The 60,948-nt window shown below is 32.2% G+C and overlaps 4 protein-coding genes across 7 annotated transcripts; 1 reads left to right on the plus strand and 3 right to left on the minus strand.

Annotated features, from left to right (window-relative positions):
- The first annotated feature begins 10,031 nt into the window (after positions 1-10,031).
- Positions 10,032-10,541, plus strand: LOC110629704 (phytosulfokines 3). Its single transcript, XM_021776793.2, has 2 exons — positions 10,032-10,235; positions 10,325-10,541. Exons 1-2 carry the CDS (start codon positions 10,104-10,106, stop codon positions 10,445-10,447), a joined length of 255 nt encoding a protein of 84 aa, XP_021632485.1. The 5' UTR covers positions 10,032-10,103; the 3' UTR covers positions 10,448-10,541.
- Positions 10,542-16,028: 5,487 nt separating this feature from the next.
- On the minus strand, positions 16,029-21,620 carry LOC110629919. Its single transcript, XM_021777133.2, has 3 exons — positions 20,920-21,620; positions 18,352-18,539; positions 16,029-16,968 (listed from the first exon to the last, which is right to left on the minus strand). The coding sequence occupies exons 1-3, from the start codon at positions 21,560-21,562 to the stop codon at positions 16,234-16,236; spliced, it is 1,566 nt and encodes a 521-aa protein (XP_021632825.1). The 5' UTR covers positions 21,563-21,620; the 3' UTR covers positions 16,029-16,233.
- Positions 21,621-43,283: 21,663 nt separating this feature from the next.
- LOC110630378 lies at positions 43,284-44,129 on the minus strand. The gene has a single exon (XM_021777843.2). The coding sequence runs from the start codon at positions 44,030-44,032 to the stop codon at positions 43,466-43,468; it is 567 nt and encodes a 188-aa protein (XP_021633535.1). The 5' UTR covers positions 44,033-44,129; the 3' UTR covers positions 43,284-43,465.
- A 3,300-nt stretch (positions 44,130-47,429) lies between these two features.
- LOC110630173 (U-box domain-containing protein 30) lies at positions 47,430-51,081 on the minus strand. 4 transcript variants are annotated; one of them, XR_002490355.2, is made up of 4 exons: positions 50,940-51,081; positions 48,892-50,754; positions 48,069-48,283; positions 47,430-47,725 (listed from the first exon to the last, which is right to left on the minus strand). XR_002490355.2 is itself a non-coding variant. In XM_021777526.2 (2 exons), exon 2 carries the CDS (start codon positions 50,353-50,355, stop codon positions 49,018-49,020), a length of 1,338 nt encoding a protein of 445 aa, XP_021633218.1. In that variant the 5' UTR covers positions 50,356-50,754; positions 50,940-51,081; the 3' UTR covers positions 48,394-49,017. The 4 variants fall into 4 exon arrangements, 1 of the variants encoding a protein (XP_021633218.1); XR_002490357.2 differs by lacking the exon at positions 47,430-47,725 and having other exon boundaries at positions 47,959-48,253; XR_002490354.2 differs by lacking the exon at positions 47,430-47,725 and having other exon boundaries at positions 47,959-48,283.
- Between the last annotated feature and the right edge of the window lie 9,867 nt (positions 51,082-60,948).

Here is a 60,948-nt window from a genome sequence, read left to right on the forward strand (position 1 = left end):
TATATTACCCCCCATTATTTTTCTCCTTCTCCTCCTCCTTCCTTTTCTTCTTCATCAATTCTTCTTCTGCTTCTCTTGCTTCTTCTTTTGCTTGGACTAACTTGTTAATAATTGTAATATACAATGACTAAATAAATGGTTTTATTTGAGGGTAAAATTGGATTTTGAAAATTTTTTCTCTCCTCCTTTATCTAATTTTAACGGAAAATAGGACGGAAGGACTATTTCGTTGACGGAAATAAAACATAAGGACATTTTAATAGGTTTCTAAAAATACAAGGACTGACTTGTTAATAATGGTAATATTCAGAAACTAAATCGTAAATTACCCTATTTTTTATATTTTCTCTCGTAACATCAAACGCTGCTTCACACTTCTTACAGTAATATGAGCAGTAGAAACTATGAGAATCTTATTTATTCTTTGCTCATTTTCACACTGCTGCTGCTCTTTCATTTTGGTCCTTTTTTACCATCTTTTTATAAAGTTAAGACCTTTAATTTTTTTTCCCCTTTGAGACCCAAAGCTTTGGACAACTAATCCAATCCTCAATCATGTAACACTGCCACAAAAATTATTGTAAGCTGATTGCCTCAAACAGCTGCTAGACTACAGACTCTGTACTCACTATATCATCATTTTGATAGACAGGTTCTTGTTGTTTTGTGAGAAATGGCTCCTCTTTGATTGCAATTTTCACCGACCAATTCAACTTTGAAAGAGATGTCTCACAGATGATTGAAACATAGAGGACAATCAATACCAGTACACTCAATAAACTTGGTTTACTGATTTGAAACCAAAATTCAGTAAAATCAATTGAAAGCAGCAGCAAATTGTGGACTTATATATTTATACTATATAATAAAAAAAACAACCATAAAATATATCGATTAAATTATTAAAAAAATAATTATTAACCATTTGAAATACTATTGGAACAATTGGTATTCACCCTCACCAGACTATTCCCTTAAAGTGGGAGGTCAAGGGTTCGAGTAGTGGGGAAGCGACCTAATTTCCAAAGGGAAATTTGGGCCAAATCTACTTGAGAAAGGATGCATTCGATGCAATAACCCAATGGGACAAATCCTGCCAGGAACCCGTGAGGGTGAATGGATGTTAAGAGCTGTTCACGACGCCAGTGGAAAGTCCGAGGTGGCAAGAGGTCAGGCGAGGGATAGTCCTGGACCGTGAACGGTAACAGTGCCGCCATGAAATATCATAATTGTATAGTTCTAAATCAATAGTTACAGTATAAAATAATATTTTATTTATTTTAATAGCAGACATTGAATTTAAAAAATAAAATAATTTAATTTTTATTTCATCTAGGATAATATAGAACATTATTTTACTTATTTTGTAGTAACAGATATATCCAAAAGAATGGAATGATTAAATTAATGTTTTTTATTTTAAAAATGTGTGAGAATATTGAAATCAAGTGAATAGAATGATTTAATCTATGGGTTTTTGTTTAAAAAATTTGCGAGGATGTTGAAACCAAGATAATAGAATGATTTTAGCATGTGGGTTTGAAGGATATATAGACAGTTGCTGAAGCAGTCAAAGACTATGTATTGTAGGCTTGCAAATAGGTCGTGTTTACATGTAGTAGTCAAATTAAGTTTTGGTTTCATGTACTTGAATTATGCACTAGTCTTGGGGAATATTTAACCATATTATCATTATTTTTTATTTATAAAATTTTCATTTTCCATTATGGAGCCCACCCTACACATCCCATTAGACATCATCTGGAGGTTTTTATTTGCCTTTTGTGGAAATATAGTCAAATTAAAAAATTTATATAAATACAATAAAAGATTGATTAAATTTTGTCGAAAATTTTAATAAATATTATTTAATTAAAATGATATATAAAAAATTAGAAATTATGAAAAATTTTATTCAAATTCTTAAAAAAATTAAAAGTGATCCAAATAGTTAAGAAAATACTATTTGTAATAGAAAAAGAAAAAATTTTAATATGTAAAATTATAAAAGTATTTAAAAAAATAATTAAAATATAAAATTGACACTTTAAACGGTTGAATTTTTATCTCGAATTTTATGACAAGTCTGTGGCTCTAATCACACTTTTAAAAGTCACACTTTTAAAAATCGTGCGTTTCGAAATTTTTTTTTAAAAAATTATCCTACATTTCCATGAGATATCGACAATAAAAATTAAGTAAAAATTAGACTGATTCAAATCTGCCGTAAAATTTAAAATTAATTATTTCACATCAAAATACCAATAAATGTGAATGCAGTGGTAATATTCATTGCAGAGAGAATTGAAGTCTAGATTTTAAAGATAATATTATTAAGAGAGTGAATTATGAATATTAAAAAAATATTTTTCTCCTTTTTTCTTGTAATTTCTTTTTTGTTTTTAGTTGTGTCATGAATAAAGTCTTAAAAGATTGGTGATGAGTTCTCACTTAGTGAGATCTTATCATTTGATTTTGAGGATATATTAGCAACGGATTAGGATTGGTGACACAGATTGGGAATTTTTTCCTCAAAAATGGAGCCCAATCTGTAGAATTATTGTTGGTTTCTGTAGCCTTGTTTTGTGGTATTTGAAATGAAAATATCTCTTCATTGTATGCAGTGATAGGGAAGATTTCATGTTGTGTTTAAGCCATTTTACACATTTTAACATGTGGAGCATACCAAAGAATTGTAATTAATTATGCTTATTTCAACATTCCTCAATTAAATCTTATTAAAATACTTTTTTTAATTTTTAATTATCTTAAAATTATTATTAATTTTTTATTTTTATACCATAATAATATATTAATTGACTATTATAATTTTATTTAATATTATTTTATTTTTAAATATTAAAAGGATAAACCCCAATAATAGAATATCTAATCACTTGCAAAATACACATTTGAATATGAACGCATACACACAAAGCATATAACTTAAAATATTAAGCCCTGTTTGATAGCTTTTAAATATTTTGACTGGTATTTAAAAGTTAGGAGAATATATACTTACATTTTTATATTAATTAAAATTAATTTATTGAATACTTAAATTAAAATTATAATCTATTTGATATTTAAATTTATAGAAATTATAATAATTAAATGCAAATTAATCATATTATTAATAACTTATTAAAAAAATTAAAATTAGTCATACATATTTTCAAATATATTATAAATTTTGCTAAATATACTCATAGACGAGTATAATAACTTTATTTTTTATAAAAATTTAGAGTGTAAGCCTTTCAAAAATAATTTGTAATAATTAGAAAAAAATTTCTTTAAAAAATAATTTATTTTTTATTTATTTAATTGTAATTTTAAAAAAAATATATATTAATAAATTTATATATAAAGAGTTAATAAGATTGTTAAAGTATAGAAAATAATTTTTTAAATAAAAATACTTTTTTAAAATAACTTAATTTTTCTTTGATCAATAAAATATTTTTTATTAATTAATTTTTTTAAATATTTCAAATGCTAAAAAAAAATGAAAAACTATTTTTCATAAAATAAATAAAGTCTAATTGGTAAAATTTTTTAGTACACTAAGCTAAATTATTTTTTTATTTTTATAGTCTAATAAGATTTAAATGTTTAATAAGTTATTTTTAATTTATATTTTTAAGGTATGAATTGATAGTTGACAAAAACCAGACAGATGTGAAGAAAAAGTTCCAATTGAAGATATGGAGATTTTGAATTTTTGATAAATGTTTGCTTTACGTACCGAAAGGGTTTCGCTTAGAAGAGCTTTTGACTTGTTCAGTATCAATGGAGTTTTGTTAATACAACTCGATTAAGTCATTACTCCTTCCTTTTCTTTTAAGCCTTTTTTTGAATGGTAAACAATTTTGAAAATAGGAGAAATGAATTGGAATCGGAAAAAACCCTTTTCTTTTCATCGTTTGTTTAAACATCTCTTCATGATGATTTCTCAGAGAAGCCAAAACAACAAGTAAGAAAGTAAAAGGAAGAAGTCAAAGTCCATGACTTACATCAGAGGAATTGCTTATAAGTTCACGAAGAAAAATCTCTTTGTTACTATAGAAAGTATTGATGATAAGACTGAGAAGCTGGTTAATCTCGGCCTGAAAAGCTACACTTCTGCCATTTGATTTCACAAAACTCGAAATTTCACAATGAAAAACTAAAAACAAATTCTACAGAATATTTACAAAGTGTTATGGTATTTTATTCTAATCTTACATAAAAAACAAAAATAAAGCGGTAAATATATAAAAAAAGAGAGTAAAATTATATAAAGAATGAAAAAAAAATGAAAAGATTTAATTGTTAACGGTTTAATTATATAAAAACATATGTTTATGGACGTTACGAATTTAATTCTTTTTTATTCTGTTCTTATATAAGAGAATAAAAATGAAGCGGTAAATATATAAAAAAAGTAAAATTATATAAAGATGAAAAAATAATGAAATGATTTAATTGTTAACTGTTTAATTATATAAGTACATTTTAATATAATTTTTTAAAATTAAGGGACTGACTTATTAATAATGAAAAAATTTAGAGGCTAAATAGTAAATTATTATTATTATTATTATTAATGGAGATAGAAACATTTCATTCAACAAAATATTCAGTACAAAAATCTAAAAATCGGTCTATAAAAAGAGAAAAAACCCTTAGCACATCAAACTCAATAAAAAGGGTTAGAAATTCAAAACCATAAACCCTAATTCTATCAAGTTCAATAAAAAAGGGTTGAAAGCCAAAACCATAGACCCTAATTCTATCGGGTTGCTCGATTTAGAAAAGCAACTTGTTCTTCCACAAATAGAGTAATATTGTCACATCCACTAAAAAGAAAATCGAAATAAGCTATGTCATTGTCATTGTCCAATACCTAAAGAAGCAAGCACTCCTCTAGGCAAGAAGCAAGCACTCCTCTAGACAAGGGCTCATACAACAAAAAAACAACAACCATAAGCACATGAGCCTCAAATAAGCGGAAGATAGAAAGCTCAAAACCAGAATAAAAGGTTAAAATAGCATCGCTGATCAAACGAGTCTTCAACCAGCTAGGCAAAACTCCTTAAGTGCTCTCAATCTCTTGTAGCCATTTGCATCATAACCGTAATAGTACTTTTAATGCTCTAAGAGATACCAAAATCCACATAAATTCGAAGATCTCAAAGAAGGCGGCCATATAATACCATCATAGCAACCAAATTCCTCTAGAAAAGGCTTTAGGACCTTCCAAATATAGAAGATGAAGAAAAAAAAATCATTGTTAAAGCTCACTTGCAGCTAGAAAGGAAACGCAATAATCCAAATATATAAACTCTAAAAATTTCATACTCTCTCATCATCCTCAAATCTGTTGGATAAAAAAATAGAAAGATAAAATAAAATACTACAATCCACTCGAATGGGAGAGAGCAAAATCCATATCTAGATGGAGAAAGCACGAGAGCCACTGATAGATAAACACTGGAAGTGGCTATAGAAACCTTAAGCAAAACCCTAAGAAAAAAAAAAGGAAAAGAATAAAAAAAATTTTTTTCTTAAATTGAAAATAATATTTATTTATTGGTCAAATTTGGTAAATTAAGTAAAGCACTGTATTTCCTTTTGCTGGATATACACCTAATCTTTGGTACGACTTGTATAAATTTCTTGATGCATTAATTATTCTGTTCTTTCCAAATTCTTCAACTTCAAATATGAATAATCCACTTCTAGAAGGGATATATGTATATAATTTAAATAATAGAACATTATCCTAATTTCTTTAAAAAACTTTATTGGATTCAAATTTGATATTCTTATTTTAAAAATGACTGTAATGATATTGAATTAAAATGTATTGATAGAATTTAAAAAGTTAAATTTTATTTAATTTTTTGAAAATTTAAAAATACTTTTTATGAAAAAAAATTATTTCTTAATAAATAATTAATTTAAATCAAATAAGAATTAAGTTTTATGTTTGAATAATCTTTTATTATGCGAACACCTTGGTCTTCCCAATAAAAACATCTACGGACTCTTGTGATTAAGACATTCTCCCAATCAAAATTTGGCAAAATTGTTAAATTTGACTCCAATATTTATTGCAGTCGTTAAAGTTGACGCATTATTATTTTTATTTTTCAAAATTTCAAAATTAGCCAATAAATTTTAATAAGAGATATTTTCTTTATTAATAAAATCAAAAGCTGGTGCTCATTTAATAACGGATTTTGTACTGTTGTTAAAATTTTAAATATATTGTTAAATTCACCGACATGTTTTTAATTTATTGCTTAATTTTTTGACATCAAAAATAATATACAATTTACTAATTGATTTAAAGTCGTCAATAATTTATTAATAAATTTTTAAATATATAAATATTAATAAATTTTAAATTTATTAAATATAAGCTCAACAAAGCATGATTTTTTCACTAATAATTGAGATGGAATAATATTAATTTTTTTTAATCAATAATCTCGACTTTAAATTTTAAATATAAAAATATATTTATTTTTTTTTAAAAATATTTTACTCTCTTAATAAATTTATTTATTATAAATTTAAATTAATTAAAATGATAAATTTAAAATAGTAAATAATTTATAAAAAAAGAAAGACTATTTTTTTAAATAGAAATTGAAAATTGAAATAGTAGATTCCACCCAGAAGGTAATGGGTTACTCCTACCGCACGAATTTCATAATTGGAATTTTGAATAAGACAACATTTTCTTCTTTTTTTTTTTCATATTGAAAAAGTAATAAGAATGAGGGGTGTTAAGCTTTTTATCATCCTGGCGTCGAGCTCCCACTAGTTGCATTGACAGTTATCTTCGCTCTCAAAAAATTGTTTTTGCATTAATTTAAAGTCTAAAAAGATCTATTGAGCGCCTCGTGGATATGTCATAATAGATCCGAACACTTGTCCTGGATCGACTAGAACCTGATACTTTTCAAATTTATTTAAATACATTTACTATCATACTAAACCTGTAAATTCCAAAAAAAAAAAAAACTATGACTTCTATTTTCAGCACAAAAAAAGAAAAACGAAAAAATTGAACAAAACTTTTTGTTTTGCTAAATTTAATACTTAATTTAGAAGTTTAGATTTTTTTTTACCAATTTTAGTATATTTTATTATAATTTTACTCAGTTGATTAAAATTAGGGTTTTAAACTTTTAATCAATTGGATAAAAATGACCATTCATTTTAATTAAGTGAAGAATTATTATCAATTTGCAATTAATTTAAATTATGAAAAATTAAAATGATTATATTAATCACAATTTTGCTAAATAATTTTTTTTTTCTTTATTAGGTTCAAATAATAGTATCCATAGCATTTTGAATTTTGAAATTGGATTTCTCACTAACACCACTATTCTTATTGTAAGACCATTGAAATGGTTGATCCTTATTCTTACCCTTTTCTTTAACAAAAAGGGAAGTGCTAGGCGGCTGCTCTTTTTCCTTTATCTTTTTTTTATCCCTCTTATTTAAAATAATTTTTTTTTAAAAAAATTCTGATACTCTTACTTTTATTTCTGATGTAATGGCTGCTGAATTAATACAATAATCCCATTACATTTAAAAAACAAAACATACAGAAGGTGTTATTACTTATTAGTGGAAACAATTGTGGTGGTGATTTATAAAAGGTGGAAACCTAAATACCCAATCTAGTCAATATGGCACCCAGCATTAGCAAGGCCGTTTGAAATCCACTCACACAACCGTTAATTTGCCACTTATTCATACACATGGTTTTCACAGAACAACTCGCAGAAATATATTATTTTATTTAAATATTAATTAAACTCATTAAATGTTAAAATGCTCCCATTGAATTTTAAAAATAATTCAAATTCAACGTTAGAATTTAATATCACTAATTAATTGAGAAAAAATTTATATCTTTCTCTATTTAAAAGAAAACTAAATAATTTTTTTTAAAGCAAAATTATTGATTATATTAATAAAATTTTATCAAACAAAAAGATATCATTCCAAACAGAGAGACGATTATATTTGATAAATTCTCTAGTTAAAATATATATGAGCCGTTAGAGTAGCATTACGATAAACCAATCTAACAGAAATATCAGTTTTAAAGTCTAATAGAGATTTACAATCATTCAAAATCAAATCTCTGCATAAGATAATTTGGCAAAAATACTTTTTTTTCTTTCTCATTTCTCGAGTATAAATCATTAGTCTCCCAAATAAAATCACAAAAGAGAGTTTGTACGAGATAAAACTCGAATAATGTTTTAAGACTAACGTCGTCATTGTAATTCCGGAAACCCATAATAACTAGTAAATCTCCATTAAACATTATCTTCCGAAACAACCGAATCACAATCCTTGTTTATTGACGGAGAATCAACCATAAAAATATAAAAAATTACAAAAAAATTTCATACGAAAACTAAGAATTTTTGTTTCCATAAAAAATAAAATGTTCGGCTTGTAACTAGGAACTAAATTCTTCAATACAATAACTGTCCGAGGATTGCCGCCATAAATCTGTCAAAAAGGTCTGCATATTCTGAAAATTGATTGGATTGTATGTGAGAAATATCCTCACTATACAGAAATCATAAGTGACGATCGGAATATCTCTGAATCTCTTAATAGGGACAATAATATTTTCTTTTTCATCGATAGTCAATTGACGCAGATCGTCTTTCATGGAGAAGGAGAAAGAAGAAGTTAGGTTTAAGGAAAAGAAAAAAACGAGAGTATCGAGTCACAAATGGACTACTGAGAAAAACTTACGTCAACTAAATAATTTTATTTTATAACACTATAAAAAAATATAATTACAATTTTTTTTGAAATGAAATATAATTACAATTTTTATCAGTAAAAAATAAATAATTTTATCGTCTATATTTAAAATGATTGATAAGTGTTGGATAATTTATTTTAATAATTATTTTTATATAATTTAATTGATAAAATTTATCGTTATAGTGTAAAATACAGAGTTTTTAGGCGTGTATTAAGTGAATGATTTTATATATGGTTAAATTAGTGAATCTCATAAAACACATGACCTAATACCAATTCTCTGTATTCTTTTTGAATACATCTTTTTTTTTTCATACTTACTTTATATTTATAATAAATTAAATAAAAAAGTTATTGATTTGTCATGGTGACATAATCATATGCTTCAGCCGTACTAGAAATTAAGAAATAGCTAGCATATAGATTTATTTAATTTTCTTATTGGACATTCTAGAAATGAAATATTTAGATATATATTGTTTATTTATTTATTTATCAATAAATTCGATGACTTATCATTTTGAAACTTCTAATAGTTAGCTGGATCAATTTGTACATGGAAGTACTTTTCTTTGGTTACTATTGTCAACGAGGGAGATGGTATTGTGCCATCCTTATAAATTGAAACAAAGCAGAACGTCAAGATTATGTAATTATTATATCCACAAAATTTTAATTAATTTTTTTTAATAATTTTTCATTTCAGTATTTTCAATTTTAAAAATAAAATGATAAAATAAATCCCATTACATTCTATTCTAGAAATTAAATGTGAAGAAAGCGTAACGATGATCACATGCAGCAGCCACTGCCAAGCTTCAGATTGCAACAATTCACTTCGTACGCAAGCCAGGAAATGGCAGCCGTATAATTCACCACCTCACTTCTTAGGGAAATTCATATAGCAGTATTTTTTTTTTATCGAATATTTTTTTATTTTTTTTAAAAATAAAAATTAAAAATTAAAAAAATAAAATTTAAAATTTTTTAAATTTATTCAAATATATTTAATATAACTCAGCCTGTAAAATATTTTCTTATTTTTAATAACGGAAGTCGGAGTCGGAGATATCCCAATCCTGAATATAACTAAAATATTAATTCGCTAAAGGTTATTGGTATATGCGCTATTGCTAATTAATAAGCTGCTATGGTTGAAAACTGATCCCAGCCTCTTGTGTTCACATGCACCATTACTCTAGTCCACCTCTATAAATACACGCCATCCTTCTATCTCTTCAGTATCTCAATTATCTTATCGACATCTCTCCTGTCTTCTCTCTTACAGGGAACTTATATAAAAGATGGCTAAGTTTCAGGTTGTCACCCTCTTTCTCCTGGTAACCCTCCTCCTCTCTTCCACCGCGATAACCTACGCCGCTCGCCACGAGCCAGGCTTTTCTAATGGCTCCTCCGCCGCCAAGGACCAACTACAGGTTGATTGAACTTGACTTGTTTCTATACGATCTGATTTTTAATATGGTTTTGACATGTGGGTTTTAAATAATTTTCTTGGCTTGTATAGGGTGTTGATGGAACAGAGATGGTAGAAGAGAGCTGTGATGGAGATGGAGAAGAAGAGTGCTTGATGAGAAGGACACTTGCTGCTCATATAGATTACATCTACACCCAGAAGCATAATCCATGAGAGTGTTAATTATTTTATTGTGTGATTAATTACTACATAATATATGGATCATGATGTGATTATCAGTACAAGATACGTTTTGGCTTGCTTTTCATATGATCAGTTTCTCTCAACTTTCATCTCTTTTCTCTTATCAGAATTTATACATATTAAAACTCGTAACTCAAGACTTGACAGTATTTCAGTATCACTGAGCTAAAACTTACCTTCTGCTACCTAGATAGCTTTCTCCTAGATAAGCAGCTCCATATCTGCTTCTTCCTCTCTCTCCTACTCAAAGAAACAAACTTAACTTGTTTGGTTTACAAAGGGAGCATACAGATCAATACCGTCTTTTTTCTTTTTCCGGTGAGAACCCGGGTAGGGATTCGAACCTGGATATACCAGATGAGAAAATTTATGCAAGCTAAGTATTATGAGGCTAAAGCTGAAGAATCTACAAATAAACACAGCTAAGGAATTGTGGTGGTTAGCAACCAAGTGTAAAAGTACAATTAAAAAAAAACAAGTCAGCGCAGGCGCAGCCTCTTAACCAACGCGGATTTGACCAATATTCTTTGTATGGAGTCATTGCAATTTCTTTGTTTGTAGTTTGTTTCTTTGACTCTGCCTCGTTAAGCAAGAGCTGGAGCATAGCTTTGATTCCCACAGCTGATCTTCAGACACAACTGTTTATTTAGTGTAAACTACAAAGGTTGTCTTCAAAATCTGCCACTTGGGTTGGTTGAAGATATTAGAATCAAGCCGTAATATCTAACTAAATCTAGGTTTTTTTTTCTCTCATTATTATTCTTCCATTATATTTAATTTTTAGGTTGTAATACGATTTATTTAATTATTCTAAACTTAAAAATAAATTTCTTAATTATTAACCATAATAAATATATATATTTAAAAATTTAATTCAGTTAAATACATTTAATTGAATGTTGAAATATAAAAATGTAACACTTTAATTTTTTATTCGTTTCAATAAAAGTATAGTAAATAATTTTAGAGCGACAATAATTAGTTTGGATTAAATTTGAATCCAAAAAATCTTCAATTATCTAACGCTATAATTATTTGATTTTATAACTAAATTCGATTCAATTCATATATTTTATTAATTAATTAACCATTAATTAATCACTTAGATTTCAATACTAAATTTACTAATATAATAAAATAGTTAAAAAATATAAATTAAAAAATAATATAAATTTTAAATGAAAATAAAATAATTAAATTTAAATATTATATTTCAAATAATAAAAAAATATTTAATTAATTTTATAAATTATACACTTTTAAATATTGTAAACTAAAAAAACGTTAATTTTAAAATAAAAATTATAACTTTAAATTTAATTTTTCAAAAATTAATAAAATTAAAATAATTTCTGCATATTACTTTTATTATTTATAAAAATGTGACTAATTTTAATTTTATAAAAAATAAAAAATAAAATATATTCTGCATATTATTTTAATTATTTTTTTAAGAAACATGACTGCTTTTAAATTTATGTACATTATTTTAATTTTTTTTAAAAATGTGATTAATTTTAATTTTATAAAAATTAAAAAATTATTGCACCTAAAATAATACAAAAAAATAAAATAACATATTTAAAAAATAGCAAAAATATAGTAATTTTAATTTTTTAAAAATTATAAAATAAAAATAAAAGTAATTGTATTGAGATATTACATTTCTAATAATAATAGAAATAAAAAAAAATTAATTAGTATTATATTCAAATCAAATATAAAAATTAAGAAAGAAAGGTTAAAATTAGAATTATAATATATAATTGGATTATTAGTTAATTAAAAAAAATAGATAAAATTAATATTTAAATCAATCTAATATAACTATTTAACTAAATTTATTAGTTTAAATTGAATTGAATTAGTTGAATGTAATATCTGACTAGACTCCGATATCGAAATTCCTGCTTTTCGGCGGAATCTCGGATGTCGAAACTCTAAAAAAGGATGAAAATATATTTTTCTAAAATATTTTCATGTGTTTATGTATGTTGACCCAATTAGAGCATTTGATGAGGGCTCTAATGTGGGGTTTTTATGTATTCAGTTATTGCATGCACAGATCGAATTTGGTAGTTGAAAAGTTTAAAATTTTTATGTAAATATATGATTATCATGAAATGTAATGTAATATAAGATATTATACAGTTTTATATTGAGGATTAGTATTGTGCTTGACCCTAAAGTGTGTAATTAATCCCTTTTATTCATGATCATATATGGGATTTGTCATGTATGGCAGGTTGTATGTTAGACTTGCTATGGGTCCCGACGACTTTAAGTCAATCTGGATCCTAACGCCGGTAGCGGTCCGATTTTGGATCGTTACATTGAATTTTATGAATTGAACTAATCTCTAGTAAATATATAAGTCACCTTTGGTTTTTTGGTTTAGGCGCAGTAGTTTTTGAGAGTGTTATTTTTCCATGGAGTAATTTAACTACTTCCTTAAAAGGAAAGGAAATGGCTTCACTTCTCAAAATTTTAGATAAAATGTGAACCAAATAAATATTAATATAATGTTTAAAATATGAAACCTGACAATTTTTTTTTCAAAAAGGAAATTTTGAAAAAATTAAGAAAAAAATATATTTTTGATAGGACAGAGTCAACTCATTCCATGCACAAGATTATGTGGCTTGCAAACCATACACGTATATATTTCCAGTTGGAAACATTCATTAAGTTGAAGAGGAAGGCAATTAAAACATTGTTGTTGATACAATCGATTTAATTTAAAATATGGTTATAATTCAATTTGGTTTAATTATAAAATTTTATTTGAATAATTTATAAGAAAAAAATTAAATTATTCACTCTAATAATTATCCTCTCTTTATTTTCTTCCCTCTAACTTTCTCAATATCCAAACATAGGCTAAGAAAAAACAATGTAAATTAGCTACATTAATTACTACAATTTTTAATTTTGTTATCTTTTATAGAGTTCAAGTATATAAAGTATTTATTATGTATATAATTTTAATATATTATTATAAAATTTTATTTTTTAAATATTTTTCTATTATTTATAAATGAATATTATTATTCAAAATATCATATTATTTCTAAAATATTTATATCTAAAAATTTAACAATTCTTATTTTAACCATTATTACAAAAATATATAAAAGCATTAACTATTATAAAAAAAATATTATTATTAATGTTACAATAACGTTTGCATCTATTTAATTTTTAATTTAAATATTTAAATTTCACATCGATTAACCTAACATTTGAGTTTGGATGATATTTTAACTAATTTTCAAAATCAGAGAACGATAAGAGTTTATTAGATCTTGCAATTTAGAACAACAACTTAAAACTCTTGATCTTTGATCGTGAAAATTACTAAACAAATCTAATAAAAATTGATTAAAAATATATAAAAATTGAATTAATAAATCTAAAATTAAATATTTAAATTAAAATATGAATTAAATGTAAGCATCCAAATTTTTTAACTTATTAATTTTTTTTAATAATATAACAGCTCAATTTACGCTCTTAATTATTTATCATTATCGATTCGATTCAACATATATTTTTTCGATGGACATATATATAAATATATTGGTTTAATTATGTATATAATATTAATGAATTAATTGCTTAGAAAAAAAAAAATCAGCAAACACCTTTTGGGTTTTGGTTATTTAAATTTGTAAATTGTTGTATTTATTTAAGAATTGAATGCAAACAACCACTCTTGTGACTTTAGTTGATAAATAATAGAAACCACCACCAGTTCTTGGCTGAGATAGTTGGCAGTTCACTGCTATATATAAATTTGATTGCAATGGATTCATAAATATATTTCCTTCAAAATAGATATATATAATTAAATATTAATAAAAGTAATTGAAATATACTTAGAGAAATAGTATTTTTTTTAAATATATATTTTTATGTGAAAGAAATATAAAAATCAAATATATCTGATAAAATGTACTTAGAGTAATCTTTTTCCTTCTCACCATTAAAATAATTTTTTGATGCTGTTAGGAGTAATTTTGTTGACTTGGAAAGAATATATATGCGGGAGTTTCATTTCCATGTAGAAAGCAAAATAAAGAGATTGTTAAGCTGAATTTTCTATAGATCCAATGTGGTAGTCCTTCTTTCCTAATTTACATGGACCATAAGTAGCCCCCCATTTATATAGCTTTTGACAAGTTCAACAAGAATGATGGTTATGGTCCTTTTAATTCTTTGCATATCCATTAGTTGATGAGTGGAATTGGTAGCCAAGTCATAAGAGCAAATGCTTTGATTGGTTGTTTCTATATATAGTCAACATTATCAGAATTTGATTCATGTGTACCATTACAAGATTACAACATTATTAATTAATTATTGATTTGTTTGTCCATTGTCTTTTTCTCTATCTTCAAATATAATTATTAATTTAATGAGCAGAATAAAACACTCGTGAAAATTCATATATATAAAAGTAGAAAGGTATAATGGCAACAAGATGAGGAGATCATAAGAAAGCATATGCCGTCTACCTACCAGCTTCTCTAGTCAACTAGTGCTTTAATTTTTTTTTTTCCATATGTTTTAGCCTTACTCTTTTATCATATTGCTGCAATTTGCATTATTTTAAAAAATAATTTAAAATAAAGCTGTATATTTAAACTGTAGTATAAATTAATAATAATAGTAAAATTCATTGCATGTCTTTATTATCATGGTATAAAACAGCAACGAATTAAAAGGCTAAAATTATAATTTTATTAAATATAAAATAAGTTATTCATTAAAATATAGAATTTATCTTTAAAAAATTTAAACGGTCGTCTGAATGACTTCACTGTTGTCTCTAAACAAAATTTAGGCATGTGCTTTCCTTTCTCTCCCTTCTCAAAATAAGGGGTGCTGCATCTTCGTTTCTGCCGAGTCATGGTAGTAGCGGGTCAGCTGAACTACCCAAGCTAATAGCTAAAGGGTTTTTTTTTATCTTTTTTCTTTTTCCCCCCTTTTCTGGGTTAGGATATGGGATTTAGAGCCTCTGTCATGGACAGTATGACCTGTCTAATCCAATATAGCGTGCTCTCTTTGGAGAGAAAAGAAAAAAAATCGATAGTTCCCACCCCAAATGTTCTGTTCGAATTTTATCATATTACTTGAATACAGAACAGTCCAACATGAGAAAACTTCTTAGAGTCCACATGGTCCCACCCCTTAGTGTAAAATAATAACAGGACTCTATAAAACTCCATACATTTATACTAAGCATTTAAGTAGACCAGTCTAAGCAAGACTTGTCCTTCATAAATCAACCATCGCAATCATAATTTATCAATTAATAAGTATTAACCCTATACAACTCACGAGTATCACTTTTATCAAAACACATTATGAATAGGCACGGAAGAAAAATGCTGCAGGGCTCATAGCAGAGGGGCATACACGCACCGTTGGTTAGGATAACGCAGACCCAAGCTCTCCTACGTGCCACTTAGAGTAATGCACCCCTCAGGCCAAGGCATAGTGGTTTCACCGGGTTTAAGTTGACAACTTGACATAATGCAACTTCACATAACAAGTGAAACAAATATTTCATAGAGCACTGGAAGTTATTATAGTTCAAACACATATTTCATGCGCCAATGGTCGTCCGACTTAGGCTTGGATTTATGTACATATAGTTTCCAAATCCCAACTCAGACCGAAGAAACCGTACAATATTCACAAGAACGTAACAAAATGATGGAGAAAACATTACCTAGGGCTTTATGGAATTATCACATCACATCAATGTCATCAACATCAAGCCAATCATTGGATTCCTTGGATTCAGAGTTACGAGCACTTACCTGCTCAGACCCAGCATGTTTCACACTGACGGGATTAATATCCTTAACCGAGTCCGAAGAGCCTTTGCTCAACTGAACCCAATCACGTGAGTCTTTTCTTGAAGCATCAGAACCCAATGCTACTTTCTTATAACTTGTAGGCACATCCCCATCATCTTCTTCAAGATCACTGAACGATACATCCTCATCATTTTCCATATACATTGTACTTCCACTCGTGCCTACCATTCCTGAACTTTCTTCTTTCAACCAATCATCGGCATCATCCTCAAATTTCTCATCTAAAATTTTAGGAATTGAGCTAGATAGATGTCGTTGTTTAGCCTGGTCAACTGATTCTTCCTCAACCACAGCTTTGTCAATGATTTGCATTTCAGTGCTCAGAACTGGGTGCTTCTCCGTTTCTCGTTCATATGCAATACCAGAAGGTATTGCTTCATTGCCAGATGTCTCAGCTACAGTGGTAGATGGGGCCAGTTCAATGACAGAAGTCTTTAGAGGCACTGATTCATACTCAGCACGAGAAGGCACAGATAGAGACTCTTCATATGGTAAGTCAGCAGTTCCTTTTGATCTAGAATTGCCTATTTCTGATGAATCCACTCTTGTTCCCTTAGCTTTGCTCTGCAACTCCTGTGATAACATCGCCCTAGCTTCCATTATCTGCAAGCACGCATTAAAGTTAGACATTCAACCTAGTAATTTAACTGTTGGGTTCAGAGTTCAGACAATATCTTAAAATTTAACAAGTTTGATTAGCTGACAGTCTGACAGACAAAATTGCCAACTCAGACACTTGGGAATCACTAACCGCCTCCAATATTCAAAACTTTCCAACCCCAAAACCTCCTCAGCCCCATCTTTGGTAATGCTCAAAAACTAGGAGTATGGTTTAACTGATAAATACAACCGATACTGATGGTAAATTATGTCTAGTTAGTGTTGTTGATATGTAAAATGCAATAAGGGTGTATATATATATATATATATATTGTTAAAAATTACACTTACATTTTATATATGATACATACATATTTTCATCATATAATAATAAACCTTATAACTAATTTAATTATTTTTACAATATTTTTATATTTATTTATATTTATAATTATAAATAATTTATTGATATATAAAATTAATTTGAAGACAAAATTTTATAATTAATAAATATTAAAGGGATAATATAGTCTAAATAAAAAAAAAATCTTATCAACCACCAGCTGATGGAAGATGTAGCTGATAGGATACCTATCAACTATGAGTTGCAAGGAGTTTACCATTGAAAAAAAATATTAGCTGCTTTGAAGCTTATTAACTATCAGCTATATCAAAAAGGTAAATTAGTACCCTCTAGAAGTTTTATATCAAAAAAATTTTAAGGCAATTTTATTTTTTTTTTTTAAGTTTTCGATGGATACTTCACCAATTTGTAAAATGCATCAAATGATAACTTTACTTGGCTATCATCTTAAATGTGACCTTAGATTAAGGATCAAGACAATCATCTTATTAAAATAAAATTTTCCCAAAAGATATATTGTAACAACCCAAGTCAAATGGGCAAATATAAACCACTGGGTTCAGATGATTAACCAAAGTTATTTTTAGCAGTTAGAGCTACAGTTATATAAACTCGTTTCTTTTTCTTTTCCCCAACAGCCACATTGTGAGATTGTAGTAGGACATTATATGAACCATTTGGGATATTAGATAGAGAGAACTAATAGATATACCAGTTGCAAGGTCAAGCATATCAAATTGACAAAAAATGAAGATGATCATCGGCATGTCAATGATGACTTGGCACTTGATCACTTAGGTAAACTATTATCAAATCTCAATTTCTCCATACTATCCATCTTCACCATGAAAAATATATGGAAAAACTGGTTATGGATTTGACCAGTTAACAGAACTATTTAGAAAAGACACCATGCACCAAATATGACATCTTGGTGATGTGCACCATGGGCAATGCATCCATAGAACATGAATAATCAACTGAATTAAAATAAGAGACTTCAGCACAGAAGATAAACATGCCTGTGAAGTTGAAAGCAGCGCAGCATCATGTTTACTGAGCCTAGGGTGCAAAAGTACAAAGTAAATCTTCCAAAAGCAGCCTTCACTCATATATCCTGGACAAAGTTCAATCCGGAGAGCAGCTAACCTTGGGGCAAGACGTTCAACTTCCAAAGCATGCTCTTGTTGGACATCAGACATGTCAAAATCTGAAAAATGGGAAGGGCAAAAAATAAAAAGGCTGCTTCACATTAGCCACAAATACATTGATCAAAGAGACATGAAAATTTTCCTCTTATTCAATAGCAAGTAAACTATGGAACAAGAGATATGCACTGAAATTAAGCCCACAGCATTTTCAGTAATATTATTATAATGCCTTCAAGGTATCTAAAAGGTAGAGCAGGCGGTCTCTCTCAAGTTTCTTCTAGAGAGAGTTTCTCCCAACCTTCCCTCTTCTTTGGGAGTTTTCATCTCCCTTCTGTCCGCTACATAAGTCGGTTTGGAGGCCTCTGTCTTCCTGCGGCCTGGAGAATGGGTCTCCCTCCCCACCTCAAGGTGGTTTTTTAGATATCCTCTTGTTTTTTGGCAGATCTTGAGCAAACTAGAGGGACTCTTTCAGAGCTGCATTCTTTCTTTTGTTTTCTTGTTCTTTTGTTGGTAGATCCAATGGCTATAATGTAAAATCTGTAGACCTAACTTTTTTTGTGCCTAGTTGTGTTTGGTGTTTGCATGCAAGCTCTCGGATTGATGGTTCTCTCGCGTCCTAGTCCGCTGACGGCTTATGGAGGTAACTCATGAAGATTAGTTATCAGAAGGTGCGATGGGGTTGCTGAAGAGCGGGCCTCCTTCACTGTAGCCGGCCCTTTTTCAATCTGGAAAAAGCCTCCCGTGAACCCGGTTTTATTGATCGAAGCTAAGCTTTCCAAGTTTGATATGTGTGCTTCATTTTTTCTGGTGGCTAGGCAAATATGACCCTTCATCGGTCACCTTCCCTTCTAGTCATTGGGCTTGGCAACAAATGTATATTTGGCTCTCCTTGAGCTTCAATCTGCATGTTTTTGCCTCTGTTTGACTTCATTAGCAGGAGATGTGAGGAGAAAGGAAACGCTAGCTTCTTGCAGGCTCCTATCCACCGGGTCGGGTTCTTGGGTCAAGTTTATAGGTCTGTGGGCTGGCATTGAGCTTTAATATGTATTTTATAGTATTGGGCTTAGAGGCTTTTGGTTTGGAGCTTTGTTCCATGGGCTTAGGCCTGGCTGTAAATTTTCAAATCTAATGGAAATCCTCATCTTTGGACCAAAAAGAAAGGTGGAGTATACCTGGCCACAGTTTCAGTTCGTGGAACCAAAAAAGTCCAACCCAGAACCAAAACAGGTCACACCCATATTGACTGAAACCAGACTTGAACTGAACAGGAACCAGCTGGTCTGATACCTGCTTTCAAGCCGGAACTGAATTTTCCATATATATATATATATGGAAAATTCAGTTTTGGAACTAGAACCCAGGAGACCCCTTGGCCCTAGAATCAGAACCTGATCATGGCAGCCCTGAAGTACAGCATGTAGCATTTGCGATGAATGTATATTTCCAACAAACAAAGGTCAGAGAAAGCAAGACAAACAAATACCAAAAAAAATTTCAAACAGGAAAAAAGGAACAAAGGAAAGAAGAGAAGGAGAAAAACCAACTACATAAGTCCGAGCACGGTGAATGAATATGTAAATCAAGATTCATTACTACAAATTTTCACTGGAACAAAATAACAAAGTTGAATTCTAGTCAACAATCAAGTTTATAGCTTTGGAGATCAGTGATTAGCGGGATTAAAAGTGATTTAATCAAAACAGAATTGAAAGAAGTCATTGAAAAATCCTTAAGCTCACTTTGTCAATGGGCAACAAAGCAAACCAATTGATATGGGAAAGAAACAAAGTACTATATGGTTGAAATAATAATTTTGATCCATACAAAGGAATAGAATGTCAAACTCTATACTTTCTTCAAGAAAACCAAAGTACCTCCCACACACACAAAAAAAAGGTGATAATTGATTGCCCAATCTCACATGACTGTTCTATATAGTCTGCACATAATTTCATAAGTGCGTTATAGGACATGAATAGCAATTACACCACAATCTAGCTGGAATAATTGAAGTCAAAGACATACTTGAAGGACATGCCTGACAATCATACTGCAACTTCCGGTAAAAGAACTGATTTCAGCATCCATGTTCTCAGAAGCAGAAGATATAAATATAAATCTAATTTATACTTTAAAAAAAAATTCTGTAGTTGACCATAATTGCAGACTATCACAGAACTTCATCATATTTCAAGAGCTAAAACTGGGAATGTACCTCATTACTATAATATAAAAGCTAGAAAAAGCATCCCAGTAAACAATTTGCCACAACTATCTGCAGCTTGATACAAAATCAGAGCTACATTTTTGCTTTTTCATTCCTAAATCACTTAACTAAAAGAGCAGCCTAATACTATCTGCATCGACGTCAAAGCATTTACAAGTGTAGACCAAGCAAATAAAATAATCACACACATAACTAAGATTTGAAAAAAATACCATCGAAATCTTCTTCATCAGAAATAGGAAAGTCAAGCCAAGTCTCCGGATGCATCGCGATATCCCTCACGAAGGCTATAACCTCCTCGGTTATGCCGACAGCACTGCCAACCAAATCCTTGTCGGTAAAATCTCTTTCCGGTCCAATCTGCAGGAAATTTGATGCGATCTTAGTGATCTCCGATACAGTCGCGTTACTCGACAGCTTCGAGATCCCGGACTTGAATTTCCCGCCAATCTCGGCGAAGTCACTACGAATCCCGGCAATCAAATCCTCATTTGATTCTTCCGGATCGGACAGTTCGTGTGCTTGGGGACTATCGCCAGGTTTATCGGAGATCTGACGAGGAGGAGGAGAGGAAGGAGAGGAGGGATCAGGTGGAGGAGCGAGGAAGGAGGCGACGCCCCAGAATTGGCGGGATAAAGTTTTAGTGAGCTCGGAGAGGTCTTCCTTGACGCCACGCGGCGTGTTGGCGGAGGCTGTTGATGAAGGAGATGGAGGTGAAGATGAGTTGACGTGGGGATCAGGTTGAGGAATTGGGGGTGATTTTGAGTCTGTGACATTAGGGTTAGGATAGTGGCCATCGTCATCGTCGTCATCGAGCTTGAGCGAATTAGCAATGGACCTCGCTAGCCATGACATTTTGGTTTCGATTTTAAGTAAAATACAAATGACTTGCAGCGAGTGTCTTTCTGGACTTCCTATTATCGGGAACCGTGGGACGATGATTTCTATTGCCCAAAATGTCAATTTTGCCCTCATGACATCCACATTATTATTATTATTATTATTATTATTATTATTATTATTATTATTATTATTATTATTATTATTATTATTATTATTATTATTATTTTGGCATCGCAAAACATGCATCAAGGGCATCATAAGGATTAAGATTTACCACTAATATCAGAAAGAACCACAGTAACCCAATTAACAGGGAGACAATTGTTAAGGCATAACTTAGCTATGCAATCAATACTTTATTACTGTTTTTATTAATTTAACAAAAGAACAGCTTGAGGCACTTTAAGTATCTTAGATCATATAGCTTTTATCGCAAGTTTGGATTTTCCATAGAAATAGTTGAAAATTTCTGATAGTTGAAATTAAAGTGGAAGAATCAAATTTAAACATGGGTCCTAAACTTCCATTTGGAAAGCCAAGTTCAAAGCTTCTTAAACAGTTGCTGCTTCACCAATCAAAGTCGAGGAAGCTGATATTCTTTTTGCTAGGCCATCAAAATCTCACCTTCATAATTTTTAATTACTACTGAAATGGCAGTAACATTGAATCTTTCCTTTTGCAGAGTCATAGTTGAATTTCAACCTCCCTTTATCTAGCAGAGTCTAATCTTTCTTGCTCGAATCTTATCTCAGATCCTCTTCTGTGAAGTAAATTGAGCTCTTTGACTTTTTCAACATCAGCAAGTTGGTTATTAATATTATTCACAACACATATAAACTCTGGGTTAATACCTTCAAATACTGCCTTGTTCCTACTTTTCTATATGAACCAGCAAGTAGTTGCTACCATATTCAAAGCATTTTGGTCAAACATAGAAGCCTGGCTTAAACTGGACTAACAATGTGCAAAATTCATAAACCCAACCTGTTGAGGTTTGTACGAGCATGAACTTGAAAACCACTTTACTTCAGCATGTATGTCCACAGATTCTTTCTCTCTATTGCAGATATGGCATAAGGGGGTTATTCTGAATTCCTCTCAACAAAAGGTTATCTTTGTCAGGGATAGCATTATGGATTTCTCTCCAAATAAAGGTTTTAATTTTTGTTTGGATGTTCAAATTCCATAGCATCTACCGTTCAACATCTCGGACTTAGTGGGAGTGATTAGGTCTTGCATTATGCTCTTGACAGGAATTTCGAACTAGAAGCTTGTATATTGATCTAACCGTGTATTCTCCATATTTGTCATAGTGTCAAACTATAGAGGCTCCATTGCCCATCGGTGCTACTGGTATAGATAAGATAGCCTCAGCTTCTTGAGATAAAAACAAGTCCATAATCAAAGGAGTCTTCCACCTTAGATTCCCATGACCAATTAGGTCTCTTAGCAAGCCTACACTATTATGAATGGTGGATGAAGGTGTTGGGCAAAAACCTCTAATACTTAGGAATCCAAGGGTCATGCCACACGAGGGTGCTTTTACCATCTCCTATGTTCATTCTATAGCCCTCTTTGAGAACATCTCCGCTGACTAGCAGACTGTACTAAACCCAAAAATTCCTGCCAGAAGCCAGAGAATTCCATATGTCCGAGAAAGGAAAATACAACCCTTTAATATTTTTTTCCTAAAGACTATCTGGAGACTTTAGCAATCTCCAACATTGTTTGCTTAGGTAGGCAAGATTGAATTTATCAAATTTCCAAAAGCCAGTTCCTCCTTGAGATTTAGGAACAGTTGCTCTTTTCTAACTTACCCAATGCATGCACTTTTCTTTATCTTTTCTTCCCCACTAAAAGTTAGACACCAAGCTATTAAGCTTTTTATAGAAACTCTTGGGGAATTTAAGAATAGCCATGGAATAGTTAGGTATTGCACTTAGCGCAGACTTAATGAGAGTCTCACGCCCTGCTTGTGAGAGGAGCTTTTGTTTCCATGATTATGTTTTAGACTCCACCTTTTCCTATAGGAAAAATTACTTTTTAGTCCCTGAGGTTTAACGTAATTAACACTTCTGTCCCTCTATTTTGGCGACCCAACACTTAAGTCTCTCACTTTCTTTTCTGTCCAAATTCGTAGTCTTTCCGTCCAAAATAGCCGTTTGGGACACGTGAATTGACAAAATTAACCCTCTTCTTTTTCTTTTTCTTCTTCTTCTTTTTTTTTTCTTCTTCTTCTTCTTCTTCTTCCTACCCTTTCTGCAACTTCTTCTTCTTCTTCTTCTTCCTACCATTTCTGCAACTTCTTCTTCTTCTTCTTCTTCTTCTTCTTCCTACTCTTTCTACAGCTTCTTCTTCTTCTTTCTTCTTCTTCTTCTTCTTCTTCTTCTTCTAGAATTTCACATTGAAAGAAGAGTATTTTTTGAAAAAATTATCACATCTCACCTTTGACTCTTTAACCAAACGGTTTAAATGGACAGAAGGACTACGAATTTGGACGGAAGAGAAAGTGAGGGACTTAAGTGTTGGGTCGCCAAAATAGAGGGACAGAAGTGTTAATTACGTTAAACCTCAGGGATTAAAAAGTAATTTTTCCTTTCCTATATAAAACGAAAAGCTTGAACTTTTGATTTGCCCCAAAATCATGGAAGTCCAAGGTATTTATCATCATCTTTCAACTCCATATTGAGCAAATTCATGATATATTGGCGAAGCTGCTAGGGATTTTTTTTTTTTTTTTTTTTGCTAAACAAGCTACTTGATTTTCCACAATTCACTCTTTGCCCCGAAACTTGAGGGTTATAATGAAGGATGTTAAGAATTGTTTCGGCTTCTCTATTTGTCGCTCTCCGAAAAAAGAAGAGTATCATATGCAAAGAAGATATTAGAAAAAGCAAGAGAGTTTCTTGAAAGTTTGATACCTCTGATTTCATGGATCTTATTGCTTTACTCAGGAGGCATGATAAGACTTGTGAAACAAAAAGGAATAGGAAAGATGATAATGGTCTCCTTGCTTAAGGCCATGTAAAAGAGTAAAATTGGACCCCAAGACCCTTAAATATGTATTTGTTGGATATTTTCTAACACAGAAGGGATACGGGTGTTATTATCCTTCATCTAGAAAATATTTTATCAGTATGAATGTTACCTTCCGAGAAACTAAACCCTATTTCAGTACCACCCACTCACCTCTTTAGAGGAAAAATAATGAGCAAGAAGAGGTGATCTTGAATCCTGTGGTTCTGAATGATATGGTTCAGCTAGAGAGTTCGAGTTCTAGTAGATAGGGGGAGATGTCCAATCAGGAGAGAGAATTAGATATTTGGACAAATCAAATTTGAGGAGGTATTCGACGAAAGACAAAACAGAAGAAGCCATTATGCAATTTACTCAGAATCAAAAATCTTTTTCTGGTGAGTTACCCACAACTCTTAAATGTTCTAATGACTTAGATAAACCTATTGCACAAAGAAAAGGGGTCAGATCTTATACTAAACACTCTATTTCTAACTTTATTTCTTATAAATCATTGTTTCCCTCCTATAGAGCCTTTATCTTGTTTATTTCCTCTGTGTCTATTTCACATTATTGGAAAGAAGCTCTTATAGATCCTAAATAAAAGGAAGCTCTTGTAGATCCTAAATGGAATGAAGCTCTTGTAGATCCTAAATGGAAGGGAGTAATGATTGAAGAGATGAAAGTATTGGCAAAAAAGAGACCTGGGAGCTTGTCACTCTCCTACTTGAAAAGAAACTTATTGGCTGTAAGTGGATATTCACAGTGAAACACAAAACTGATGGCACAATTGAACGGTTTAAGACCAGATTGGTTGCTAAAGAATTCACTCAAACTTATGGAGTGGATTATTAAGAGACATTTGCCCCAGTTGTAAAAATGAACTCAGTCAGAGTTCTATTATCTTGTACAGCCAACTTGGACTAGGACTTACAATAGTTTGATGTGAAAAATGCTTTCATCTATGGAGATTTAGAGAAAGAAGTATTCATGGAGATTCCTCTTGGATTCGCTGATGAGAAGACACAAGAAAAGATTGTAACGACCCGGAAACCGATACCCCTCTGTAACGGCCCGAACCGCCACCGGCGCTAGGATCCAGATCGGCTTAAGGCCGCCGGGACCCGTAGCAAGCCAAACATACATACTATCACCTAGTCAAATCCCACACATGATCAAAAACTTTAACATAAACCTGTAAAACTGAACATACACCAAGCTTGATCCGTATGCTACAACATAACTGTGAACATAAACTTCCCCATGCTAGAGCCCTCATCAAATGCTCTAGCTGGGTCAACATTACATACAACAAGCCTGGTTCTCAACTCAACATAAAAACATTTCATAATCATGCATCAACAGGGATTAACCAGTCTATAGGGCCAAGCACACTCTAATCCATAAATATAAACTCTACTATCAGTTACATACATTATCTCAAATTACATTACATCAACTTATATTACATGTCCACTTCTAAAACTACTAAACTGATACATAAACTATTACATAAAACACACGTCTCTTAATCTTTACCCTGCTGACTTCTGAGCTCTGACTTAAACCTGCAACACTGGGGTTAGGGGAGAGGGGTGAGCTAAAAAGCCCAGTGAGTAGAAACAGAGAAAACAGTTCATTCATTACATGCTTTCATGAAATGCATCATAACACAGAGAAATCACATAATCTTGTCCGCCTCGGGGCTTATGCAATATTTATTCCCCACGGACCCTGGTTTCTGAGAGTCTGTCTTTTTGCATGCATCTTTCCTCTCAGAGGATGGACATGACATCAAAAATCCCTCTGTCGGTGCCCGGCTCCCCCATAGGAGCTCACAAAGGCCTGTAACATACATGACATGGTGTCTGGTCCACAGAGAGCTCACATGGACTTTCCTACATGTACTTGTCCGGCTCTCAAAGGACTAAGACAAGACTCGTGACAGATATGGGCTATTGAAGTCGCCTCGGTCCACCCTTCCTCCATCAACATCAAATAATGCAATGCGTCATATTCGTGAAACTAGTGCAATCAACCTACTACATATAATCATGATGCATGAACATGCTTTAGGCATTAGATTTTGTGCATAAAAGATTAAGTTTAGTTCTACTCACCTCCTGGCAGACGCTGACTGACTCTGCAACTGCTAACACTGATGGCCTCCTCGGTCTCTCGGGTCCGATCCTACACAGGTGGACTCGAATGAGGTGCCAAACACATTCTAACAACTCATAAACAACTCCCCAAAAACCTCTCTAAACATCACTTAAACATGCATGGAAAACACCCAAGAAACGGCTGGACAGGGCACTTTCGGCGGCACCTTCGGCGGCCGAAAGTCCCTTCCAGAGACGAAACTCGGGTAGGTTCGGCGGCAGGTTCGGCGGCCGAAACCCTTGGACAGAAACGAAAGTCCCTCCTTCGGGGGCACATTCGGCAGCCTAAAGACTGCCTCCCATGCAGGTTCGGCGGCCGAAACTCCTTTCGGCGGCCGAACCTGGTCCCCTCTGGACGACAGGTCCGATTCTGCCAAGCCAAAAACCAAACTCAAATATACCCAAATCCTCACATACTCTCTCCCAATCATGCATACTCACTCCCACAAGCATAAAGGAGCATAAACTAACATAAACTCCTCAACACAAACATCACATAACATACATTGGGTATAAAACCCACATAAACCTAAACATGCATATCTACTCATACTCAACCATCAAAAACTTCATAAAACTTCATGAAAACACTAGGGAAGCAAGGATCTACACTTACCTCTTGAAGATCGAGGGTGGTGTGACCCCTAACTCGGAGGTGTGGAGAATCCAAGCTCCAAAAGCTCCAAGCTCCCAAAACTCCTTTTAAGCTTTAAATCTTCAAACACAAGGGTAGAAATCATGAAAAACTTGAGAGATGGGTAGAGAAAACACGAAAACGACCAAAGGAAGGCATAAACTCACCTGAGCTCGAGAATGGGGAGAAAACTCACCCATTTCCGATCTGAGGGCCCTTTATAGGTGGCCTGGTCGAAGACCTTCGGCAGCCTAACGTGCCCCCTAAACTCATGCATGTTCGGCGGCCGAACTTGAATTTCGGCGGCCGAACCTTGGCTCGTTCAAACAAGACTTTCGGAGGCCAAAGGCGCTCCCGAAGCCTTTCCATGTTCGGACGCCGAACTTCACTTTCGGCGGCCGAACCTGGTGAATGCCTCCTTGGTCTTTTCTTTTCAAAACTCAATTCTCTTTCATTTAAAACCATGAAATCATGTGAAAACATTTTAGAAAACACATTTTACCCCCTCTAGAGAGATCCAACACCTTAGATTCCGCCGGAAGGCAGGAATCCCGATGCCGGATTCTAGCCGGGTATTACAAAGATGTGCAAGTTAAAAAATGATTTGCATGGGCTAAAATAATCTCCAGAGCTTGGTTTGACAGGTTTAGCAGAGTCATGATGTCCTTTGGTTACCAACAGAGTAATGCTGGTCATACTCTGTTTATCAAACATCACAAGAGTAAGATCATCCTTCTTACTGTATATATTGATGATATAGTCGTGACAGGTGATGACAAAGAGAAAATGGCTCAATTAAAAAGGTTAGTGGTTTAAGAATTTAAAATCAAAGATTTAGAAAAACTGTAATATTTTCTAAGAATTGAGGTAGCTAAATCAGAAAAATGAATCTTTATTTCTCAAAAAAAGTACGTTTTGGATCTTTTGAAAGAAATTGGTATGTTGGGGTGTAAATCAGCAGAATCTTCAATTGAAAGTAACCACAAGATACAAGCAGGAACTGGTGAGTCTGTAGATATTGGAAGATACTAAAGATTGGTAGGGAGGTTGATTTATCTCTCACATACTCGACCGGATATAACCTATATTGTTAACTTAGTAAGTCAATTCATACATGATCCTCGCGAGATTCATACTTTGCATCTTAATATACCTAAATTATGCGCTAGAAAAAGGGTTTCTTTACTCTAAATATGGTCACCTCCGAGTTCAAACTTTTAAATATGCAGATTAGGCAGGATCTCTAGATGACAGGAGATCAACCTCTGACTACTGCATAGCTGTGGGAGGGGACCTTGTCACCTGGAGGAGCAAAAAATAAATTGTTGTTGTTCGGTCAAGTGCTGAAATAGAATACAGAGTAATGGCCCAAGGTATGTGAGAGAGACAAGAAAACTTTGTATTGTGATAACAAAGCTGCCATCAATATAGCACAAAATCCAGTCCAATATAACTAAACGAAGTACATTAAGATTGATTGGCACTTCATTAAAGAAAAATTACCAGACGGTGTCTTGAGTTTAGTTCATATGATTTCTACTGGGCAACTTGCAGGTGTGTTTATTAAAAGACTCAACAATAAGATCGACCATAATCTGATTTTCAAGTTGTGCATGTGTGACATCTATGCACCAACTTGAGGGAGAGTGTTGACTTATTTGCTGATTTTAGGGATATGATTTGATTTGATTTGGATTCTTAATTATTTTTATAGTTATTATTTAATTATTTGTTTTCTATTTAGTTATAATTATTTAAATAACCCTATAAATTAATTTTAAAGATTAAGAATAAAATACTAAAATATTCTAAAATTCTTTAAAATTATTTAAGAGAAATGATTAAAATAATCCATACTTTAAAAAATCAATTTAAAAGGGTAAAAAAATTAATAATAAATTTGTAATTTAAAAAAAATAGAAAAACAACTTTATACTTTTATAATTATATCCTAAATTTTTGGTTTTTTAACAATTAAACCATGTCCTTAATAATATATAATTAATAACAACAGATGCAATTAATTTAACATGTACAATTTGGAGTGCAATTTTTTAGGAAAAAAAATTTAGGGTAGAATTGTGAAAATGAGTAGAATTTTGGTTTTTCCTTTTTGCTATTACCCTAAAAAAATCATACATGTTTTTCATATACATGTATATTAATTAAGTCATTTTGTTCTTTAATCTCAAATTATAATATTTTCAATTTTATATATTTAGCAACAATTAGAAGTATATCATATCTTTAGTCGGTGTCGATGTACGATATAATTGTATAAACTTTAAAATATAGTAATAATATTTTAATTCATGGCATGTTGATCTTATTTGTTAGTTATTTTTATAAGGGAAACACATAACTTTTTATTCATAAAGTGGTTTTTTTTTTAAGAAAAACATAAAGTTATTTAATTGAGTTTTGAAAAATATGGAATAATAAATTAATTTTGGTAAAATAAAGTCATATCTGCTGCCTGAATTGTACCATGGGCGATAGGTAAAGGAAGTGAGATGTTCATCAATACTATCAACATTGTCCTTGTGGCTTAGTCTGTCAAGCATCAGAGTTGTTTTACTTGTTTTAGGCACTCTTACGAATTTCCAAATGGCAACTGTAAAGTTCACTTTGATATTCAGATTTTTTGTTTTAAAAAATCTGAAACTGCCAGATGTGAAGCGCGACAGGTATAATTTAAATCACCCTGTTTGCAAGTTTGCTAAAAGCTCCATATTCTGCAAGAATGGATTGTTCCTCACTCACTGAAGACTAGTTTTTGAACAGAGAAACTCTGGTTGCTTGCTGTCCTTCTCATTGATCCAATATTGCAGGTGTCCCCTTCAAAAGATTGAGCTTGATTGTGCCACTTGTAATTGGCTTGGACGCGATAATGCAGGCTTCGCTCTAATTCAACACTTCCTCCTGTGCACCATTACTACTCATGATCCATTGCTTCCACAAGCCCATGGATCATGAGTAGTAATGGCATTGGCTTAAGCAGAGATGAGCAAAGAAACTACTGGGATCAATGAAAAGTTTACTGTTTCCACCCGAAACCAAAGTTTGCTTGATACATGTCAATTCTTCTAGAGAAATTTCTCAAAAAAAAGGGTCTATACCGGCGGTTTTTTAGGCCTACGGAGGCGGTTATAACTGCCCCTACAATCAGTAGCGGCAGTTAGAGGAACCGCCGAACAACCGCCGGCAATGCCACCGTCTCTACAACGTAGCGGCGGTTTGTTGGTCCGACGGGGTAGGTGATTCCCGTAGCGGCGGTCATTTTAGCGGCGGTTTGTTGGTCCGACGGGGTAGGTGATTCCCGTAGCGGCGGTCATTTTAGCGGCGGTTTGTTGGTCCGACGGGGTAGGTGATTCCCGTAGCGGCGGTCATTTTAGCGGCGGTCTATTCCGCCTCTACGTCGCATTTGTAACTGAATCCATATTTGCCGGCAAAAATGTCGTAGCGACGGGCTTACCGGCGGTTGTAAACCGCCTCTATTATCATTCATAATTGGTTTTTGTATTTGCCGCCAAACAATTTGTAGTAGTGTATTTACCGGCCAAACGTGAACCGGCTCTAATACAATTTTGCAACAAAATTTTTTTCCGTGCCAAAATTTTGATCCTGCATATATTGGCTTTTTTTTTTCCTTGTATTTTCCAAACTATTACTTTATATATTTCATTAGTGTTGTGGGCTAATTTGCCACTAAAAATTGAAGGAGGGTTATAATGACTATGTGTTATATACCAATTTTTTTAATGGAATCATTTCCTTCGTCAAATGAAAAAAGAACCAATTTAAATACATATATCAAATAAGTTAGAAAATGTACATAACAAGCACTTAAAAAAAGAAGTCTATTTCATTAATGTGCAATAAAATTTACCCAATAATAACTGTTTCTACTTTTCAAAAACACTATGAATTCAATTGGCCAAAATAACTACTTTTCTTAAAAAAATCCTAAGTCAATGGGTCAAAAGCAGATGACTAAATTTCAAATAATCTTAAAAGCTAACCATCTAGATATCATCTCCTGGGTTATGACTTGAGTGTGATGAAATATTGTTTGGAGAACAATGATCTTGATTAATTGCTTCCTCATTAATTTCCTGCAAATAACAATAATAATATTTAATTTCAATACTAGAGAGAATAAAATATTACACTGTAAGAATGAATGAAATTTGCCAAGCCATAATAATAATCAACTATCACTTGCAGTTCACATTTTCAACCAATATCACTATCAAAATAATACCAATTACTTATCTTGATTACTGCATTTCAAATTTTATACTTCAATACCCAAAAATCATGACACCTACAATTAAATAGCCTAAATATTATATAACCAAAGATAAAGTTGCAAAAGATTATAAATACCTCTAGAGCACCAGGAAATGTCTTGGAAATCCATGCTTTCAAACCATTTAAAGTTGTTGTTACTGTGTCATAATTTTTAGTCACTTCTTCCAATTGCCTCTCAAGAAATTCAATTTTTTTGGATTGGACAAAATCCGAAGATTCATTTCTTGCTCTCTTTCTACCATAATAACTAGTTGGAGTAGGACCAAGTCCAACACCTCTCACCCTACCATTGTGTTCTTCTCCCATAACTTCTTGAAAAACTTGTTCATTCAATTCAGATGAATCAATTGTAGCATCTTGACTTCTTTCACTTATTAGAGCACGGGCTTTTTCCTAAAAAATAATAATTTGAATAAGTAGAAGAATTTATAATTATTAAATACAAATTCTAAAATAAATTATACGTACAATCAGTTGTCTAACTTCATCATCAATATAAGTTCCATCCTTTCTCTTGTGAGTTTCTTCATAAAGAGTCAATCTATCAGGCACTTGTCCATTTTCATCAATCTATCAATCAAATGGTTCAATCTATTATAACAAAATATAAACAATAGTATATGCAATTTTAAATTTCACTCTAACTACTCATACCATTTCAAATTTTTTCCTTGCAAAGCTTTTTCTTCCACAAGTATGTGCATTTTTCTTCTTCTTTGCATTTGCTTTGTTAATCTCACTTAACTTCTGAAAAAAATATAAATTCACAATAGAAAAAAGAAACTTAATTCTAATAAGTAGACTTTAATATATATATATATATATATATATATAAAAGAAGAAGACTAGCATCTAAGTATTTACCTGACTCTTCTCAGTGAACCATGAATTTACAAGGGTTGCCCATTGATCTTCCATAACACCCTCAGGTGCATTTTCTATGATTTCATCCTTTGTCTTTGATAGATCATAATTTTCTTGCTTCAAGTCACCTTTATAATCTCTCCATTTTTTGTTCAATGACTTTAAAATCCAATCATCGGTTGCCTGACTCGAAGGATATGAAAACCTTTGCTGAAAATAGATGTACACATGAAATAAATAATTATACAATAAAATTTTAACTTTAACATATATTAAAGTTGAATTTAGAAAAGTAATACCTTGACAATGTCCAACATCTTCTTTTTAAATGTAGAAAATGCTTTATCATTCCATTTTCTTATGGATATGGGTGCAAGTTGTCCATTTTTTGCAATAACTCCTAGAAAGGAAGTAAGGGCAGCAGCTTCTTTTGTCCAAGGAGTACCAAATTCGTCTACTCCGATGACGATCTTCTCATTTGTATCCATATTCCAAATGCTTTTCATCACAGTTCTTCCTCGTTTTTTAAATCGATTACAATTTCCATCTTAATTAAAATTAAATCTATTAATTCTAAAAAAACTCATAATAACAATTAAATATCTGAAACAGAATACAGTACCCATGACAGCAGTAGAAAGCAGAGACATGGTCACTATTCATTTAATTTTAATAAATACAATTACCAATCATTTCCAAGTCGTCATTTTCATAAGCTTGTGTGTTGGGTCGGTCATTTGTTTGTTGATCGCCTTCCACTTGCTCCTGAGTTTCTGAACTAGTTCGCACTGTTCTCAAACCTCGAATACTTCTACTTCTTTGAGACATTGTCTATGCTACTAAGAAATCAAAAATATAACTTTACATACAATATTCTGCATATAAATAACATACAAGTGAAAATAAAATCATGGTAATTTTAAAAAAAAATCCTTTAATAAATAATAAAATTTAAAATCTTGAATATAATTTACACATAAATAATATCTTCTTCCCCTACATCATCCCTGACCCACTGTGGGTTTCCCTCAAAACTTGTAAAATGACTAATGTCATTTATAATATCAGTAGAATCATCTACTTCTTCATCTTTGCCCATGTCATACAAGTCTCGAGGTGTAACCTTTATAACTATATGCCAATTAGGACTATTAGGATCCTGCACATAAAATACTTGTTGAACTTGGGAAGAGAATACATAAGGATCATCATTTGCCTTCTCGCCAGTATGGATCAAGCGAGAGAAATTTACAAGGGTGAATCCAAATTCATCACACTTAATTCCAGCAGGATGATGAATATCATACCAATCACACCTAAATAAAACCACCTTAAAATTATCAAAATAATTTAACTCAATAAGGTATGAGGACTGGGAACATGTTCAATTTCATTTCTATGGGAAATATCTAAAGGACAAGATGTATCACCCATATTAGAAGGTAACTCCTCCCCATGTAATATCCAAGTAGTGTATCCCCTCATAAAACCATCACAAATTAAGTGCTCTCTAACAATTTCAAGAGTTTGTTGTGAACAATTAACACACCGAATACATGGACACATTATTTTTCCATTACTAAAAGCATTACGCATGGCAAATTGAAGAAAATCTCGAACCCCATCCTTATAAGCAGTAGTAAATCTAGGCTGATTTAACCAACTCTTATCCATTTGTAATATTTTTTTGTCAAAAATGACAATACCTAAATAAAAATTCAGAATCACATAATTAATTTTCATTAAAGTGTACGAAGCAAAAAAAATAATGTATTACTACATTTCATTTAACAAATGTAAATTTATAAACAAAGGACAAAGAATTAAATTTATTATTTTTTAATTTAATATTATTTTTTATTAATTTAAACCTAATGCTTGAATTATTTTATTGGGCTTTATAGTCTTTTTTTAGTTTAATATTATCTTTCAATAATTGAATTTGTAGTATTAAAACTCTATGAATAATAGTAGTAAATAAATTACAATAAAAAATGAAAACATGTGTGAACTAGCATACTACAACTGCCTTAGTTGGATTGTTTTACCTATTATTAATTTATTATTATTTTAAAAAACATACTTTATAACACGTGAACTTTATGTAAGCCACACTTTTAATTTAAAAATACATTAAGCAATAAAAAACAAACACATAATTAAGCTCTAATTACTCCAAAAGCTATCATTGCCTAGATATGTTAGAAAAGAAGGGAAAGTTAAGCTTAATACAATCTAATGCAACCTGTAAACTGATAAACCTCTAAAAAGACATTGCATGTTGAAACAAAGATAAGGTTCTGCATCTGTAAGCCACTGCAGCACATCTGATATAATTTTATTATTATTATTATTATTATTATTATTATTATTATTATTATTATTATTTTACATACAAAAAGATTTTATTAAATAAAGGGACATACAGCTTAAAGTTGCTTAAGAGAAAAAGCAACCACAGAACTACAAGTTTTCAACAAAACAAGAAAAACAGAGTAATGCAAAGCATGAGTTCAAGCTGTTTCTAAGTAGACCTTTAGTTACATGTTAATAATGGAAACAAAAACCAATATGATATTAAAGGACTAAGTGCTGGGAATTTAATTATGAGGAGCTCCAAATACTTGATCTTAATTGAATCAACTAGTTTGTCATTTTGGATGAGCTTCTCCTTAAAGATCTGATATATTTTTATTGATATCCTTACTAAACTAGTCATTAGGTGATGAGAAGTACAAGAAACAGACTATGGGTGTACATAATTGGTTTGAACCCGACAAAATCAATCCCCATGTTTTTGTACTTTATTAATTATACTTTTTAATTTAAATGCTATAATTTTGTTGTGTTCTTAGCTATAGTAAATTTTAGTTTTTGTATATACAACTAAAAAGTAGAGAACACATTTGTTCACACCTATTTTTCAACACTGATAAAGCAAACCAACAAATCTCATAAAATCAAATTAAATTCTAAGCAAAAACATAAAACAAAATCAGATACCAAGTAACAAACTTGCGAAAGATTATAAATAAAATTGAGAGAATTACCGTCAAAATATAGAAGCAAAAGGTGAAACCCAAACTTAATTTTGGCTGATCGGTTCCGAAATTGTACTCGACGCCAAAAATTTTAGGGATTCTAAAGCCAAAACTTGAACATAAGATAAAGGCAAAGGCATCAAAATCAATAATTAACTGAATAATCTAAAAATAAAACCATAAAACCTAACTCACAGATAAAAAGATTGGAGAATCTAGAAGCACAAATACCTTTATAGCTTAAGCAATGGATGTGGATTTATAGTGATGATTTCTGCGTTAGGTTAGATGGAAGAATTTGAAGCAGATAATGAAAGTAAGACAAGTGGTGAATGAGGGTCGGCTTTTAGTGGTGGTTGAAGAAGACTCTCTTGCTCGTGGTGAATTACAGAGACGTTCGATGGTGGTGGCAGTTCAATCGGTTTCAATTTTGTGTTAAGGGTTTATTTTGCTTTTTCAGTTCAAGGGTTTTTCACTCAAAATAATATTATTTTATTTAGTAATATTAATTATTAGAGCTGAAAAAAAAGTACCGCGAAAACTCATCACTTTTTTTTGACATAGCGCGAAAACTCATCCCGCCAAGTAGGGGTGAGCATAATTCGGTTCAAACCGAAAAACCGACCGAATCGAACCGATTTAAAAATTTGGTTCGGTTTTTTATATATTTCGGTTCGGTTCGGTTTTTAATTTTAGAAATTTCGATTATTTCGGTTCGGTTCGATTTTGATCAGAAAAAAACTGAAAAAATCGAACCGAACCGATTAGTAATAATAATATGTTTTTTCAATAATATAGAGAAATTAAATCATATTAAGATTAAAATATTTTAATTAAATTTTAAAATACTAAAAATAAAATGTAAAAAATAAAAAATTATTAAAAATCGAAAACCGATCAAACCGAACCGAATCGAACCAAATCAGACCGGTTCGGTTCGATTCGGTTTCTGACCAAAATCGGTTTCAGTTCGGTTTTCATAAACACTAGAATTTTGATTTTCGGTTTATTCGGTTTGGTTCTGTTTTGAACCGAACTGACCGAATGCTCACCCCTACCGCCAAGCCAAAAAAAAAAAAAAAAAGAAAATTATAGACCGCCGTCTAGCATAATTTTTTGGGCGCTATCTAGCGGCGGTTACAGTGTACGCTGCTACCTAATGCTGCTAATAGGTATCAAGAAGTTTATAGAGATGCTCCTTAAAACCGCCGCTACTTGAACGCCGGTATAGACCCTTTTTTTTGTAGTGAAAGCTGTGTTAAAATAAAAACTAGAGTCTGCAACTTGCTGTGTGCTGGAGCCTGCATGTAAGAATAACGTCTTACAGTTTTTTTTTTTTCTTTTTTGTCTTTTTCCAGAAATTATGGCTTCAATTTCTTGGAGCTATTATAGATGGATGAACTGCTTGCAGTGGTTGAAAATTCTAAGCTTTTCATTCAAGGGCCTTGGAATGGCAAGGTCAAATCAACTGGTCGGTTGCAGTGAAAGGTATTTGTGATCTCTTTCGTTGATCCGGTCCAACATATTCCAGTCATCTACACGAGTATTTGTGAAAGGTAGCACTTATCAACCAGGGTTTTTGACAAAAATAATTGTCAAAGCAGAATTTGAGAAAAATTATTTTTCAAATCCAAGTAAATTTTGCCACCATAGAAAAATTCACTTCCAAGGACTGTCGCTGTTGTACCAATGGGAGGATTTAAAAAAATTAAAATACTGGAATATAATTTTCTCTGCTAGTATGCCTTGCTGCTGATATAATGCATAATTATTTTTGTTAATATTATAATATTAATAAAATATATTTGTCATATAAAAATATATTTTCTACTAAAATTTATATAATAATATATTTATAATATAATCTTTATAAAATTATTTATAATATAATAAATATATTTTTTGTAATGATATTTATAGAATTTATATAAAATAATATATTTTTTGTAATGATATTTATAGGAGATATCAATTTAGTGCTGCAAAATTTCAAAATTCAGAGTATCCTTTTTAAGAATTTACAGGTATATTCTTTTATCATTTTATTTTCAAACATATTGAGAAGTTATCTTGTTAATGTTCCATTTTTCTTCTCGAAAATGTTGTAGATTATGGCCACCCAAGAAAGTTAATATGTTCAAAAAAGTATTTCTCAAGCTTTTTAATATGCTATAAATAATAAAATATATTATGAATAATGTAATAAGAATGTATTTTAGTAGTATTTCAAAAAAAAAAGTATTTTAGTACAAAATCATATTTTAAATAAATAATATTATTATATAAATTTTATAAACTTTATTATAAAAAAATATATATTTTATTTGATGAACTGAAATCTCAAATCTCAAAATGTGGACACCTGAATGGTGGTTTGATTTGGTGAAAAAATCAATAAATTTGGATTGTTTATATGAGAAGTAAATATTAAAAATAAAATGAGAGTTAATAAATTGAATGCTGACTTTGGAGAGATTGAAGTTTTTTGAAAGAGTCGAAATGGAAATTTGCATGAGATTAGAAATTCTTCAAGATCAAGTTATGTCAGGGATATATATATTTTTAATCGCATTGACATTCTCCGTAACATGTCCTATTAAATATGGCTAAAAATTCTTTTAGCAGATTTGTCAAGCAACTCATTTAATAAAAGGTAATTAGCTAATAAATGCAGAGCTAGTTAGCTCATGCTTAAATTGTAGACATGTTATATTGTCAATGTTCATTACACTTATATTTAATATCGGTTGTGGTACAAGTTTTAAAAAGATTTTCTGTCTATTTTGATGGTTTAATTCTTATATCTTATAGGTCAGATTTTCTATTATCCGGTCAAACTAAATATAAAAATTCATTAAATTCTTTCGAATTTCGTGTATACATAGCGGACTTTTCTATTTACATGTTATCATTATTATTATGTTATAATATTAAAAACATGCCTTGTTGCTGGTTAAGATATACTTAGAGAATTTGCTCCGCAATATAATTAGTTTTATTTTTTTTTAAGCCTGCTGCTGCTGATATGAATAGCGGCCAGAGTGGTAAATTCACTTCATTTTAAGAAAAAATATTTTTCAAACCTGTATTTAAAGAGATGTGTTGGATTGGTTTTTTTTGAATCGCACATTGATTATAGACGGGTGTGTTTAAATTTATATACCATCAATGAGTTTTGTTATAATTATTATATTTTTTACTTGAATTTAGTTATTACAGTTTGTATGTGAGTTTTATTTTTCAATAAAAAAATACCCTACTTTCATAAAAAAAAAAAAAAAAAATCACACTATTGAAGTTTTTTTTTCTAAAATAAATCTCTTGAAATTCTAGCAAGTGTATGTAAACTGCTTCTATATATTAAATAGACTAACCTCTATTTTTTATTTATTCCAAATATATATCACTTCCATTTGAGATGGTAATCTATTTATTAACTTCCTAATATATGTCCTCATCCGATACACATTAAAAATTAAATTTTTTAGTTTTAAGAAAAATTATAAATATCAATTATTTAATCTTTAATAGAGGAATATAAGTGGAATCGTAAATTAAAACAAAGATTTTAACTATATTAACTATATTTGACGGTACGATCAAATGATACATTAAATAATTTTCTTAGACTAGATAAAAATAAAAGTCAGTCATGCCCGCTGTAATAATTTGGTAATCGGACCGCTATCGATATTAGAATTCAGATCGACTTAAGATTACCGAAATCTATAACAAGTCTACTATATATCCTATTACACCTGATATAATCTCATATATGATCACACAAATATAAAAATACATTTTTATCTCATGAATCAAAACTCAACATGTGCATGCATCATAATTGAAAACATAAAACACATACTAAAGGTTAAGGGTGAGCATTCAGTCTGTTCGATTCAAAATCGAACCGAACTGAATAAACCGAAAATCAAATTTTTGATATTTATGAAAATCAAATTAATTTTGATCAAAAATTGAATCAAATTAAATTGGTCTGCTTCAATTCGATTCGGTTTGATCGATTTGAATTTTTAATAAACTTTTTATTTTTTATGCCTTATTTTTAGTATTTTAAAAATTTATTGAAATATTTTAACCTTGATTTTGATCCAATCTCTCTATATTATTAAAAATAATATACTATTATCATTAATCAGTTCGTTTCAATTTTTTCGATTTTTTCTTGACCAAAATCGAATCAAACTAAAATAATCAAAATTTTTAAAATTAAAAATCAAACCAAACCGAAATGAATAAAAAATCAAATCGAGTTTCAAATTAATTTCGTTCGATCAATTTTTTCTGTTTGAACCGAATACTGCTCACCCTAACTAGAGTTTTCATCAAATGCTCCAATATGGTCAACATTACATGCCTCAAGTTTGGTTCAAACATAATTTATGCTTAAGAACCTTTACATAAAAGGATCATAAAACAGGGATTATAAAGAAAATTCAGGCAAAGCACAATTCTAATCTACAAATTAATATATATCCACATTTATACTATTACAACGTATTATACCAACAATTCTGCTGACCTCCTGAATTAATTCAGATCCTACAAACCTAGTATTAGGGGAAAGGGATAAGGTATAAGAGTTAATGAGCATAAACATAAATAAAAGCAGTTTAAGAAAATATATGATTGTATAAATGTGTCACAACACAAACAATTCACATCAAGATGTACTTGTCACCAGTAACCCTCTATATATTCTAATAGTGCTCGGCCCATGATGGGTGCTTCTCAGTACTTCCTCTTAAACATAATATAACATATCCATAGTGTTAGGAAATTCAGAGATTACTGCAACCCAAACATGCAGCGGAAAAATTTAAAAATCTCTGGTTTCCTTCCCGAGATCCGTATGCTTCGTTTAATTCGAAAGAAATGATGAGCTACTAACCTGTTAGACTCGACGAAAAGATATAATCCCGGACTCAAGGTGCTACTTTTTCAACGAACACCCGCTATAGTATCCACACGAACGTCTCTTATCCCTCTAGAGTGTTAGCTCACTCTGATGGATAAGTTATGTGCTTTTTCCAATCTGCAGCTCAAAACGAATTCACAAAAACGTTACTTCCACTTCGCAGAAGCGATTTTTATTCGTTTTAGACTTTTATTTTTCCCACAACTCTTTTCGTGAAAGAGTTGTGTTCATAACCAACTATCACAATCTCGCAGATACTCAAATATCTTATGTGATAGAGTCCTTTATCTGTAACAGTTATAGATAGACTGCAGATCCTTTTAAATATTATTATATTATAATAATAAATAATTAATATTAATAATAATAACACTTTATTATTAATTATATTAATGAGATTTGGGCTTTTAGCCCATTAATATGACATAGCACATCAACAACGTTCTTTTGTGTGTGACCCAATAGGCTCACATTAATTGGCAATAGGCCTAGTCCCACAAGGCCCATAAATCATAAGCGGCATCTAGCAAGACATTATGACTACCCAATTAATATGAGGATCGATAGTCTGATAAAGTCTAATAAACAGAACATGTATTAATCCATTTGTCACACGATATCTAGTTTGAACATAAGTCATGGTCAATGTCAAACTTATAATGTTCAAACTTATGATTTCTCGATCTCTAAGTAGACTGATAAATTCAAATGATATTGATCACACTATCAATTCATTTGAACACGGCCATGCATTTCTCAATCTCACTTATTGAGGGGCCCAGAAGATATCTATCTCAAAGAGAATGACAAATTCTATCTTGATTGTTCAGTATCCTTTACATAATTTCTGTTATGCTCAATCATAACCTTTATGATTGTCCGATTAAAGACAATATTTGGTTATATCAAAACATAACAGTCCTTGTGTTGGAAACTATGACAATCTCAAGTTAAAGGATTAAGACATAACTACTTTGAAATTCACTTATGATAATAACCCATGTAGTGATCTCAGTGCGGGTCCATCTAATATTTTATTCTCTAACAAGTATCTATGATTATTGAATTATATCAACATATACATAATCATCTCATGATTATCAATCAATAACCATACTAGTTATATTTTATTATTATCAATATAATAATAAGTAATCAGGAATGTTAATCATTATTATGTAACATGCAAACAAATAATAATAATAGTAAAAACCTCTTTTATTAATAAACAAAACAACATACAAAAATGTCCAAGATAATGGCCTAGGGCAAATACACTAACACATAGTGTTAGAGGCATAAAATAGACAATCCTGGTCTTTTCGTTACATAGCGTCTGGGGCATAAAATGGGCAATTCCTGATCTTTCCATTACATAGTGCCAAGGACGTAGAATGGACAAGTCCTGATCTTTCTGTTATGTAGTGTCAGGGATTAGAATGGGCAAGCTCTGGTCTTTTTATATCTTTCATAACATATCATAACATATTCAAGGGCTAGTGGGTCATACAACATCTATCCACAACAACAACAAATTATGCAATTCATCATATTCGTGAATTTTAATGCAAAGCACCTTAATCATATATATACATGACATTCGTGATGCATGAGCATGTTTAAAATATTTACTTTCTTTGAAATAATAATTTAATTTAATTCTACTCACCTTTGGCCAATACACGCCCAACTCTGAAGCAGTTACCTTACTGCAAGTCTCTATGGTTTTCCAAATCCGATTCTACACAAATGGACTTAAATGAGGGACCAAACATAACTTTTATAACTCTAAAAACTACTCTAAGAAACCCCTATAAACATACAAGAACGCACGTAAGAAACAAGCTAAAAAAGGCTGGACAAAGAACTTTAGGCGGCAGACTCAGCGGCCTAAGGTCCTCCCACAAATCTGAAGGTCAAACTTTCGGCGGTGGTTAGGCGGCCAAACCTGAGTTCTCCAGTAAGGCAGAACCTAATTTTACCTTAAACTCCAGCCACCAAAACACAAAGAAACTCACATGCAGAAGCCTCAAAGCAACCATACACATCTTAAAACACAAGAAACACTTAATGCTAACCTAAATTTTCCCATGCATTGAACAAAACCACTCACCATATAGACATTCTAGGTTCAATCATAAAAAGAGAAAAGACACAATCCCTTACATGCATTCTCATAACAGTAACTCCGGCAACACATAACAAACATTGAGTCCAAAAACAAAAAGATTTAGAGAAGCCAAACACAATAGTTATTATGTAATGAAAAAAAAAAAAAAAACATAAGCGTTTTAACCAATGGACTTTGGTTTATTAATACTGCGGTTGTCTTCAGAATTAAACTACGGTTATAAAAAAAAAAGTGTTTTACATTAATATCCTTCAACTGATTATTATAATTAAGATAAGCATTAAAAAATTGAAATGACATAAATGAATTTGTTGGCCATAATTGTGGATAAAGTTAATCTCTATATAAGAAAGGAATGATTTCTTTGAAAATACTGGTTTATGGTCAGACAGTTATTGTCCAAAATTGAATAAAGAAGTTTGACAAATGGGACAGAAAACATATATTGCGGCTGCAATGAGAAATCTGAGTTCTCTTTCTCAACTTTTTCATTAGTTGGTGAGATCATTTAGTAGTAAAAATGTAGAATAGCTAAATCAGTAAAATTTGAAACCTCTACAATTTCAAACCCATGCATGCAATGGAGAGCCAAGCCAACCGTGTGGATAATTGCTAGCAACTAAAAACAAGAGGAAGAAAATATTGAAATAAAAATGATTAATTCACATAGCAATGAACTAGCTAGGTAGTCTGTGACTGTTGTGGCTTATGGTTCTGCTGATGCAGGGCCCATAGCTTGTTTCTTACATTTAACACTTGCTTATGATTACAAAAGAAAAAGCTTAACGAAAGAGATAATTAATGGAGCAAGAAATTTAAAGGACTGTGCTTTGCTCCAAACTGGAAAGTGTTCCAGGACTCAGAAGAGGAAATGAACACCAACCATGAGCTGATGGAGAAAAAAGGTTGAATTCGAGTGAAGGAGAAGCCATTATATTCTCAGAAACCTTCTTGAGTTTTTGATCAGTTGTATCAGACATCATCTCCTGATACAAAGCAGAAAATGGGGTTTTCACAGGAGAAGAAATGATCTGCAAAGGTGCTGCTGCTTCTGCAAAATCTCTGCTAAACAATGCCGGATTCATTTTATCAAGATCAAGTGGAGGAGGCGCCACACGTTGAAGCCGCTGTTGAGGCTGCGACTGGTCAGGTGCACCGGTGAGCTTCTGAACAAGATCCCTGAAGTCAACAGGATCGACCTTGAAAACTCTTGGTGGAGTTGGCGGTAGTGGTGCTATTGGTTTCTTCCATGGCTTCACCTGCGGCTTACGAACCGAATGAAGCAATTGCGATCCTTTTAGGCCCTTTCCTTGATGTGGGTATTGAGAAATGTACATTGGCGAGGAAGAGGAGGAAGAAGAAGTAGAAGAATTAGCTTCCATAGTAAGAAATGAAGGTGATTCTTTCGATTTTCTCTCTGGGAAATTGAGAATGGAAAATGATCAGAAAGGAAAAATTCTGAGGAAGAATATATAGAAGCAGAAGAAGCAGAAATGTGGAGATAAGACAAGAAAAAGGCAACGGCGGGGCCATGGGGTTGTTTGTTTGTTTGTTATCAGCCGACGGCCAGATGTGAGTGCTTACATATACAGCATTAAATTATTAGTTCAAATGCTGAAATTTTTGACCGTTTTATTTCTTTAATAAATTATTCCTCTCCACAATTATTTCTTTTATCTCATTAATTTCGACATAATTTTACAACACTTTCACTATTACTACATTAAAACTCATCAATCGTTATCACCACCTCCATTGAATACCAGTACAGTGAATTTGTTAAAGCCGTTTGTTGAAAAAAAAATATTTTTTCAAACAGAGTAATTTAAAATTATTTTTAATATATTTTAATTATAAAAATATCAAAATAATAAAATAATTTTTATAAAATTGCTTAAATGACTTTTGCCTCCAAATGAAGTGATTACTTTCAAAAACTATATATACTTTACCTCTAAAAATATCGTATTTAGTAAAGCTTAGAAGAAAATGAGATATAAATAATAAATATTTTATTTTAAAAAATCAATTAAATTACATTCTGTTATATATTACTAAGTATTTAATTAAAAAATAATAATATATATATATAAAAAATTACTATTTAATTCTTATAAAATAAAAAAACTCATTAATTAAATTTTTAATTTTAAAAAATATTAAAATTATTGAGCTTCTAACACTCAAATCACTGTTAAACTCTTACACGCGCTCAAAATTCAACAAAATTCACTATGTAAATCTATCCATCGGCACACGATACAAACTATGGACCATCTACACTCATGATTTTATCAACACATGAGAAAATTAAATAGTTATCTGATGAAAAGAAAGGAGAGTACATTCTATTAAAATTAATAAAATTTATTATTTCTATTAATTTTATTATTAAATATTTTATTATTTAATTTTTATAATTAATTTTTTAAATTTTCAAAAAATTTATTCATTATTCTTTCCATAATAAAGATATTTTAAATTTTTTATAATATTTAATAATTAAAATTAATAAAAAAATTAAATAGTAAAGTTTTAAAAATATTGAAAAATATTTTAATATTTTTTAAAAATTAAAATATTAATTAGTGAGTATAAGTAGTAAGGAATAATCTTTATTATATATATTAATTTAGGGGAGCTGAGGCAGCCCTGAAAAACAGACCCACCACGAAGGTTGAAACTGAGAAAGTAGACCAGCCGCCTTCATCCATTTTAAAAATGTCCTAACCGTCCCACGTGGCAACTGCTTTGAATAATTGACCAAAACTCAATTACATCTCATATCAATCACTGTCTGTGTAATCAATTCTGCATTATTTTAATTTGGGATGCTTTTATCTTTATTTATTTCTTTGTTTTTTCAGCCAATACATCGAATTTAATTGTTTTTCTTTCAATTTCTTAAGTTTATTTAATTTCAGAAACCAGCAAAATCTAGTAAGAAATTTGCTTGGTAGTTTGCTTTTGTGTGCAAGCAATGCGATTGAACTATGTATTGTTGAATCCAGAATTCAGTTCTTTGACTTACATTGCTTTGCAGGAAGATGAACGTATATATATATATATATATTACATATTGAGGGTGAACTAAATTCAATCACATCAACGTTTAATTGGCAAAATAAAGACAAGTTTAGCTGAAGAAGTCGTGTTTTATAGCAATGAGGAAATGAATTGACACTCTTAACAGCAAATTATACTAAAAATAAATAAATAAATAAATAGGATTGGTTGGAGCAAGTTGCAGCCATCCAAAATCTTTATAGAATCTCATAGGATAGGATAGGAAACTTTTTTTTTTATTATTTGTTGATTTGGTAAGCAATCGCGTCAAACCTCATATTTTAATCCGCCGATCCTACTCACTTTTTCCTTTCTGGTTTTCTTTTTTTTTAATTTATAATTTACTTTCCAAATATTATAATTATTAATAAATTCATCTTTATATTTTAAAAAATTTATAAATTTTTTTTCATCATTTACAATATAATTATTGTGTTTAATTTTTATAATTTATTTCATTTAAAAAGTGATAAAATTAAGAAAATATGACACTCATATATTTAATTTAATAATAAATGCATCTAAATAAATATCAAAAATTTTGTATTCTATTCCATCAATCTCTATTTGAAAAATAGAATGATGCTGTCAGTGTTTCACCTGTGATTTTTTTTTTTTCCTTTTTTTTCAACTTTTGATGAATTTCTGCAAAAGTTCTTTAATCCACATATAATTTTTTCTCATTCAAAAATTTTAGTTAGGTGACTCAATTTTATTTTATAATATAGTTTTTAATTTCATTCATTACAAAAAATTTATATATTTTTTTTAAAATATAAATTATATTAATAAATTCAAAGTAAGATTTTTAAAAAAATACAGGAGAAAAATCACTCTAAATATTCGATCTTAATATAAAAATAATTACTCTAACTAACAAATTAACATATTAATTCACAGACTGCTTAATATCGTAAATCATTATAAAAAAATTATATTTATATAAATATTAAAGATAAATTTTTTATTTGAGTTTTAAAGTAATGGTTAAAGATTCACATGCAGTTGAATTAATTTAACTAAATTAGAATTAAATAAATCAATAATTTAACTTATTCCATTTAAAAATAATAATAATTTAACTTATTATCCATATAAATATATATATATAAATAATCTAACTAGTAACCTATTAAAATTATTTTAATATTTTTTAAAAAAATTTAAAATTTATTTTTATAAATGTAAATCTTCTAACATAGCTACATAAAATTATCACTTTTTAATAATAAAAAATAATTATATAAAAATAAATTAAGTAATGAGCGAATTATTTTTAAAAATAAAAAAAAATTAAAATACTTAGAAATTAAAATTTTAAAAATCAAAGATAAATTTTCTATATTAAAAAATAATAAAGAAGTAATGTGGATGTTATAAAAGAATAATACTTGGGGTTACTAATTTTATATCTAGATATTTTTGTTACTTATTCATTTCTATATTAAAATTATTTGTATAAAATGTCATTATATTTTATAAAATTAAATTGTTTAATAATTTATAATAAATTATTTAGTCAATTTATTTTTATCTAAATTTAATTTTTAATTATTATTAAAAAACTAAATAAGTTAAAATAAAAATAAACAAACTGAATAAAATTACAACAAATAATAACTTTATTTAGTATTTTAATAATAATTTTGAGATAAATTTAGGAAAAAGAATCAATCTCTAGAAAACTTACAAACATACTAATTGGTTTGTCATGGCGTGCGTTCCTTCAATTGGTTTTTGTTGTGAGAATCTTCTCTGCATTCACACCAACCAACAAATCATACTAATTGAAGTTTTCATGATTAGTGTAGTACTAAGACAGTTCATTGATAAAGCTAAAGAGATTACACATGGAAGCCCTTTCAAAAGCCTCGCCTTCTTGTATAAGATTAACCTTTTTCCATGATTATGGGTCTCAGGTGTCCTGTCCACGGCATCATTCAAAGATGCCAAATGCTTTAATAAGGTCTCTTCAAGGAGAACTTTACTCTTTTTATTTTTCCCCACTACTGTTTAATGCGGTGAAGAATGCAAATACACTTGATCAGATGATTAGTGAGAGGTAAATATATAGAAATGATGACTTAAAAAAAAGTTTTTTTAAAAATTCTATTTAATTCTTATAATATATAAGAAAACTCATTAATTAATCTATTAATTTTAAAAAAATATACTGTATCATCTCTAAAACTTTAAAAATTTTACTAATCAGTTTCTATATTAATTTTTTAGTCGTTAAGTGTTAGCACAAAAGTCTACACTGTAAATAATGAATTTATCCGTACAAACTAGATAATACATTTAAAAAGAAAGAAAGAAAAAGAAGACTCCAGTGTAGATAATGTATCTCACATGTTTCTGCAGGAGAGCTGGAAGCACCAGTGAACTTGCACAGAAGTTTGGAGCTGCAGTTGATAGCAAATCAGGGCCACAGTTGATTGATAACCCTTCACAATTTTCTTTCTTTTCATTCTCACAGTGAATTTGGCAAGAGATGGCTAGTTAGGATAAGTCATGTCCTCCCTCAACTCTTTCCACTATTGGAGAAAAGAAGGTACACATTGCACCTGGGTGTCAATAGTCCCCCTCATAAATAGATACAGTGAAATATAGTACGTGTAATAGACCACGCCAAAACAGAAGTGAAAAGATATTTGAATAAGCAATAAACACAATGTAATTAAAAAGCATTGCAGGATAAGATCAAAGCCAATCATAAAATGGCTGATCTCATTCTACATATTTTAATTTTAATTGACATATACAGGCCAATGAACTTCAATCTCCATAGTTTTAGGGTCATAAAGCAAAACTTCCAATTACAAGCAAAAACTGAGGCCCCTGGGACCTTGAAGAACTAATAGGAGGGAATTCCTTAGCAGCTGCCATTGCCATTGCAAGCTCCACCATAATTGGGGGAATTTCTCTCCCTATACAAGTATACCCCAGTACAAATTCATTGCGAAATTAACATTTTACATGATTTTGTTCTAGGTAGGGGTTTATTTGAAAGGAAAAAAAAAATGACAATAGCACCTGCTAATGATCAGAAAACAAAATCTTCAGCGGTGTAGAAGGATGTTTAGATGTCCCCATATTGATTTCTTCTACATGAATGTTGAATTAATTGCTGAAACTTAATGCTTCAAGTATGTACAGGATACAGAATTCCTACCTCAAGCCCCATTTCATATGCCAATTGATTTGAGATGATTCATTGTCTCAAAACTGGCTAGCCATGACTTCTGCTGCTGCAAATATCACAGGGGGATGCACATATCTCACCATGTAAAACTTCCTCTCACTGGATTGTCTTTATAAGTTTGCATTTAGAAATGAAGATACTATCCGTGTAATTCAGACTACACAGCTTCAAAAGCTCTGCAGATTGCTGCTTCACGACAGGATTACAACCACTCTGAATCACAAGCAGTAGCTTCGCTGCAAGACCCACATTCACAGCAAGCGATGGGCACTCCTCAGGAGCAAGTTTGCATACAGAACATAAAATTGACAATGCATATTGTGTACAAATCTCCGGAACTCCCATCAATAGCTGCGACATGTTCAGTATTGTGTTTGGAGAGTCCTTCAATGCTACCCGTCCCTGAGGTAGAGAAGATAATGCATCCAATATAAATAGTGCCAATTCCAAACAATCAGGATCCAGGGAAGGTAACAGCTCGACCAACTGAGGAACAGCTCCTATGGACACAATCAAGCTCCTTACTTCCATATGTAAGCATATTGATCTGAGGAGGCTGAGCCCTGGCAAGATACCATTGACATGCCTCTTACCCTTCACCAGCCTCATCAGTCCAACCAACAGACTATGACTTGAGATAAGTTCCGTCCTAAAATCCTTCTCTTCCATCAATTTCTTAATCAATCTAGTGCAATTTATACTTGTCTCGATTGAACCTTCATTTAATATATCCACCATTAATGAAATCTTTGCAGGTTGCATCAAATTGGACTTGGCCTCTGAATCAAGTGTCAAATTTATAAGAATCCCAATTACTTCAGAACCAACAGCATGGCTTGTAAATGGACCTAGTAAAGATGAAAGCACTGCAACCCCACCTTCATCTACCACAGATTTCCTAGCAGAAGCATGAGCTGCTACAACTTGGTGTAGCTCCTTCAGTGCCTGAACCCTAGTTTGACCCTTCACTCTCTTTAGTGACTCAATAAGTTCAGTTGCCCTTCCCTGTACATCTTCAGCTCTCTTCTTCATGAGCAAATACTTCTGTGAAAACCAAGAGTAAATAAAATGATAAAGGGTTCTATTTGGCGTAACTGAAACATCCCACAATTCTTGCATTGTGGTAGGGCAAGTATAATGCCGCAAACTGAACCATTTGAGAATATTCGGCCTCTCATAGGTCTGGCCCGTGCAAAGAGTCACAGGGTCTTGCATTGGCTCAAGGGATATCGGGCATACAAACACTGAAGGAACTTCTGATAAATCAAGCTCCTCAATCATCTTCTTCAGGTCCAATTTCTCGCCAACCCCAGCACCAATAACCCCACCACCAACACCTCCCAGAACTCCATCTTTCACTGCAGTGTCTAAATCTAAAACCTGGCTATCAAACCCAGCAATGCCATCCCTCTTAGAGGCCTGAAACATAGGCATTTTTTGAAACACCGACAAAGGAAAACCTAAACCCACCAACAACACAAACACAATAACAAAAAGGGCAAAAGGAATCCCTCCAAATCACTGCAGTGACAAACACCCTTCATTGCACATTACATCCAGGTTGCAGATGAAATATGCAAAAAGGGTGAAATAAAGCGAAACAAAGAATGTAGCTCTCTGTCATTGACAATCACAAGCAACAAACAAAAATCTTCCTTTATTGCCCACACATATACATCACCTTCCCCTCCTGTTGCTTTCCCGTCGCTTTATGCGATCCCTTTCTACGGTCAAAAAAACTCATTGGCATCATAATAACACACACCATAGACATGTACAATCAAGCTCCTCTCACTTCTTGCTCAAGCTTCAAAAGGGTCAAATCATGACAACCTAACAACAGAAAAAATAAATTAAAAGGAAAAAAAGAGAATCCAAAAAGTAACCAAAACAATTATAACTCAACAACACATCAAGTGGAAAAAATCTGAGAAATGGATAAGAATTAGAGAGAGAGAAACAGAGATCCAGATCAAAAGAACAGGAAAATCATGAGAAAAGATCAAAAGGGACCATACCAGTAGAGTGAAGCCGAGCGAGAAAGATAAAACGAAAAAGCCAAGCTTCCCTAGTTCTCCTCTTCTTTTGGGGCAAGTGTTTAATGTAAGAGAGAGAGAGTCTTTCTCTTCACGGATAATAATAATAATAATGGAAAATAAAATAATTCCTCAGTTTTAGATCAGACCAGGGTGACCGGGAATCACCCGCTGCAACCGGTGACTGAGCCCTCAGCACGCTCACTTCACGTGCAGTCTTGTCATATCTCGCCGTAATCTCTTGCTTCTCTGGTTTATGAATTCTTTCTCTTTTAGTAAATTACCATTTAATCCATTTAGTGTATAAAATTATAGGTTTTTTTTTTCAAGTATTAGCTTGATTTGTAACTAAAAAAATATATAATTATCTTGTAATGCATTTGATTTTTTTTATTGAAAAAATATATTTTTTATAAATATATATATATATATTAGATTTTTGTTTATTGTTAGAAATATTATAAAAAATTACTTTTGTTTTTAAATATGTTATTTTTTTTAATTAAATATATTATTTTTTTATTAAAATAAAATCGAAAATTGAAAGAATATAATATGAAATTTTTTAAATTTATTAAGATGTATTTATGATCGGTTTATAAAATTATATTAATTAATTATTAAAATAATTTAAAATATAAATATTATATATTTAATGCTAATTAATTTAAATGATTTAAATATTTTAATCAAATCACCTTTATATCATAAATTTTTAATTTTTTATAAATAAATTATACTTTTCAGATTTATTATAATTTTATTTACCATTATGTTGTCATACTCAGTATTTTTATTATTTATTATTTATGTTTTTTACTTATTAATTCAATTATTTTTTATGAATTTACATTTATATTTTAATCTTTTATTTTATTGAACAAAATAATTTAAATTTTAAAAAAAATTATATTTATATTTTAATTATTTAATATTGAATAATTACAGAAATAATCATCGTGATATTTAGAAGATCCGTCGTCCCATACTTAGTTAAAATACTCGCAGATAAAAAAAAAATTAAATTAGTCAGTAAACTTTTTCATAGCTTTAATGATAACAAAATAATAGAATTTAAATGGATGATAATAAAAATAAAAATAATTAAAAAGTGATTTAGTTTGGAAAAAAACCTTTAAAAAATAAATAACTGTTTTCTTTTTAAAATTAATTTTCAAGATGTATTTTTTTTATTTATTATTATTTTATTTATTTAGATTTTTTTAATTAAAATCATAAAAATTAACCGTGGACCAATTTAATTTTTTTTAATCAATGCATTAATTAAAAATATGATTACAAATCGTTTGTGTGTTTGATAATTGTATTTTAAATGTTAAAGTTTTAAATATTAAAATATAAATGTAAATTTATAAAAAAAAATAATTTATTTTTTTAATAAATAAAAAAATTGAGATATAAATATAAAATTATAAAAATATTTGAATTATTTCATTAAAAAATAAAAATTATAATCAATTAAAAAATAAATTATATAAAACAGAGGATAAACTCAATAGCTTAAAAATAATTTTAGAATTAATTTGTTATAGTTTGATGCTAATTATAACTCAAGCTAATTGATTTAAATAATTTTCAAGTTCTAAATAAATTGGTTTAAAGTGAATAATTATATTCATTTTAAATATATTAAATTTTATTAAATATTAAAAGAGATTTTTAAGAGATTTATTGAAAATAAAATAAAATAAAATAGAATTATAATATTTAATTTATATATTATTATAATTAAAAAAGGTGAATACTAATTTTAAAATAATTAAAAAAATTAATAAAAATTACATAACAGATGGAATAAACAGTTTGTATCAAATTTCAATTAGTTGGGCATGATGGACCAATTAAAAATTAAATTACAAAATGAAGTTTTTTTGAAAAAAAAAAGGTTTAGGTTGAATTATGGAGCACCAAATATTCGAGTAGATTCCAGACTGGATCAATTGGGTGGCTTGGATTCTTAAACATTATAGGGTTTCACATGCATGATCTTAGAATATTGGTATTTTTACAATTTTCTTTCAATTGAAAAAATTTAATATATAATTTAAAAGATGGGATGAGATAGTATGAGCATTTTATTTTTTAAAAATATTTTATTCTTTTAATAAATTTATTTAAATTAATTTAAATTAATGAATTTTAAATAGCTTACTGATAATATTATAAATCATATATAATGTGTCTAAATATACGTTTAAATTAAAATTTTAATTTAATTTCAAATCGAATCAATCATATACTGTTTATAGACTATGCGTTTTTCTTTAAAAAAGAGTCAGTTTCATTTTCAGTGATCATAAGACTCTTTTTCATTTTGGTCTCTGCCAGAGCAGAGGGTGCGACGTTTAGCTTCTGTTCCGTAGTGCTTAGGGATTCCAGCAATAGTATTGGGCTAGATTTTTTATAATTGAGCTTTTTTTTTTTAACCAAGTCTATAATTTTGATGTATTTAGCTGGGCCCATTTATTTTATGAATGCAATCATCTATTTTTTTATTAAAAAAAGTAACGATGGTGTGAATGTTTAAATTTAAATTGAAGGATTTTTTAAAATTACATCTTGAGCATTTTTTAATGTAAAGTGATGACCACTGGATTTCTTCTATCTTGGATGAGGTCGGACTCAAGAGGAAAATAATGACTCAAAACTCATCAAGCCCTCCTTAGGCTGACCAACTCAGCATCTCATGCCTCGATCCAGACACGTCGAGCCGGATGGGTTATCCGCGAGTCCAGACCTAGCAGGAAAAAGCCCAGCTTGGTGATGTGATGTGAATGAGAGGAGCTAGTCCAGTCACTTTGCAGCCCGGCCCGCACGCGCGCCGGGAGAATTAAATGGCCGTCTGGCATGGAGAGGGGTCTGACACGTCCATACATACGGGCCTGAGTGACATAGACAGGTAGCACAATAGCAGGAACAGGCGTCAGGGGTAGGTAAAAAAGGAGAGGGGGTCTTCCTTCTTCTTTCGGCTTCTTCCTTGACTCCATATTCTTTTACTTTATTTTTCTCTGTAACTCTTGCCTATCCATACTACCATAGTTCATGAATCTGACTTGAACGTCGGAGGGTCTCCACCGGGGGCATCCCCGGTAGACTCCTGACCATCTTTCCTTATTTTACAGGTCCTTTCATCAAACTGAACATTGAGAGACCCATATGATGGAGCAAGAAGAAAACCAGATCTATCATGGAGTAAAAGAAAAATCAGATCTATCAATTGGCGCCATCTGTGGGGACGAAAGAGATTTTACTATCTCTAAAGTTCCTAAATTCACCCATTGAGATCCACACGAAGGTATGAAAGTTTGTGCGAAAAGAAAACTAGAGGTTTACACTAACCCAGCTGAAAAAAAAAGATTCATTATATTCAAGAATATTTTGATAGTTTTTCAGATAGTTTATTTTAATGTTTATTAAATTTTATTACTATTAACTTTTTCTTTGAAATCTGATGAAGTGAAACTTTATATCGAAATGCTTATCTATGAGTATAAAATTTTGATATATTCTATAAAAAGAAAAAGAAAAAGAATTAGCGATATACATATTTGTTAAAATTGTGAGGTCGGCCGTATGTATGTTGTAAAGGTTAGACTGACAGTTTAGCTATAAAGTTCAAGATAGCAAGTTAGAGAGAAAATTAATAAAAAAAGGGGGGATTCGCGAGGAAAAATAAAGCAGGTTGGATAAATTAAACAGCTCTGGATAGCAAATAGGCGAGATCATACTGCACAATAAATGATGAAAAATAGGTCGGTGGAAGAACTTGAGATAAAGGTCGATGGAAGAGCTCGGTCGGACTCCTTAACAAGTCAGAGGAAGAATCCGACTTGACAACCCCTGACAGGTCAATGGAAAGGCTCAAGCTAAAAATCGGTGAAAGAGCTCGGGCTAATCACTTTCGGAAGATCGGTGAAAGGAATCGAGCATGACGACCTCGATGGACCAACAAAGCAAGTCGGCAACGCATACTCCAACTGGTTGGACCAACTGGATAACCTCTTAGTGATAAGAGCATACTAGAATTTTAGCAGACCAGACGAGCTGATTTAGGAGAACCTTTGCTAAACATGTGGGTCAAAAGTTGAAGACGAGCTGCATGTCAGCGGACTGAAAGATGATTCAAGTTAATGGGCAGTTGGATTCGCAGAGGTCGAAGTCAGGATTAGCTCTTGAAGAACCAAACATTAGAGTGCAACTTTGAAAAATTGGGCGAGGTCGATGATGGAGAATCCAAGAAGCTAGGTCGAGTCTTAGAAAGAGATTAGTTGAGGTCGGCTAACCATGATTAGAGGGCTCCAAAAGCTTGTAAAGCCATGAATTACACAGAGCTAGTCACGCATGGCCTCAGGAAGAGGACAACAGATTGAGCGATTCCAGTGAAGCGCGAAGGCTGCAGTGGGACAAAACTGCAGAAGATCACGAGTGAGGACCTCGGACTACAGCAGGTCGGCCAAATACCAAAATTATCAATTTTTCAAGATTAAGTTTGATGGGATTGGAGTAAAGTGACGCGTCAACACAATCCATGCAAAAGTGGTCGACGTGGCTCTTATCACTGGGAGGTAAGTACCCAAATTCTTTACAAATATTTCAACAATGCCATTGTAAATGATTTTCTAAAATTAGATAACACACAATCCACTCCTACTGCAAGCAATTAATTATTATCGATCATCACAATTGGACAAACTTCAAAATTGAGAGTTTTTTACACTACTTTCATTGTATTTATCATTTTGCAGTCATTACTGATTACAGAATTATAAAAGTATATAATACTTTTTACAATATTTTACATGTTTAAACATAATATTTTATAAATTGAAAATTGAAATATAAAGTTAAGTGTCTTGCGTGATATATTATCTATTGATAAATATTATCGAATTAAACAACGGGCATTCTTATTGTATATACTCTGTGCAAACTCTTATTTCGCAGAAAAAATTCAGAAGAAAAAGCAAGACCTCAGTGAGGTAGGTGACCGGCCTTGGAAAATGACCACCGGCACCACAAAACCGGCTGAGATGACGAAGCGACAGTAAGGCAAATGAGCCTGAATCCCATGCAAGGCTAAAGAGCCTAGAAGCGACAGTAAGGCCTAAGAGCCTGAATCTTGCGTAAGACCTTAGTGAGGCAAGTGAACGGCCTCGGAAAATGACTCCCGGCACCATAAAACCGGCTGAGATGACGAAGCAACAGTAAGACCAATGAGCCTGAATCCCATGCAAGGCTAAAGAGCCTGGAAGCGACAATAAGGCCTAAGAGCCTGAATCTTGCGCAAGACCTCAGTGAGGTAGGTGACCGGCCTTGGAAAATGACCCCCGGCACCACAAAACTGGCTGAGATGATGAAGCGACAGTAAGGCCAATGAGCCTGAATCCCATGCAAGGCTAAAGAGACTGGAAGCGACAGTAAGGCCTAAGAGCCTGAATCTTGTGCAAGACCTCAGTGAGGTAGGTGACCGGCCTCAGAAAATGACCCCCGGTGTAACGCCCCGGAAATCCGGACCGCTACCGGCGCTAGGATCCAGATCGGCATAAGGCCGCCGGGACCCGTAGCAAGCCTAACATGTACCTGTAAACCTGTTTAATCCCATACATGATCAACCATCATACATAAAAATTAAAACTTTTCTTTTATACATGTGATCAATCACCAACTCAACCTGTGCATACTCTGAACATATACACAAATAAAGTCCCTCTGTGGGATCTCATCAAAGCCTCGAAGGGCTATACATCATGTGTTGAGTTAGTTTTGCATAAACATCATATCATAAGATCATGTACATAAAATAAAAGGGATTAGCAATACATTATGGTCAAGCACAACTCTATCCTCAATAACATGATTACTGTAATACCCGGCTAGACTCCGGTATCGGAATTCCTACCGTCCGGTGGAATTTGGGTGTCGGAAACCTCTAGAAGGGTAAAAGCATGTTTTTATAAAATATTTTCATGTATTTTAATGTTTTAAGTATGATTTTAAATAAGTTTTGCATGAAAATTCTTTAAGGAAAAACCCAGGTTCGGCCGCCGAAACTCACTTTCGGCCGCCGAACATGCATGGACTTTGGGAGGCACGTTAGGCCCCCGAAAGTCTAAGTGAGGGAAGTGCAGGTTCGGCCGCCGAACCTTATGTTCGGCCGCCGAACATTGCATGGATGCGGAGGCATATTCGGCCCCCGAACGTGGCCTGGCCAGCCACTATAAAAGGGTCCCCTTGGTCCGCACGGGCGAGCTTTTTCTCTCCCATTGTCGGCCAAGGTGAGTCTCCACCGTTCCTCCCTCGATCTTGAGTGTTTCCTCTAGATCTTTCATGGTTTTAACAAGTTTATAACTTTGTTTTGAAGATTTGTGAGCTTTGAGCAAGTTTTGAGTGCTTGGAGGTTCAAAGAGCTTAATCTCTCCATCTCCAAGCTAGGATCGCTTTCCTCTCGTTTCTTCAAGAGGTAAGGGTCGATCTTGAACCCTTTTTATGTTTTAAACAAGTTTTAAGTAAGATCTATGGGTAGAAATGCATGTTAGGACATATGTTGAGTTTATGGGTTTTGATGATGTTTGAGCAATGTAGCTTGATTGTGTGTGAATGAAGTGTTGTAGATGGGGTATATGCATGTTTGAGACCCCTAGGAACTTGTATGTGTGTTTTGGTTGAGAAATATGCATGATCTATGGTTTTGGGAGGCAGGAGGTTCATTTGAACCAAGTTTCTGCCGTTTGGCAGAAACCAGGTTCGGCAGCCGAAGGGAGTTTCGGCCGCCGAACCCCTCTTGTGAAGGCAGCTTTCGGCTGCCGAAGGTGCCCCCGAAAAGAGACTTTCGTCTCTGTCTGGCACTTTCGGCCGCCGAAGGTGCCGCCGAACCTAGCTGAGTTTCGTCTCTGTCCAGGACTTTCGGCCGCCGAAGGTGCCGCCGAAGGTGCCCTGTTCAGCCGTTTCATGCATATTTTCTGTGATGTTTTCATGATGTTTTAGGGGGTTTTTGGGGGATATATTAGAGTTGTGTTTATATATGTTTGGTCCCTCATTGGAGTCCACCTGTGTAGGTTCGGACCCGAGGAACCGAGGACCCCAGCAGTGAGTGAGCTGCTTCAGTGTCTGGTCGGAGCTAGCCAGAGGTGAGTGGAAACAAGCTTAATGTTCTAAATCAAGCAATTAAATGTTTTGAGCATGTTTCATGCATCATGATGACATGTAATAGGCTGATTGCATTAGTTCACGAATATGTCGCATTGCATTTTATTTTGTGGTTGTGGGTGAATGCTGTATGATCCAATTAGTCCACGAGACTTTATGTATGTTATGACAGGAAGACCAGGACCCCATGCTACGGCCTGGCACGAGACTTTATGTATGTTATGACAGGAAGACCAGGACCCCATGCTACGGCCTGGCACGAGGCTTTATATATGATATGACAGGAAGACCAGGACCCCATGCTACGGCCTGGCACGAGACTTTATGTATGTTATGACAGGAAGACCAGGACCCCATGCTACGGCCTGGCACGAGACTATGTTGGGACTAATTGGTGACGGGTTCACCCTTGATGTGAATTGTCTGTGATATGATGCATTTCATGAAAGCATGAATTTTAATATAATGTTTTTAGTTTCTGCTCACTGGGCTTTTAGCTCACCCCTCTCCCCTAACCCCCAGGTTTGCAGGTACGGGAGTGATAGAGAAGAAAAGAAGAGAAAAGTCATATGTATGTAATAGCTAGAGTATGTGGACATGACAAATGATAAGAATGTAATGTAAAGTTTGAAACAGTTATGTTTATGTAACTATGTTATTGAGGATAGAGTTGTGCTTGACCATAGTGTTTGTTAATCCCTTGGTATGTACATGATCTTATTTTATGATGAATATGTGAACCAACTCAACACTGAATGTATATTGCCATAGAGGCTTTGATGAAATCCCACAGAGGGACTAATGTTTATGTATATGATGAATACAGTGCATGCACAGGTTGAGTTTGGTATATGAAGAAAAAGAAAAGTTTTTAATTCTTATGTATGTTTGTTGATCATGTATGGGATTAAACAGGTAAACAGGATGTATGTAGGCTTGCTACGGGTTCCGGCGGCCTTAAGCCGACCTGAATCCTAGCGCCGGTAGCGGTCCGGATTTCCGGGGCGTTACAGAGTGGTATCAGAGCCCTAGGTTCATATGGTCGGACCTAGAGTGTCGGGCTCATAGAAGTTATAGAAGGTCAAGCACAATAGGCAAAAATCATGTCCACTAGGATAGGATGTAGAGTCCTGTCTTGCTATGATTGTATGATATGCCATGATGATATGCTATGTGTGTAATGTAGCTGTGAGGTTCATGCTTGCCGACATGAACCATTTAATGCTAATGTTTATGTGATGTTTACTGTTTCTCAGAAAACAGGATGAGAGGAACCCGTCGATCTGCACGATTGACTGGAATACCACCTCAGGACGAGGGCATTGATGCCCGTCCTTCAACATTGCCTAGGGCAATGTCAAGTAGGTCCAACAGGGACCGAGCAGTGAGAGACCCTAGAAGGTCTTTAGATCTGGGAAGAAGCAGATCAGTCAGAGGAACAGTGCAGGGAGGTATGTCAGAAGATATGGGGGATCAGATGGATGTTGATCAAAGGAGGGATGGCAGTTTGGGCGTCAGTATGTCAGAAGAGGGTATGGGAGAATCCCAAGGAGGCACTCAAGCCTCGGGATTTGTTCAGCCACCTCACTATCCGCCCTACACCCAAAATCCCGGGTATTCGATGGGAGGTACATCGGATTACCCTAGTTTTAACCCTTACTCCACACAGATGCCATACCCACCATACTACCCACCATATCCACAGTACCCAGTGTACCCACCTCCACCATACTATCCAAATCCAGCAAACCCTACCTCAGGGGATGCTGTACCTCCACCACCACCAGCACCTACATGCCCAGATACCCAGATACCTCAGCCTAGCTCATCTGGGGGAAGCAAGGCTAAAATGACAGATTACATGAAGTTGGGTGCTCCCCAGTTTGAGTCAGGTGATGACCCGTTTGTGTATTTGGAGAAGGTCAAGATGATCACAGAGGAGATTGGGGCTGATGATAGTAGAGCCATTCAGATGGCTGGTTTCACCTTGAAATGCAAAAAGGCCCGTGAGTGGTTCAAAAACTATGTGAAGCCGAGGGTGGATAGCCTATCATGGGAGGAGTTCGCTAATGAATTTGCAGGATGGGCTTTCCCTGATAGTTCAAGGGAATTAAAGATGATAGAATTCGAGCAGTTGAGGCAAACCGATGACATGAGTGTAGACGAATATACTGACAGGTTTATGGAGTTGCTGCCTTTTGCTGGGCAAGACCTTAGCACAGACCAGAAGAAGTCGAGGAGGTATATCATGAAGCTCCATCCCAGGTATTCCTCCTTGGTACAGTCAGCAGATAGAGAGAGTTTTCACGCCATAGTAGACATGGCTAGGAGAATGGAGGCTAGTGCCATCGTTCAGGGGACAGTCAAACAGACAGTGGCACAAGCTTCTGGTTCTAAAACTCCGGGTGGGGGAAGGTTAGATCCCTCTACCTTGAGTGCAGCAGCTTCAGGCAGTAAGAGATGGGGTAAACCCAAGGGTAAGAAGAATAAGTTCTGGAACAAGGTCAAGTCTAGTCTAGGATTTGGCAGTGGTTCTAGTTCTGGGGCAGATAATGCAGCTTGTGCGAAGTGTGGTAGGCCACACAGGGGTTTATGCCGGTATGGGACGACGACCTGCTACAGATGTGGGCAAGAGGGGCATATGTCATGGCAATGTCCTAAAGCAGTTCCTATGGCACAGACACAGCAGACAGCTTCAGGAAGTGTGGCACAGCCAGTAGCTCCAGCTGCTACACAGGCCAGTGGCAGAGGCAGAGGGAGAGGGTCAGCCTCTTCTTCAGCAGGGTTCAGAGGTGAGGGTCCGTCAGCTCCAGCCAGGATCTTC

Source organism: Manihot esculenta, chromosome 13, assembly GCF_001659605.2.
Source record: "Manihot esculenta cultivar AM560-2 chromosome 13, M.esculenta_v8, whole genome shotgun sequence".
NCBI classification, from domain to species: Eukaryota; Viridiplantae; Streptophyta; class Magnoliopsida; order Malpighiales; family Euphorbiaceae; genus Manihot; species Manihot esculenta.

Excerpts from the sequence above, each read along its gene's own strand:
- LOC110629704 (XM_021776793.2), top strand. The coding sequence starts at position 10,104 with ATGGCTAAGTTTCAGGTTGTCACCCTCTTTCTCCTGGTAACCCTCCTC. Across the intron at positions 10,236-10,324 it reads CCGCCAAGGACCAACTACAG|GGTGTTGATGGAACAGAGAT; the intron begins GTTGATTGAACT and ends TGGCTTGTATAG.
- LOC110629919 (XM_021777133.2), bottom strand. The coding sequence starts at position 21,562 with ATGTCATGGCTAGCGAGGTCCATTGCTAATTCGCTCAAGCTCGATGAC. Across the intron at positions 18,540-20,919 it reads TGATGAAGAAGATTTCGATG|ATTTTGACATGTCTGATGTC; the intron begins GTATTTTTTTCA and ends CCCATTTTTCAG. Across the intron at positions 16,969-18,351 it reads CGCTGCTTTCAACTTCACAG|ATAATGGAAGCTAGGGCGAT; the intron begins GCATGTTTATCT and ends GCGTGCTTGCAG.
- LOC110630378 (XM_021777843.2), bottom strand. The coding sequence starts at position 44,032 with ATGGAAGCTAATTCTTCTACTTCTTCTTCCTCCTCTTCCTCGCCAATG.
- LOC110630173 (XM_021777526.2), bottom strand. The coding sequence starts at position 50,355 with ATGCCTATGTTTCAGGCCTCTAAGAGGGATGGCATTGCTGGGTTTGAT.